The sequence below is a fragment of the Cannabis sativa genome, chromosome X, assembly GCF_029168945.1.
Source record: "Cannabis sativa cultivar Pink pepper isolate KNU-18-1 chromosome X, ASM2916894v1, whole genome shotgun sequence".
NCBI classification, from domain to species: Eukaryota; Viridiplantae; Streptophyta; class Magnoliopsida; order Rosales; family Cannabaceae; genus Cannabis; species Cannabis sativa.
In genome coordinates this window covers 7070262-7142350 of record NC_083610.1, presented here as the reverse complement: position 1 = coordinate 7142350, position 72089 = coordinate 7070262, and the positions used below count along the sequence as shown (strand labels likewise).

The 72089-nt window shown below is 35.8% G+C and overlaps 4 protein-coding genes across 5 annotated transcripts in view; 1 reads left to right on the top strand and 3 right to left on the bottom strand.

The window, feature by feature from the left end:
• LOC133031976 (uncharacterized) overlaps positions 1–9 on the bottom strand; it is a 1236-nt gene extending 1227 nt beyond the window's left edge. Inside the window, exon 1 of the mRNA XM_061105784.1 lies at positions 1–9. This exon is cut by the window's left edge and continues 1227 nt beyond it. Within this exon, the coding sequence (XP_060961767.1) occupies positions 1–9 (9 nt within the window).
• Positions 10–3017: 3008 nt separating this feature from the next.
• On the top strand, positions 3018–6015 carry LOC115703151 (polyol transporter 5). Its single transcript, XM_030630654.2, has 3 exons — positions 3018–3433; positions 3732–4078; positions 4297–6015. Exons 1-3 carry the CDS (start codon positions 3280–3282, stop codon positions 5410–5412), a joined length of 1617 nt encoding a protein of 538 aa, XP_030486514.2. The 5' UTR covers positions 3018–3279; the 3' UTR covers positions 5413–6015.
• An 18029-nt stretch (positions 6016–24044) lies between these two features.
• Positions 24045–41653, bottom strand: LOC115703150 (phosphatidylinositol 4-kinase alpha 1). Of its 2 annotated transcripts, none has more exons than XM_030630650.2 (26): positions 40224–41653; positions 39697–40038; positions 39443–39610; positions 38972–39142; positions 38263–38421; positions 38036–38163; positions 37555–37864; positions 36571–36739; positions 36071–36288; positions 35639–35797; positions 35368–35550; positions 34389–34922; positions 33941–34300; positions 33165–33379; positions 31136–31319; positions 30804–30940; positions 30534–30687; positions 29730–29996; positions 29480–29557; positions 29336–29383; positions 26508–26680; positions 26223–26418; positions 25754–25894; positions 25211–25419; positions 24747–24908; positions 24045–24625 (listed from the first exon to the last, which is right to left on the bottom strand). In XM_030630650.2, the coding sequence occupies exons 1-26, from the start codon at positions 41223–41225 to the stop codon at positions 24367–24369; spliced, it is 6126 nt and encodes a 2041-aa protein (XP_030486510.2). In that variant the 5' UTR covers positions 41226–41653; the 3' UTR covers positions 24045–24366. The 2 variants fall into 2 exon arrangements, with proteins under 2 accessions (XP_030486510.2, XP_030486512.2); XM_030630652.2 differs by having other exon boundaries at positions 39443–39604.
• A 26743-nt stretch (positions 41654–68396) lies between these two features.
• LOC133031935 (uncharacterized) lies at positions 68397–69388 on the bottom strand. The gene is made up of 2 exons (XM_061105720.1): positions 68553–69388; positions 68397–68445 (listed from the first exon to the last, which is right to left on the bottom strand). Exons 1-2 carry the CDS (start codon positions 69250–69252, stop codon positions 68417–68419), a joined length of 729 nt encoding a protein of 242 aa, XP_060961703.1. The 5' UTR covers positions 69253–69388; the 3' UTR covers positions 68397–68416.
• Between the last annotated feature and the right edge of the window lie 2701 nt (positions 69389–72089).

The window sequence follows — 72089 nt, the reverse complement described above, 5'->3', positions numbered from 1 at the left end:
GTCACTCATAGAATCTACTGGTCCGTTCTTCCTGATGTCCTTCCAATGTTCTCTAAGACCTTCAATGCCCCCAGTATCGCGGACAACTTTCCGTCTTCGGTTACCTGTGCAACCTTAGTTGCCTCCGTCATAAATCTGCTGATGTCGGCTCGGAGAGGTTCTCCTGGTCTTTGCTTCACTTTGACCAGATCTCTTAAGTGCAACGGAAGTTGGCGAGAAGAGGAGAATTGTGCATGGAACTCCGAGGAGAAAGCCTTCCATGAGTTGAACTTTTCGAGCGCCAACTTGAAATACCGTTGTTGGGCGGCCTCTGAGAGGATGGCAGGAAAAACTCTGCAACATACATCTCCTTCTGCTCCTTACAGGTCCATTTGCATTTCGAAATACTTGAGGTGGGATAAGGGATCTTCCTTCCCAGTGTACATCTTCCAGGTTGGCATCTTAAACTTGTGAGGAAATTCTAAGACATTAATCTCTGGGGGAGAAAGGGGATCCACGTGCTCGGTCCAACTCAAGGTTATTGTTCCTTTGATCGGCCAGGCCTTGGAACATATTTTTTAGTTCATCCAAATGTGCCTGCACGGCTGGACTAACTTGTTCGGCCTCTTGATCGACCATAGTCGCGTCAGCATCTCTTTGAGCGAGATTTTGAGCGCGGGTTCCGGGCTGAATGACTGGCGCGTCGTGCTGGTCGTCCAACCCTCTCCTTCTGTTCAGATCATCTCTAAGATCATGAACTGTTCCCAATCGATTAAATATAGAAACACTTGGCTGTCTCAGTGACTGGTTGGTTTGGCCAATTAGCTAGCCGGTAGCATTAACTTGGTTGGAATTATTAGGTATGACTTCTCTTGATGAATTGCTAGACAAGGTCTGCCCGCCTACCACTTGGCCCACAGGTGGAACTTGTGACCGGGGATTGGACGGCTGACCATTTATAGTCTGAGAGGTGTTCACCGCTGGATCTTCGTCTGTCTCACCCCAGGGGGATGACGGTTGTAGGCTGTTGTCCGGCAGCCTGATAGGCTTTTCGTATCAACACGGTGGCCTGCCAGGTTCGGTCGTCAATGGCTGCTTGCTGAGCCCTTAACGTTTCCATTTCCTTGTCCCTCCATTCAGCGAACATGCGCCTCTGCTCTTCAAATCCAAGAATTACCGCAGCACGGAGTTCCTCCTGATCGTGATGCAAGGTGTTAGTATGACCCTGCATGACTCGAAGAGCAGCGCGGAGGTTCTGGATTTTGGTGTCATCTCCAATAGTTGTTCGAACATTTGTTACGAGCAGAACGACAGTGTTGAGAATGCCCTGATTAGCTGCTGAACTGGTATTCCCAGTCTCTTGCACACCATGCGCGATTCCACTCACAGGAGTCGTCACTCCATGACCTACGATCGAGGGTTGTTCGGGATTTGTGGTTGGTGGAACCCTTGTGTTCCCTGGGTTCTGCAGTGTATGATCCACCGCCTGTGGATTTGCTAGATCAACCACGCCTCTGCGAGTCTGTACCACCATTGTATTTATGATTAGGTTTGAGAACGATCTTGAGTTCAATGCTCAATGGAAGCGCACTAAAATACTGACCTCGCTTTTGGCCAACGACAGTGAGTCTAAATTGTAAGCGACAAGTAGTATAATGTGCATGTAATGTAATAAAGTCAATAAAGACACGAGAATTTTATAGAGGTTCAGCTCCGAGCAGTTCAGTAATAGCCTAATCCTCTTGGTTTGTATTGACTTAAGAACAAGGAAAATAATCCATTTTCTTAGAGCTCTTACAATAGTATCTTTGAATATGAATTCTTAGATCAGTTTTTCGACCCTTTGCCTAGTGAGTATGAATTACTATTTATATGGCTATAAGCTTGAGAGGGAAGAATTTCCCTTATGAGTTCAATTGATATAAGTGGAAAGATTGCATATTAAATATAGAATACACTAATCAAGGGATTCGGACAGCTTATCATATCTCTGTGATCTAATCCCAAAATTATAAGAATTTTTTTGGTGACTCACGATACGAGAATTGAATTCGCTAAGTGTTGGCGTGCTGTTCGGACTGCTCACTGCCTTGTTAAAAAGGCTTTGTCCGAGCGAATATATGTGGTGCCTTGTTCGGCATATTTCTTGCGAGCAGATACACAAAATTAATCGCACGTGTCACCATCGTGTGATGCTACTTCAGAGTGCAAAAATTAGGATAACAAAATTGATATTCAATAATTGATCAAATCTAATGAAAATTTAATTTTTAACATTCAATCCAATCAATTATATTGAATTAATTGAGTTTAATTAAATTGGATTGGAGGTTGCTAGGTCTCTTCATTTACAAAGTAAATTAATATTTAGCAAGACTCTTCTGTTCTAATTGATCTCTATTTTATAATCTTTTGTAATGAAAATAAAGTCTAACTTTTACTTTTTTTATCTACAAAATGCTAATTTTGTTTAAAAAAAAAATAGGCTAATTAGAATTTTTGCCCCCTGAACTTTGACATGTACCAAATGATGCCCCCTAAACTTTTAAGGTCATTGAAAATGCCCCCTGAACTATTGAGATTGTTGGATTTAAGGACTTTTTTCTAATTTTAGTAAAAAAAAAGTCTAACATGGATGAAAGTTCAGGAAGCATAATTTAGTACATGTCAAAGTTCGAAGGACATGATTTGGTAGATATCAAAGTCTGGGGAACATGGTTTAGTACATAAACAATCATTGAAATAGTAAAATTGAATAAAATTAGACAAAAGTCCTTAAATCCAGCAATCTCAATAGTTCATGGGGCATTTTCAATGGCCTTAAAAGTTCAGGGGCATCATTTGGTACATGTCAAAGTTCAGGGAAAAAAAATGTTAATTAGTCAAAAAAAAAAAAAATTTATAATAAACAGTGCAACTCCACACAGTCGACCCACTTGAGGATAAGACATAAAAATAATTAAATAAAAAAATAGCCTATTTTCATTTTTCTCATTATCATATTATTTTAACTATTTATTAAGTATAAAGTAGTACAAATAAGCCACCCGAATTACGTAAAGCCAAGAGCTGCCTTCTTGGAGTGTATGTTCAAAGATTACGTCAGCCAAGGGGATTTGTCTATATAAGTGATCTATGCTCAACCAGCTAGGCAATGCACAACCTTTCCAATTTCTATGGTCTGATCCTAATTAAACACACACTCTCTCTCTCCCTCTCTCTACCAAATTATAATTAGAATATATCTCTCTTCTCGTCTCCCATACAATAAATCTCTCTAGAAAAAAAATAAAAAAGAATATGGCTGACCGGAAAGCTGTACAGAATGCCGAGGTTCCCGGTCGACAACCAAAAACCATTGAGGATTTTGATCCTCCGAGAAGACCCAAAAAGAATGTCTTTGCCATGGCTTGTGCTATTTTAGCTTCCATGACCTCCATCTTACTTGGCTATGGTTAGTTTATACATATTTACATATCCTCATCTTGTAATAAACTATATAACACACCTCAGTTTTCCCATCTGGACATATTGTTTAACAAAACTACACTTTTCGTTCAAAACAATTATATTGGTTAACTTCTCTTTATAATATTGTTGGAAAGTCTTTGTTTGTTTTCCTTAAATTTCAAGATTGCAGTATATTTAAAAAAGCATGCATGTGGAAACGAAGTGTATAATGAAACAAAAAAGCTCAACTTTCTATGAGATTATTTAGTATTTAGTTTTTGATTTAATTTTGGCATGGACAGATATTGGTGTAATGAGTGGAGCAGCTATATTCATAAAAAAGGACCTCAAAATCTCAGACACACAGATCGAAATCCTGATGGGTATTCTGAACTTATACTCCCTGCTGGGTTCAGCCGCCGCTGGTAGAACCTCTGACTGGATTGGCCGCCGCTACACCATCGTACTTGCTGGAGCCATATTCTTCGCTGGGGCTCTCCTCATGGGATTCGCCACAAATTACTCCTTCCTCATGTTCGGTCGCTTCGTCGCTGGTGTCGGCGTCGGTTACGCTCTCATGATCGCACCTGTCTACACAGCAGAAGTCTCCCCCGCTTCTTCTCGTGGTTTCCTCACCTCATTCCCTGAGGTATTCACAATACCTAAAATCAAATATTTTCATCATAATTTCAAACCTACTAATTTTTCACCCACCAGTTACTATAACTATACAACTTTTTCTACACTAAAAAATAAAACGATACCAATATCGTGTTTCTAACAACTTTGAAAAGTGCAAGTATTATATTAAAATGTAAAAATATAAAAAAATCTTTACACTAATAATTAACTTTACATTATTTACAGGTCTTTATCAATGCTGGAATACTACTTGGCTACGTCTCTAACTACGCCTTCTCCAAGCTCCCAACCCATTTGGGGTGGCGCCTTATGCTCGGAGTTGGGTCAATCCCCTCTGTCCTATTAGCCGTTGGAGTGTTAGCCATGCCTGAGTCGCCCCGGTGGCTCGTTATGCAAGGTCGGCTCGGTGAAGCCAAGAAGGTCCTTGACAAGACTTCGGATAGCTTAGATGAGGCTCAGCTCAGATTAGCAGACATTAAAGAAGCCGCCGGGATCCCCGAACACTGCACTGACGACATCGTTGAAGTCAGCAAGAAAAGTCACGGCGAGGGGGTATGGAAGGAGCTCCTGGTTCACCCCACGCCAGCTGTTCGCCACATCTTGATCTCAGCCATTGGAATCCACTTCTTCCAACAAGCCTCGGGCATAGACGCTGTCGTTTTGTACAGCCCAAGGATCTTCGAGAAGGCCGGGATCAAATCAGACGATCAAAAGCTACTGGCGACCGTAGCCGTCGGATTCGTGAAGACGATTTTCATCTTGACGGCGACTTTCTTGCTCGACAAGATCGGACGGCGGCCGTTGCTTCTGAGCAGCGTAGGAGGTATGGTGTTGTCTCTTGCCACACTTGGGGTGTCGTTGACCATCATTGACCAGTCGGATGAGAAGCTGATGTGGGCCGTGGTGCTGTCAATCACGATGGTTTTGTCCTACGTGGCGTTTTTCTCTATTGGAATGGGACCCATCACGTGGGTTTACAGCTCTGAAATCTTCCCGTTGAAGCTACGCGCCCAGGGGTCGAGTATGGGTGTGGCGGTGAACAGGGTGACTAGTGGGGTCATTTCTATGAGTTTTATTTCTCTGTATAATGCAATCACTATTGGTGGGTCCTTTTTTCTGTTCGCTGGAGTGGCTACTGTTGCTTGGATATTTTTCTATACAATGCTACCGGAAACACAGGGTCGAACCCTTGAGGACATGGAGGTCCTTTTTGGTAAATTTTATAAGTGGAGGGCCGCAAATGCATTACTCAAGAATAAAGAACAGATGGAATTAGTCAACGGTGCTTCTACTACTACTGATGACCACGTACAGTTAGGGACAAAAGAACAACACAATTAAATGATTTATTAGCTCATGTGAAAATATAGCACTGTTGTTTAGAGATAAATATATATATTAGCTCTGGATATTAAAGAAAAATGAGAGCCAAATAATATAGAAAGCATATTAAGAAATGGCCGGCTTTTGTTTGATTAAGTGAGTGCAATATATTGAGAGGTAGAGACTTCCTACTTATATTATCTTTGTAGTGGTCCCTAAGCTAGTAAAAAGAAGGAAATTAGAGAAAAAAAAAAAAAAAAAAAAAAAGGGCTTCTAATTTTAGAGTTGCTTTTTAAGGAATAATGATATGTGGGCTCTAACTCTATCTGCAAAATTGTTCAGTAAAAAAAAGAAAACTGTATCTGCAAAATTATAAAAACTTTGATGTTAAATATGATGGGGGCTCCTATAATTTCTTTTTATGTACAATGTCTAATTTTTCTGTTTTTTCTACGTCTCATTATTGTGTTATTTTTTTAAAACATGTATTCTGATAGTTTAACGAATACTTCATTGTAAATAATTAATTATTGTTACATTACGAAATATTAAAACAGTAATCCTTTAAAAAAACCGAAAAAAAACAAGCTTAAGAAGATCACGCACATGGAAATAAAAATATTTATATGTTTCCATCTCATCATGTCTCACCAATAAGTGAGTGATGACTCAATCAAGAAGACATAAATTTACACCGCATGGCTCATACTAATTATTGTTTTTTGTATAAAAAAAATTGTCTCATTTTTGTAACAACTGGCATCTCAAGTATTAATCATATCCATTTATATTATTTTTTAAGTATTATAAAAATGTGTTTTGAGTTGTGTTGTAATTTTAGTAATACATTTTTTATTTTTTTTAATTAAAATTAATGATGAAAAATATAATACTCTAAATATTTAATACTCGATCTTTTATTTTATTTTTTTTCAGTTGAATCTCACTTTTGCATTATTTTCTCTTCATGTTCATCATCTTTTCCTTTTTTTTTTACTCTTCTACTCTCTTCTTCTTTTTATTTTTTTCCATTAACATATAATTTTTTTTCTTATTCAGTTCTTCTTTTTTTTCTTTTCTTTTTTTTAATTTAGTTTTTTAAATTTTTAGTTATATTTTAAGTCACGTGTTCAGGAAAGATAAGAGTTAGTGTGGTTTTTTTTTATTCTGATTTTCCAGAACTAAGCTTGCAAATATAGTCTCTATTGCATTTGGCGTTGAGGTTGTGCAGAAGAGGGTTAGTTTTTTTTTAATCTTTTTTTATTTTATTTTTTATTTGTTTTAGTGTTGTTTTACAGTTATTTGCGATAATTTATTTATTTGACGTCGATTTTACTGTTCTTGCTCTATCTCGCCGAAATTAATAGTTATTTTTTGGGTGTTCTCTTGTTGTTGTGGTGGTTCTGACCGTAGGTGTGAAAGATAGAAGCTATAAATATATTTCTTCTTCCTTCTCTATGGCTATTTTTGTGGTTAATTTATTCTGGTTCTCCTATAAATACATTTGACGAGCTCACTGGCAAAAAAATTTTGAAGTGTGTGGTTCTTTTATGTTTTTCTAAGTGGTTATATCTGCTTTATTGTTTTACATTTATTTTTGTGTTGTTTTTGTTTTGTTATACCCGAAATTTGACTATTTACCAAAAGTTGACATGTGTACTATAAAAGGAATATGAATAAGCCCAATGGTTATAATTAGGGATGCACATTTTCTCCATGGGGATGGGGCCCCGCGGGGACCGCCCCTAATGGGGCGGGGATTCCCCGTCTAAATGGGGAACGGGGCGGGGACGGGGATCAAATTTTGTCCCCGAATGTTAAACGGGGCGGGGACGGGGATGACACTCCCCATCCCGACGGGGACCCGTTTAATTTATTAATTATTTTTTTATTAATATTTTATATTTTATATATGTGTTTGTATTTTGTTAGTATATTAATATCATTTTTACAATTTTTGAAATTGTGTTTTTGTATAATAATTACTATATTGAATAGTAAATAATGTGTAATACTTTATCTTTTATGTAATTTAATAATTTTATACATTTAAATTTTTAAAATAAATTTTATTTTACAATAGGGGATTCCCCGTCCCGTCCCCGCCCCATTAGGGGATTCCCCGCCCCGTCCCTGATGGGGAATAAGCAGGGATGGGGCGGGGATGGGGATTAAAATCCTTAACGGGGACGGGGAGAGCACTCCCCGCTAATTCCCCGCCCTGTGTGCATCCCTAGTTATAATATTAAATTACATTATTAAATGTGGCTTAAATAACTCGTTTCAATTAATTATAGTTGATAAAAATATTCAAACTCGATGCCACATAAGCATATGTGAGATAAGAATAATAATACATGTAATTGACGAGACAATATGTCCATCTCGGGATAGACAGTGTATATAATAGAAGTTTACATGACGAGATATCAAGGAGCTTGCAGCTCATTAACCCACATACTTGTACATGGAGAAAATAAGTACCTTCATCCATCTCGCTCTCTATGCGATGGAATAACCATCTCGCTAATATCATTATAACACGAAGAACACTACGATGAGAAGCATATTTATACTTTACATTTTTTCCTATAAAAACGGTGAAGAAGGATAACTCGCGTTTAGTAAGAAACAACATTCACAGTCAGCATAATCGTTTAAGGATAAAGACGAAAGAGCGGTTCAGTAGTTATTAAATATTATTCCATGTGCATAAAAATAAAATGTGAGGAATGTCCACATTTTATGAGCAGTTGTAAATGATTAGATCCTAATAAAAATAATTGTCATCCTATATACTTATAAATAGGAGCAGAATCATGGGAAGAATGGACAGTGAACTCGAGAAAAAAAATGATATTTTACATTTATTTGAAAATTATACTTTGTATCCATATTATCATCCCTAATAAGAAGGACTCATGGAGTATGTAAATTTTAACTACAAAATCACGTAAAAATATTTGGTGTTCATTTATTATTGTCATCAATTCTATATCATACATAAAAGGCTTATATATTTAGTTAACAAAAATCTGCGTTAACAGTTTGGTGCTTTCATTGAGAGTCTTAGTGATAAAAACTTAGAAAAATCCCTCCTTATAAACACAATTACAAACTTATATCTATGGCAGATAATACCCCCCACAAAGGAAGTCATCCAGAGGAGACTACTCATCGCCCTGGAAAAGAACCTCGGGGATCGCAAAGAACTAACACAACCGAAATTCCACGTTCTTAGAGGAATGATGGAAATTTCACTCCAACTGAAGAGCAGATCCCAAAGAGATGAAGTGAAGATACCTATGATCCCATGAGATATGTCCCACGGGTGGTTATAGAAAATAGGCAACTTCGACAGTGCCTGGCTAAATCTAATTGAAAAAAATGTTGAGTTGGTACGAGAGGCTGCGATAGTTAAGGCTACACAGGGAACCACTCCTCAAACTCAATCTAATCCATCTATAAGGAGGCCACGAGGAAGACCTCGAGGTTCCAGGACCAGAAAGCAAGAAAATAATGAAAGAAATCCCATAAATGATCAGGAAGAACAACTTGGGAATACAAGGGATATTCTAATGAATAGAGAAAGTCAACCTAATACTGGCTATTTAAGATATCAGGAGCATCAACGTGATGTTCCAAGAACTTCCCATGGATTTGCAAACTATAGAAATGAATAACTGATGTACTAGAGTCATCTTGCATGAATACAGATGCATGACAGTCACGACTGAGAAACTAGGAAATCCCTCGTAATGATGGAAGAAATCCTAGAAATCAGCCTAGGTCTAGTCGACCCCCGAGGCATCCACAAAAACCTTTTTGCACAAACAGAGAGAATATACACACATAACTTAGTAGGGGACGTGTGTCAAATCTCTTTCGGAGAAGAAGCCCAATGCGAGATGAGACACGTGAAGCTTAGTTCAAGTATAGGAGAGTCATGATCTCACAAACACAGTAGGTCAGCTAGACAAACGTGAGATGGGAATAGATCTTGATATTATTTTATTGATCAAGAAAGTATGAGTAACTCGCTTAGCTACCAATCTAAAAGTTACTCAAGGACTAGATCCGTAAGTAATTACGATCAGAGATGTTGTGAACTTGACCTCTGTGAATGATTAAATCAAAGGCAACAGACCTTTGTGAGCATTTAAATCAAAATGCACCTAATTTGTGTAACCAGCTTAATCAAAATGCGGGTTAGCAACCTGTGGATCCCATTCAATTACGAGTAATACAATTGGAGGATAAGTTCAAAAAATACCAGGATGGAGAATATGGAAAATTACCATGGTATGACTCGGATGAAGAAACAGAACTGTTCCACCCTGATATCCTAAACTCATAATTTCCTCAAGGATTTAAAAATTCACACATCTCGCAATATGATGGTACTATTGATCCAATCACCCACTTAAACAAGTTCAACACCGTAATGACAGCAAGTAACATTTCAAACAACTTGTGATGCATATGGTTTCTGACGTCATTAATAGGAGCAGCAAGTAGTTGGTTTGATAAGTTCACCAACCATTCCATAACTTCTTGGGAGCAATTGTCAAAAGATTTTAAAAAGAAATTTCAAGCTACGAGAGATCGTCAACTAGAAGCATCTTTATTGACTAATAGCAAACAACAACCAGGAGACTCCCTCAAGGCATATTTAAGTCGCTTTAGTATAGCTGCAGCTAAAGTCAAAAATTTGAATGACAGCATTCAATTAACAGCCCTTCAGGCTTGAATTACAACTGACTTATTGATAACTCTATGGTATAGAGTTAATTTTTATGCCTTTAAACTAAAGTATTGTGAGGAGAGTAGCGAAAATGTGTTTATTTTGCTTAATTTTAATTAGTTTTAGTGTTATTTTCTATTTAGTATTCTAACCTTTAAGTTTTGTAAATATTGATATTGTTGGGTGTGTTTTTCCAATTAACTGTGCTTATTTTGTTGAAAAAGGAGGAATTAAATTGATAGGTAAAAGAGAAAGAAGCAAGGAAGAAAAGGAGCACAAGCTGAAACTGGGCTGATTGCTGAAGCAATGCTAAAGCAATGCTGAAGTGAATTCAGCATCCTGGCAGTGACGTGGAAACACGAATTTCACTTATCCACCTCAGCAACTTCGGTCCAATCACTCAAATTGCATCAGCTAGCTGACATGGAAGAAAGGGGTCTCACCCTAGTGGGCCAAAGTGGAAAAGTTTGGGCTTCTATTTTGGGTGAGGAGGTTGGTACCCTAAAAACCCAACATCAAAAAGAAAAGGAAAGAGGAAGTACACCATAGTCATCTTCATCAATTTTCGTACTTGGAGCAGCTGCAATTTTTTTTGGAGAAATTTTAATTCACAGCAGGGAGTACTAAAAAGAAGAAAGAAGAGGGGACCAAACCTTAGTGTTTGACTTTTCTTTTACCCCTTCTCTTTAGTTTTCTTTCTTTACTCTCTTTTAGTGTTGTTTGTACTTAGTATCAAAAACTTCTTGAGATTGTAAATTTGGGCAGCAGCCATGGATGATTTGTCTTTAGCTTGGATTTTATTTTCTTACTTGAATATGAGCTAAACTTTTGAGGCTTGAATGACTATGAACTTCTAAGTTGGGTATGATTAAATTTTAAGCTTACTTTAGCATTTGTTTGCCTTTGTTCATTCAAGTGAGTTTCATTTCAATTGATTGTTGTTTCTTGGCCATGAATAACAATTTGCTAAGCTAGATCTTGTACTGAAAGGGCTAGATCTAGTAGTTCAACTTGAATGAAGCAAGTGAAAACCTAGATTTAGGCTTTTCTTTGTAAGTGGATAGGAATATTTCATTTACCTTGCATAACTTACCAAATGAATGTTTGAATGGTGTCCTGCTTGCTGGTTTGATATAGGAATATATTGAGCTTAATGGTAGGATTAAAGTTGTGAGTGTTGGAAAATTCTCACAAGCCTAGAGGAATTTGTTGTTATCTCTGTGCAGAATGCTAGAGTAATGCTGAACCGATGCTGTACTGACTGTAAAAAAACCTGACTAGAAGGAATTAGTTATTCAAGCCATTTTTACCATATTACAACTTTTATCTTGCAATCAATTTTTCTTAGCAGCAGTAGTTTAATTCTAACAAGATTAATTCATGTCATTTCTAATTTTGAACCATTACTCAACCATTTGCATATTATTTCTTTTTATTTTAAGTTGTAATTAGTTGATATTACAACTTTAATCATCTAGAATTAGTTAGTGCAATCCCTGTGGAGACGATCTTACTTATCACTTTATTACTTGTGTGACTGCGTATACTTGCGTATATAATTTTCACAACACTTATCAATCGCATGGGGAGAGTTATGGGATGATTTGCAAGGGCATCCTGTAAGAAATATCAATGAATTCAATGAAAGAGTAAAAAGTTTTGTGTGAAAAGAGGAGGCACGGAATGAAAGCAAGCTGTTAAAGTCAGGCTTGGGAGATAAAACCAGTACTAGCACAGCAACAACGAGCACCATGACTACCAAAGTAAAAAATCCAAATGTTCGAATACCAAGAGGACGGACGAGTCAAGAGACTCATCCAAGGATAAGAAGAAACAAAAGAAGCATGAGAAATATATACCTATTTATTTCTGAATTAAATGAAACTTGCAAGAATATTTACCTCGCCAATGAAAACAAGGTCACATTTCACAGACCATACCCAATGAGACACGAGAGGAATAAGCGAGATCCCAATAAGTATTGTCGTTTCCACAGAGATATTGAGCATACAACCGATGAGTATCATCAGTTAAAACATGAAATCAAAAGCCTAATCTTTTGAGAATATTTAAGGTAGTATGTGAGGACACAACAGAATGAGACCAACCCAATAACCCAAATAACCCAAAGGTTACAACCTCCCCCTGTAGAGGGCAAGGATATCATGGTTATTTTTGGAAGGCCTCACCTCGCAGGAAAAAACAATAATGCACAAAAGAGGTACATTAATGAGGTAAAAAGTGAGACATCAGCATTCTAGCTATAACCTTTAAAGAAAGAAAAATTAGATGAACCACCCATTATCTTTTCTGAAAAAGACTCAAAACATGTACGATACCCACATGCGGATCCTCTTGTAATAACAATTTAACTTTCTAATAAAAGAATAAAGAGAGTTCTCGTGGATAATGGGAGCTCTATCAACATCTTTTATAAGGAAATATTAAAGAAGATGGGATTAGATGAGGAAAAGTTAAGACCCTGCATTGTAAACTTGTGTGGGTTCACAAGCGACAGTGTCGCAAGTTTGGGCATAACTAAACTCCCTTAACCGTGGGGGAACAACCGTTGTCTACTACTAAAATGCAAGAATTTTTAGTTTTCGACATCCCCTCTATTATCCCAAATTTTTTCCACCTAACGTGGCATGTCCACATAAGCCAAAGACCGAGTACAAGTGGAGTACAACCATGTCAGTAGCATAACAGAGTCTCTATACAAGATATAGCAGAACTGTCAAACAGTAACCAAAGGGAGTGAAGTGAGCCCTCAAGGAGATATACCAACATCCCTGGCCAGCCAAGAGAAGCCTATAGGCTAGCCAGAGTGAGCCTAAAGGTTGTCCAGGTTCTGTGCACTAGCTGGCCAGCCAAGAAGTGACTTCTGGACCAAGGAGGATTCTATTCAATCAAGGGAACCTGGTCTCTACAAGGAAATGTTGTACAAAGTTGTCCTCAACTTGCAAAAGGTTGGCCTCCACACTCAATGACTAGCCTCCTCTTGGTGGAGCTACAGTGACCTGCCAGATCCTTTAGGCCTTGTCCTGCATAATCCTACAGGCCTTTTCCTGCCAAATTCTACAGGCCTTGTCCAGCCAGATCCTGAAGGCCTTGGGCGGCCAGGATTAACCTGACAGGACTCTATGTATAGCCAAAAATGTGGACAGCAAGTCATGGGCTACGAATTGGGCCCTAAAAGCCCAACAGAATGGCTGAATAATATCTAGACTCAAGGGCACTTTAGTCTTTTGTAATTATCTAACAACCTATGCAAATATCTAGGGATTTAAACTGTAATCAAGGATTTAGGCCTCCTATATAAAGGCCTTAACCCTAGCGTAGAAACCTAAGTCATTAAGTCAGATACCCTAGACCATCTTCCTCTATCTCTCTGCTACACGCCCCCAAGGGCTCTCTCCTCTCTTCATCTCTCACACGCCTCGAAGGCAATCTCGCTCTCACATTAGAGCTCTGCCTATTGATTCATGTTTAGTATCCTCATAGAGAGCTATATTAGATCCCACCTATAGCGATTTAAATAGTATTATCTCTAGGTATTAATACAACCAAAATGAGAGTAGGTCATTACACGCTATCACAAGGGGGTCGAACCTCTATAACAAATCTTTGTGTTTATTAATTTTCATTCTTGTTTGCGTAACACGTGGCAAGCATCAGATCCATACAACCCCTCTATCGATTTATCATTTTTTGAGGTCAATAGTTTGGTGCTTTCATTGAGAGCATGGATATCGTATCTGATCAAACTACATTGTTAACACGAGAAGAACTCCTATCGCACCAACTTCATCTTTGGGTCTCCCTCAAGACCCACAGATTGTAGGTCCAGATACTCAGATTCCAGTCACAACTAGAATCCCGATGAACACTACAGATGTGGTAAGTCCTATCACCACAACAGGCACCATGAGTCTGGCCTCCTCTTGGTGGAGCTATAGTGACCTGCCAGGTTTTGCACACCTTGGTCTACCACATCCTGCAAGCCTTGTCCTGCCAGGTCCTGCAAGCCTTGACCTACCAGATCCTACACACCTTAGGCGGCCACATCTTTCACACCTTGAGCCGCCAGATCCTGCACAGCTTGGGCAGTCAAACCTCCCCTATAGGTCTATGGACGGCCAAGATTACTTGGCAGGACTCTATAGTGGCCAGACTAAAACAAGCATCCCGGAGGATCCAAGTGGCAGGCCTTAACCTCCAAGGGAGGACCCTCCTCAAGTGCCTCTAACTGAAGGAAGAATCCTTGGGGGCACCCCTCGAGAATAACAACTGGATCTCAACTCCAGTTATATGCTAGAGAGACAGGTCAAGGAGTTGGAGGCATGGGCCTGCCACTTGGATCCACCGAGATGCTCACGTCAAGCTGGCCAGCTGTGGTGGCCAGACTTGTTACGCCTATTGTTATGACGGGATTCACCACATCTATAGTATTCATGGGGATCACAGTTGTGACTGGAACCCGAGTGTCTGGATTTGCAATCTATGGGTCTTGAGGGAGACCTAAAGATGCAGATGGTGTGACAGGAGTTCTTCTTGTGTTCACCATGGCATTGGATCAGATCACGATATCCACACTCTCAATTAAAGCACCAAACTGTTGACCATAAAAAGTGATCAACCGACAGCAGGGTCAACAGATCTGATGCTTTCCACGTGTGTGCACAAATAAGAATAAGAAACAATAGACAATAGGATTTATTATAGAGGTTTGGCCCCCTTGTGATAGCAGGTAATGACCTACTCCCCTTTTAGTTGTATTGATACTGAGGGAATCACTATCCAGATCGCTCTAGGTGGGATCTGCTATAGTGCCCTTTGGATTACAATATATTGATGCTTGGCAGACTCAAGTGTTGAACAACCTAGGGTGTTGTGCAACCAAGGCTTGGGCATGTGAGAGAGTGAGGAAGAGTGAGAGAGTTTGATACTTAGAGGATATGAGACTTCTAGCTTAGAGGAGGCTTAGGCAACTAAGGTTTTTAGCTAGAGGTTAAGGCATTTATATAGGAGGCCTAAACCCAAGGTTTACAACTTAATCCCTTAAAAATAGTATAGTTAGCTAGAATTTACATAAGACCAAAATGTCCCTAGATTCTAGATACTTCTCAACCTGTTTGTTTGACTTTTAGGGCCCAATTTGTAGCCCATTCTTGATGTGCATGTGTAGGTGTGTCATGTGGGACCCACTCAGCAATCCTTGGCCGACCATGGCCTTGTGCTAGCCAAGTTGGCCATGAAGCTGTTTCTTGGTCTGGACGACCATAGAGCCGACTAGGGGTGGCTGGCTAGCTCTCGAGAGCGAGGTGGATTGTCACTTGAACCTTGTCTGAGTGTCAAGGTCTTCGTTGGTTCGGATGCTGACTTGTCCTTCCTTTTAGTGAACTGCATTGCCACGTGGCACATGTTTTGTCCACGTAAGCATGCCACGTAATAAGGACAAAAATTGGGATAAAAGTATCCAATGTCATAAGGAGTGGGTTGGGGCCAACCTAGCTCCTTATATAGAACAAACATCGTTGAAAGGTACCTGATACCTTCTGGGGTGATCTGTGTTCGACACATCCTGAAGTAAGTGGCAATATCACAAAAGTACAATGAAGAGGTAATACGAGTCTTTAATCGATATGGTACTTTGACCACGCCATCCAGTTGAGGGCTAGTCTATGCGCTAGTTGATCTGGAGGAGGTATCTTACAATGCATATTCTCTTAAAATTGTCCTTCGAGAGAGACGAAAAAAGGGGAAATCCATATATCTCCTTGTAAACTTGCATCGAGAATTTTAGGCTCAAGGGATTGGACCAAGACATGGTCCAGACTGAGCACCGAAGGCTCACTGGGCCTTTTCAGTAGATTACCATTGCTATCATAATGACCTAAGGGACAATTGGAAAGGATGACACAAGGCCCGCGTCTCTTCCTCCTAACCAGTACAACTTTCTCACGATTGGACTAAGCCTCGAGTCTCTCATTCTCATGATCAGTTTCGGAGCTAACGTCGACATGAGGTAGGGTAACCCCTTCTGCAATCTTGATACCACCCCTTACAGTCGATCTAGCCATATGAAGGTCGTCTGGGGTCACTCTACAGTTACTTTATTTTGTGCCAACCATGGCTACAAGGAAAACAAGAGACCTACACAGTTGTCACCTCCCCAATTCAAACACCTGGCACTACCTGCATGGAAGAGATAAGGGGAGGTGAGCAACCTAACAAAGCTATAGATATATTCAAGACAACAGTACCATAGGGTACCTTCCAAGTAATGAAAAGTGTGCAAGGTCGACCAATGACCCAGTACCATCTTAGATACACTCACTAAGACATACAGCAAGTCCTAAGTTGCACAATTTACTATAATGGACTCATTACCAGCCTTATATAGAGTTTCCAAGGGAAATCACGCATAAGGTCACAGTTTTATATGTCTCCAAGGTCGTTACGAGACCCCAGCCAAGGTCAAAAGAGGGAGAAAAATTAGCTGCCCACTTAGAACCTTGGCCTTGGCCTTGGCCGACCAGGTTCCAGGTCCTAGTGGCCAGCTAGACCCCAAGACCCAGTCTTGTTGCTGGCCAGGAACCCTAATTCCAATCATAGGCAGGCCAGCCTAGGGACACATCCCATGGTCGGTTAGACCCCATGAAGGCCACCCATGGCCGGTTAGACCCCATGAAGGCCACCCATGGTCGGCCAGCATGTGCATGGATCAGAACACGTGTTTTTGCAAGAACTCAAACATGTTATTTGTGTTCTTCATGACTCAAAGAGCCAAGAATCACAACAAATGTCAGATAAACTCTCTCTCTCTCTCTCTCTCTCTCTCTCTCTCTCTCTCTCTCTCTCTCTCTCTCTCTCTCTCTCTCTCTCTCTCTCTCTCTCTCTCTCTCTCTCTCTCTCTCTCTCTCTCTCTCTCTCTCTCTCTCTCTCTCTCTCTCTCTCTCTCTCTCTCTCTCTCTCTCTCTCTCTCTCTCTCTCTCTCTCTCTCTCTCTCTCTCTCTCTCTCACGCATACCCTAGTGCTGTCTAACACTTGAGTTTTGCCAATATTGAATCATACCTTGTAATCCTAAGGGTACTACAGCAGATCCCACATATAGCGATCTGGATATTAGTTCCCTTGGTATAAATACAACTAAAAGGAGAGTATGTCATTACCCGCTATCACAAGGGGGGCGAACCTCTATAACAAATCTTGTTGTCTATTTATTTTCATTCTTAATTGTGCAAAAACGTGGCAAGCATCAGATCTGTACGATCCCACTGTCGGTTGATCACTTTTTGAGGTCAATAGTATGTATAATGTTTTAAGTGCTATTGTATGTTAAGTATTTTCTTATAGAATTTTTAGCTCACTCCCTTGCTTTCCCCTGCATGCAATAGACAGAGAACATTGAAGAAGCATGTTGAGCTAGATCGGTTCTAGTATGTATTTTACGAGGGGCTATGGACAAAAAACGGTCTAGAACGTCGGCGAAGCCTTAGTTTTGTTTTTAGATAGTAAAATAGTTTGACCTTAGTGGAATGTTGTAAATTTATTTTAAAAATGCACTCAATTATTTGATTTATTTTTAAATGTGAATGATCATTTAATTTTTGTATATTTATTGTAAAACTTGTTGAATATTTTTAAAAATTTTGAGCCTTTTTAATTAATGTACGTTAAAATAATATTTTGTAAAATAAGACAAAAATATGAGCAGTTTTTAAAATTATCAGCTCTTTAGAATGATGAGAGGAGGTCAGTTTTTAAAATTAGCTATAAATGAGCAGTTTTTCAAAGTTTGACCTAAAGGCTGAGGCCTAGTTATTTTATTTCATGATCCAACTGACCCGGATTGCAGGATATGAGCGTTGAAAGGCGATTTTCAAGTAGTTTATTTTACTAATACTAATAATATGTTATCAAAAATAAATAAATAATAATAATACACTAAATTGATGCTTTGGATCAAATAAATTATTTGGAAATACTTTATAGTATTTTTGTGTCCAATACTCATAAATTTCTTTTTGATTATATATGTGTCTTTAACATAAATATATATATATAATAAAAATGTGAGTAAATAGCATCAGTATTTTAAGTTTTAAATTTATAAGCGGCATAAATTTAATATTTTATGTTAGCGATATAAGTATTCAAAATTTGTAAATTGTAATTTTTTTTTCAGTTTTGTCAGTACACATTTTGTTTTAAATTTATTAAAAAAAAATTAATACTACATATTTATAAACCCAATGATCTACAATTTAGAACTTATATGTGTCTTGTTTAATTAGTATAAAATTACAGTTTTACAAATATGATATTTATTCCACTAAAAATAAATATTAAATTTATGTTATTTTCAAATTTACATATGAAATTATTTACCTTAAAAATAATTATTGAAAGTTTATGCTTGTCAAAATATTATTGCGTGGAGGGAAAAATAAAAAGGGCCGGTGAGAATGTGGGCATATTGTGACAAGGATGTGTCAATAATGACCAAGTGTACATATTTAGGTTCCTATGAATTTGGTGAGGGTAGCTAGTTTTATGTTTGGGGTGCATGCTTTCCCACAGCTTCCTTCCCTCCATATCTTGAGAAATGACCCAAAAAAAAAAGTGGTCCACTTTTGGATCACTTTTATGGCTTGTATTTATTCATTTTTGAAAGAGGTGAATGGTTGAATTCGATGACTAATCCAAACAATTTTCCCTCATCTTTTTAAAAAATAAAATTAAATAGACCTTACGTTTGCTACTTGTAATATTTTACTTTTCTTTCCTTATGTGGGTGACATTTTTCTCACATCATGTAATAATCTTCTCCAAAAAAAAAAACATGTAATTATCAAATCATATAACAGGTGGTCCAGTTTCTTTTGTCCTTTTAATCTGATTGAGACCCCGCCGCGAGTATCAATAATAAGTGGTCCAAAGTTCTTTTCCATGATTAATTAATATTATTATTATTTTTTTTTCTTTTTTTTTCTGGCTAAATAGAACACATTAATTTAAAAAATTTATTATTTTATCTTTATTAAAAAATTAATTATCATATAAATTTTAAATAATTAATAATAATAAATTCTTTTAATTAAAAAAATATCCTTCTATTTATTATATATTTTTTTCAAATATACAATTACTATTTGCGAGTAATGTATGTTATTTTAATTAGCAAATATTATTATCAATTTCTTTTTAAAAATATATTATTATATTAATTTATTAGTACAATTAGTAATGACAATATTTAAATAACATAGATTATATCAGCAAATTATATTTAAAGATATCAATCTAATACAACTATTATTTACAGTACTTTTGTTGTTAAGAAAAATTTGACTACGAACGATTAACATAATCACAATTAGATATAATTGTTCGGGGTGAAAATTTGATAGAGGAATACTCCCTAAAATTAGTAGTGAATATTTACCAATCCTGAGTGGATCCCTTATAATCTTCTTCTAGCATCCCTTCTACCTTCGTATTCGGTGGACATCCCTTTGGATTACTGGCAACACGAGGAATTTTCCTGCAAAATACTTTGTGATGCTTAAGACAAAAGATCGAGATTCTTCGAGGGAAACAAGAATACGAATTTAGGGTGAGAGAATCCAACCCCTCTCTTTACTCTATCCCGGTTTTTTATAGTTGTTTGGGGGAGAAAATTTGTTTTTTTTTACAAAGTCCATTGAGAGAGGGAAAAACCCAATGGAGTGATAAAGTGCAGGCCCATTTATAACAAGAACTGTGACACGACATCTTAAAAAATTGCAGAAGTTAGTTGGAAAAAGACTATAAACACAAGATTGAATATCTCAGACCATAAATCTTAGCCTGAATAGGGCCGAGATAAGGCTAAACTTGGGGCTAGGCCGAAAAAGGCCATGAACCAGTCTAAATCTAGATAAGAATTAACTTGGACTCAGTCTAAACTGAGATAAGATTTAACTCAGACCAGACTAAAGAAGGCTACGATTCACTCTAAACCCATATAAGATTTAACTCACACCAGACTAAGGAATGCTATGATTCAGTCTAAATCGAGATAATATTTAACTCAAACTCAGTCTAAACCACAAGAAGATTTAACTTGGACCAGACTAAGAGAGGCTAGGATTCAGCCAAAGCTGAGATAAGTTTTAACTCGGACGCGTTAAAGAAAATTAAACTCAAATTAGATCAAGATAAGATGTCATGCAGCTCAAACCTAGATAAGACCTAACCAAGCCCCGAATAAGACATTGAAACTTTGGACATAGCCATAGCCAAATCAGATCTCAGATCAAGTTAAGATAAATGATATCTCACGTTAAGTCAAGATGGAGCATGTGGCATACCATAGCCCGGATCATGAAAAAGAGAAGTACATCGAGGATCCAAGATAATTTGAATCACAAATCAAAATAGAAGAACGGTATAGATTGGAAATAACAAACGTAGGGTAAATGTAAGAATCGAGATAAAACCCACCACCATTAGTAAGAGGTAAGGCCAAGTCATATAAAATAAAATTATTTTAAAACAAAAGATAATCCCATAGTAAAACAAATCATGGAAGATCAACAACACATATGTACATGTGTCTTCCATAGCATTAAAGAGGTGACAACTCCACCATGCATGCAAAGAACGTACTATAAAGACTAAAGAGCAGGTTAACGTAGGAGGGACGAGAAAAAAAAAAGGTAACGGATAAAAGAACAAAAATAGGTGCATTTTGAACTTTGAGAGGAAGAACTCGAGAGAAACAAAATTCTAACTGAATAATTTTTATAAAAAAAACCACCTTCCTTTTTTTTGTCAAAACAGTTTTGCCCCGTCTGTAGGAACATCTTTTCCTCTAACAAATTGAAGATTTTTGCATCTAAAATACTAGCAATTTTTTATCTGTTCTACAATTTCTCGTTTTTCCTTTCTTTTTTGTCTTTTCATTCTTTTTCCTCTTTAGCTTGGAAGAAAGAAAAAATTTGGAAAAAGTTAAGAATGGAAAATGAAGAAGAAGATATTATAAGTGTTGGGTTTTCTGCCCTAAATAAAACTCATTTCAATAATTAGATTTACTAATTAATAAAAAAACAGAAATCATTTTATGTTGCATGGTTCACAAGATTTATTTCATGATTATATTTAATGTATAAATTTTATTAAGTCCAGAATATATATATTTGTTCATGATTATAGTGTCGTTAGCACAATGGAATATAATCATGATTATATGTTTAAAAGTTATAGTATCATGATTTGTCATTTTACTAAATTAAGACTGACATGATAATCGACGATAAGGTATACTTACACATTGGATAAGTATTATGTCATTTCTAGAATATTGGCAAAGTTTACTTGTATCGGATGTATGGAGTATATATTGGATTGGACCGATATTGAACTTGGATAAAATATCATAAACTTACTGTTATATCTTTCTAAGTCAATGTCACTGGTTGATCTTAGGTCTATAGATCTTAATCCTGATATAGTTAGGTTCAACTCAACTGTATTATTTATGTTCTTCAAGTTGTTCGTGAAAGCTAACCAGTGATTTTGGCGGATACTTATATCTTGGGACATGGTAGTTTAATTGAGTGGGAGCGCTAATCATAAATAAAGAATCTATAGCTTCTATAAGTATTTAGAAGTGAAACGATGATTTCCTTCTAGCTTGGCTTAATAGAGATAAATGATTGAGATCTCATTTCAGTAATTATATTAATTTAGTGAAATATCATTTATAGGTAGCTAAGTGTTTTAAGGATAAAATACATTGAAGGGTGGAACGGTAAATTTGTCCCTATTCAGTGTAGATCATCTATAGAGAATCATTGACTATTAGGATTGTAACAATGGATAATCATTGACTCTTCATATCCTCCCAAGAGTCAATCTCTCATTCTCCATTCCGCAACCTGTTGATGCACAATTAATCCCACCAAACAATAGCATAGTCAGTAAATTCAATGGCAGCAAGTTTTACCTTTTTCATTTCAGAATAGTTTTGACAATCAAAAACCAATTCCATCTTCTTCTCCTACTCAATGTATGCTTCAAGATCACTCTTTTCTTGAAAAGCGAGAATTTTCATCTTTATATTTCACAAATAATTATCTATCTGGTTCCTAGCTTCTCTATCCCGACCATACCTCCTATTGTTACCTACTGACATCCTATCAAACTCTTCCTCAGAAACTACCCCTTCCCCATCTACTTCATTATCATCCCTTTGGTGAACCTTGTTCCTCTGTTGCCTCTGTTGTGTTCCCTCTTCTACTCTATCTAACATTGCATGTATTTGTTCAAACTCATCTCTCGTCATCCTCCTCATCTCCTTCAGGTGGTGTAGTTTCATTGCCTGTATTTTCTTCTAGATTTTGTGACATACAAAAATAAAGTTAGAGCAGATATAGAAAGACCTCACCTCACTCCCTCACATGTTTCACTCAAAAATTAATTTTTTACTCAAATTCGATGGCTTTTACAGTATATCATTTTTTTTAAAATAATACTTAAGTTCTATTTTTTGTTGTAATTTTGTTGACATGAAATATAATTTTATCAGCATGCAATATTATTTTTATTTTATTATGTTGTTATTATATGTATACATTTCTATTGTAAGGTATATATTTTTTGTTATATGATATATAAGTTTTATTGTATAGTATATCATTTTAGTTTAGATCATGTATGTTTAGTTTCTATTTTATTATATATAAAGGTTATATGTAATTTTGTAAGAAAAATATAATTATTTTATATGGTTGTATATAATTTTGTTGACATGGTATATACTATTTTTTTTATTATATTATATTATTTTGTTTTATTTTATTTTTTATCGTAGTTATATATATATATTTTGTTGTACGGTGTATGGTTTTTGTTGTGTAAAATATATCATTTATTTAAGATGATATTTAGTTTGTATTTTATTATATGTAATGATTATGTATAATTTTTTTTGGTATGTATACATATTTTAATAAAAATATATATATTTGAATATTAATTTAGTATTGTAATTTTTTGTAGTATATAATTTTATTCTACGGTATATTAATTTTCAGTAATACAATATATCAAATAATTATATATATTTAATGATCTAATATAATTATTTGTTATTGTTACAATCTATAATCTATAATATAGAATAATAAAAAAATTATATAACTTAATTTAATAATAATATATTTTTTAGAAAAAAATTGATACATAATAAATATACTCTTATAATTTTTATTAGCCGATTTATTATATATGATTATTTTGTTAATTTTTTCTTATAATTTTTATTAGCCAATTTATTATATATGATTATTTTGTTAATTTTTTTTTAGAATAGAGATATTTACTTAATTTAAAATTTAAAATCATTTTACATCTCAGTCTAATTTTAATATCAACAGCATTTATCCAATTACCACAATAATGGGGAATAATGGGGAGATGTGTCATTTTGGTCGAACAAGAGATTATTTCACAAATACACAAAAATAACAAAAAATTACAAAAATATGATTATAAAGAATTTTAAATATTTTTATAATTTTTATGATGTTATTTATAAAAAAAAAAATACAATCTTTCTATGTTATACTCTTGTTAATTTATTATTAATTTTTTATTATCTATATATTATTTTTATTGTTTTAATATTTAAATATTATTTTCCTATCACTTTTATATAATTTTCTTGTTATTTTTATATTATTAATATAAAAAGAACCGTAAAATGTAAAAAAAAAATCCTTAAACATAAAAATATAAAAATTTTACAAAAAATAATATTTTATGTAATTATCCCAACATAAAATCCTTCAATTTTATTTTTTTATATTTTAATTACTCATAGCATTTATCTAATTACCAAATTACAACAAAATTCTTGAGAATAAAAAGTCACTAAAAGGAAATTGACTTGTCCATGAATGCAATCAAGTGTTCCATTTAAGGGAAGAAAAAAATCTAATGATAACTAGCAACCTCTAATTTTACAAACCTCGCGAGAGGAGCCACAGCTGTAGAAACAAAGAACTCAAATTGAATTCTATGACCTTTTTACAATCCTCATCTAAATTACAAGGATGGAAAAACCGCCAAAAAAAATAAAAATATATTTATATTTAGGTAAGAAAAAATATCATATGTTTATAAACTTACAAATAATGATCATGTACATGCACAAGTTGGCTTCTGAAAATCACTTTCTACTTCTCAATACCCTGCTGTAAATACTGGATCAAATCGTACCCAGCAGTGGTCCACTTGTTGTAAGCATCCGTGCAGACGTGGATCATGAAATTTGCAGCCTCACGATCAGTCATTTCGGGATGAAATCTCTTGCGAAGATTACCAATTGGATCACCCCTGCTAAAGCAAGGCAATCCACTGTCTAGCATTAACTGAACTGTGCTGATAATCCCATCCATATAACGGCGAGCTGCAAGATATCCTTTGACGCACAAACTGAGGCACATTGAATTGAAAGAAAGAATTCAGGTAAAAATGAATACCCAAATCTCTTTAGAAAAAAGTCAGTTCAGCATAGAGAAAATTAAGAAAGAAACAAAACAAAGGCCTCCACTACCTCACAAACTGGTGCCATGTTTCACTTTTCATGACCCCCGAAGGATCTAAAAGTTGAGTCATTTCATGGCTAAGCTTAAAATGAGCACTTTCAAACCGCATATTTCCACCGGGTGAAGTTTCCAAAATAAAACCAAAATCAATATGAACAAGTCTTCCAACGCTGCACGATAGGAACAGTGTCAGTACTGAACTTTTTGTTATCCCTTCTATACACCGAAAAATAAAAAGACTATTCAAACAACCATTTATATTTATTGTCGTTTTGCAATTTATTCTTCACCTAAAAACCTGAATGTTAAAATCATAAACAATACGTTTTATTTTTCTCTCAATATTCCAACATGGTTAGAGTTATAACAAACAAAACTACACACACATATACATACCCGTTACAATTTTCTCTTTGTCAACAAGCTATATAAAAGTACTTAAGAAATTGTAGAATAGTTAAGAAGATCATACTTGTCAAATAAAAGATTGCCATTATGCCTATCCTTAGGCTGCAGTAAGAGGCTGGCAACTGCATAACCTGCACTGCTGATGATGAAGTTCTCTCGTGCAGCTTCAAAATTAGGAGAACTTACAGGACCATAGTCTTGCTGAAAAATCTCATATAAACCACCATCAGTCGTTTCACCCATCTGACTTCTACTCCGAGTATTAGGCACCACCTACAGGGTAAAATTGATGGTGAGAGAAGTCATATGCAAGTTTGCAACAATACAATCACAGTACCTTTTCTGAAAGAAATTAAAGTAGAAAGACTAGTTTTATTGCTGGACATTTATAATTGGAATACCCATGGGATTGAGATTGGGTCATGATATTTCACCCAAAATCAGTCTCATATGTAGTCTATATTTGCCTATAAATAGTGCCAAATGATAAAATACACAAAAAACGATATGGGCAGTAGAATTAGAATAGAACGTGTGGTAAATTTGCAAAAGTGCACAAGGAAAAGACCTAACAAATTAAATACTTCAAGGCAACATACAAACATACCTCAATTATGCCTCTCCCAGGGCCAGTCGGAAGTACACCATAAGGAAACAAATAAAGATTTAGTCCAACAGCTTCAAATATATCTCTAAGAAGCGCAATCACTTGAAGAGCAAGGACATCTTGGCGACAATCATCCCCTACCTTTTATATTAGAAAACTCTAGTAAGATAACTGAACTCCATACTTGTAGTCAAAGAGAAATCATAATATGGGAAAAAATTACCGTAACTTCAAAATCAGAAGACATTTCATGTATTCAGTTTGAATTTATTCAAGCCAATACAATGAAGTTTGTAATTAATTTGTGATAGCACAAAGCATTCTAAGAATTAAAACCACAAAATTACAAACATGGGATAAGTGAACATTTCCAAATACTGGCAAGTTTTGTTTATGAATCTTAGAATCATGGTAACAAGTTCCAACCCAAAGGCAAAAGAAAATTGAAAATGTAAGCGAATAAGCACACCTTGAAAATGCAAGCTTGGGGTTTTACAACATTGTGGTCTCCATCCCGATCAATCACATTAAACGTAATCATAATAGGAACTTTTGCTGCCGACTGCAAGGGAATTCCACTATCAACCTGAATACCCCTAACAAGCTTGTTAGGAGCTGTTGGTAGATAAAGGTCATCTCCTTCCATTTCAATTTTTTCCAACTCTCTGTTCAAGTGAGAGAGATTCTACACTAAATCATTTTAAATGAAATATATCTCTCAATGACTAAATCATTTAAAGATTGAGAAGTATACCTCCTAATACCTGCCCGTCGTTCCTCTTTGGGAAGTGGAAAAAGGACACCTGAAATAGATGTAACCTTGTCAAAGAAATCAAATTCTCTTTTAAACAAGTCACGTGCCTTTGGGGAGAAACCGTCAATAATACGATCCCTAACAAGTGGCAGCAGGGCTTGGAATGGAGTATTCTGAAATCAGAGTAAACACAATTTATAGTGCGTAAATTACTAGAACAACTAATGTTAATACGAAAAAATAAAAAAAAGAAGGGAAATCTGGGCCTACTAGCTGCCACATATTTTAGTTAAAAAAGATGCTGCATTGTGCAAAGAACTTCCTACTTCCTAGTATAAAACATGTTAAGAAAATGGTTTCATAGATACATGAATAAATAAAACACTGTAAAATACAATGTTTTGTGACATTTCCGTTCTGAGCAAGTAGACTGATTTTCTAATGCTAATGCCACCATCATTAACATTTACCATTTTAAGTGTAAAATCCTAGCATCCTTTTCAAAATGACAATTTCCCTCGAAAGACGGTTTAGCTGCTCCATCAGATTGATGCACAGTTTGTGTCCACTAAGATTATTATAATAATTTTGCTATTATTCTGTGACACAGGTGTAATTGAAATGTGTATATTTATTTAATAAATAAATAGAATTTAGTCGCCCCCCCTCTCCACTATTACAAATGTCGAGCTTTGTCTCCTGAACGTTTTTTTTTGTTGCGAAAATTCCTCTGAACTCAAAAAATTATTGTAAATATCCCCCCTTCTTTTACATTCTGCTGAATTCTATGAACAATTAGTTGATGTAGCACTAAACGTGACTTTAATCTAGCGCAGTTCAAGAGTCCAAACAAAAAATAAATGCACAAATAGTAGTCTAATAAAGAATTATGTGAATATATATGTATTCTTAGAATTAATGTTTGTATGCTTAGTGTCAATAAACTGAATTTCAGGTAGCTTAAAGTTGTTAAATAGACCTTCGTACTGCAACTATACATGAAGATAAGCATATGGCTTTCAAAAATGAGTTGAATGTAACTGAAGGGGGATAGTTCAACAATTTCTAAAGTTTGGGGAGATTTTTTGCAGCAAAAAGAAGTTTAGAAGACAACTCTACAAACATCATAGTTCAGGGAGACAAAACCATATTTATTCTCATTTAATAAACAAATTTGTACCTCGATATTATATAAATATCTTTGTTTCCTTAAGGGTGCATTTGGAAAGCCATGAAAGAATCGGATTTGGGTGTAACTGGAAGTAATTAGGAACGTTTGTCTGACCATACTGGAACTGTGTAATTCGAGATGATTGCGAAGTTACAATTACACTCTCTAATTTTCATGGGCTCCCATGAGAATTGAGGGTTATTACATTGTGTAATTACTAAAAACTTTCCACTTTATATATTAACAACTAAAAAATATTATTCTCCTGTGTAATTACTATTTTGCCAAATAAGACAGTAGAAATTTATATGAAATTACCATTTCATTTCCAAACATACATTGTATTTTTAAAATGTAGTGTAATTACTAATAATACCCAGTGACTTCCAAACACGCCCTTAAAAATGATTGGTATCTAAGTTTCCACGTCAAGGACTTTATTTGGTTTCCTTATTTAGTCCTACGAAGATCTTGGCAAGACTTGTTATCACAAGTAGTTTTCAAGTCAAAGGGTGATTTTGTATTAAAAGGGTTATTCTTTATTGGGTAAATTGCGGCATAAATACCTAATGTTTTTGATTTTATACACTTAAATACCTAATGTTTATTTTTGGTGGCAAAAATACCTAATGTTACAATTCTCTTACACTGTTACTACCATTTCCGTTATTAATTCATAAATATGGACACGTGGAGGGCCAAAATGCATTACATTTATTTATTTTATTTTAAAATTTGATATTCTCAATATCAAAAACTAAATTACCATAGGTGAGTGAACCAGTGTAGTATATGGAACATGATTATCGAATTGAAGTGCCAATATCATGTAAAAATTGTTATGAGAACAGGTTTTTTTTTTTTTTAACAAGTAGCATTTAGTTTCTAATATTAAGAATATTAAGTTTTAAAATAAAATAAAAATAAATATAATGCATCTGAACCCTCCACGTGTCCATATTTATGAGTTAACGAAAGTGGTAGTAACGGTGTAAGAGAATTGTAACATTAGGTATTTTTGCCTCCAAAAATAAACATTAGGTATTTAAGTGTATAAAATCTGAAACATTAGGTATTTATGCCGCAATTTACCCTTCTTTATTCAATGAATTGTTGTTTGAATAAATTATTGTGATATTTTGTTTCCATTAATTTTCAGTGTGCATAATTTTGGAAGCTTTGAAATTTTATTCCCTAATATATTGATTTGCATATGAAAGTGTTCTCTTGTGTCATTTATCTTTTATGTGCTTAGCAATTTTTGTACAAAATTCTATAGCGCATCACACATCTGGCACAGCAAATTGTGAATCTGCTTATTTTTGTTTCTACTTTTAATTAAAAGGTCAACTGCTTGAGTACTTGGTGACACTATAAAAACGAGAATTTCAAGAAATAACTATCATACTAATTTGAAGGTGTGTAAATGGCTCATAAGAAATTGATTGTAATAGCAGCACATCACACATCTGGCACAGAAAATTGTGAATCTGCTCAACAAACTGCCCAAGTACTTGGTAACACTATAACAAACATATATTTCAAGAAATAAATGACATACTAATATGAAGGTGTGTAAATGGCGCATAAGAAATTGATTGTTAAAGGGCAGCAGACTGCCACTTTACAATAAATACAATGCACGGTGCAGACATACCTTCCCAGAGCCAACTTCTTTCCCTGATTCTGGCCCTGATTCTTCACCCTGTCATCAAAATCTTATTATTATAAACCCTGGACCTCCTCCCCAGAGGGGGGAAAAAGCTAGTAATATTGTTGTTGTATTAAATAGACCAATTACCTGTAAATGCCAGATTAAAATATGGGCAAATATATCACTTCTTTGAGCTGCCCTCAGCAAATATCCTTCTACTAACCTCTGGAAAATGTTTTTTGTATGAATTAGAATCTAGTATTGTGAAAACAAAATCGATGTACAATACATATAACAAATTATGAAAGTCTGCAACTCCAAAACATAGCCTTCCATTGTTAGAGGGAAAAATAAAGCAAGGATAGTTCAAGACCTAAAAGTCTTCAGAATAACTCACCCCTTCATCATATCGCAATGCCTGAACTAGCTGTGGCATGAAGAATGTTACTCGTTCAGGAGGATATGACTCTAAGACCCTAAGCACATATGCCATTACACGTGGATGCCCTTTAAATGCTGGAGTAAGAAATTCGAGAGCTTGTGTAATAGAACAAGCTGCCCAGTGTGGTAATTGTTGCAAAAGCCCAGAGTTTTCATCTACTGCCTTTGGGGTAACAAAATAAGGCAATACTTCAGGGATGCTTCGGATATCCAATATATGCAACTGCAAGGAAAATTCCAGTTTAAAGGCTATGCAGTATGATAAGATGATAAAGCATCAGCAAAGTTTAATAGAACAAGGATTCTCATGAACTACTAGATATCATGTTTAGGGATGTCTCAATCTAGGTGCATCAAAATATGAAACTAGCTCATAATTTTGATCTGGAATAAAAAGTCATTGCCATTAATTTTCAAATGACACTAATCCTTTAGGACTATCCTCACTGTTCAGTGGCCATTACTTTTTTTCCCACCCCAACTAATCCCACAGGAGGATACCCCGTGGGCCCGCCAGGTCGCAGGAGACAACAGGGTCAGAGAGCTCTACCTAAGTCAGACCCAACTCACGGTGCCCTTGCCACTACATCAAAGCCCTGAGGGCACTGTTCAGTGGCCATTATCATTGGCATTTTCATGTCAACTTTGAGAACTAAACTAAGATGTGAAAATTAATTTCAACACGACACCTATCATTAAATCACCATCGCTGTTTCCAATCACCTCAACTTGAATAAATTCAAACCACAATAAGACATACCTGAACTAAATGAGTTACTTCAGCCTTCAAGAATGTGTTTGTTGGGAACCTTGATGCTAAGGATATAGCTATGCGAGGATCCACAGAGAAAGCAGTCCTTGCATATTCAATCCATTTATCTGAGTTAATTTTAGACCGAGACGACGTATTTTCCCTGAAATAAAAATGAAAAACATCACTAGTTACACTCAAATCAATTGCAAGGTTCTTTGTATTTTCAAAAAATAAAATAAAATACAAGAGAGTTAATAGATTCCTTGTTAAGTTTACTTAGCATTAGAGGGTTGAGCCCAAATTTCAAGCCTATCAGCCTCATGTTGACATAGCATCAAAAGTAGAAGCTTCCGCTTTTCTCTTCCCACAACATAGTTCTCCATCTGGCCCCAAACAGGGTGATGTTGACCGTTCTGCAATTTTGTAAGTACTATTACTTTGTATTGCTATCAGGTCATGCACAATCCCAACAATATAATAACTGAAGGGCTGAACTAAAATATTATGTATCTCTATATTAAAGGTCCTATTGTTTTTATTCAGATCATATATCATTAATTAAAAGCATTTATGTTCTACATCTCAGTTTTACAATTCAATAATATTACCACATCAACCACACTGCTCCCATTTTCACGTGCTCGTCCCTTAGAATCAGATTGACTTGCATCTACACGCTCATTTGAAAGGTAGTGCACAAATACAGATACAGATTGAGCCTCACTCTGGGCAAAACTCGTATTGTTGGCATCATACCATTCAGGCCCAAAAGCAAACCAGCCCAACGAGGCCCTGTATCAAATCCAATGATGACTTTGAGAATCAAACAGAAGATTGTGCCAAACACAAATTCAGATAGAAAAGGTATACAAATCTATTTCCAACAGTACAAGACAACCAAAATGCACATGCCAACATTATTTAAGGGACAACATTATCTCTAGAATAAGTGAACAAGACAATTTGAGAATTCAAGAAAAAACTACATCAACTGAAGCGTGTAGTTGAAGTTTACACACAACACCCTGAAGCCCTGAGTCTCTTTGGGATTCAAAGGAATGAAAGGTTGACAGACTTCAAAAAATTTGCCGCATTTGCTTAAGGAGCTCTTGCTTAAGCAAAAGCTAAACTAAGAGCTCTTGCTTAAGGAGAATGAATTAATCTGGATGAAACGTGTTTTGGAAGAACTTAAAATTACCAGCCCTTTAGGATTATTTTATGATAATAAGCTAACTATAAACATAGTTCCTAATCAAGTTCATCACGGCAGAACCATGCACGTGGAAATGGATTAACACTCCATCAAGGAAAAAGTAGAAGGCAAGGAACTATGTACTGTGTACGAACCAAGCAAACAAGTTGTTGATTTGCTAACCAAGGGGTACGTTAGTAAATTATCTCAGACCGTGACAAAACTTTTCTCTACAAATTTTGGGAAAAATTATTCAGGTTGCAAGGCTCTAACTTGAAGAGGAGTACAGCTTATCATCCACAATCAGACGGCCTATCTGAGGTGGCTAACAAGTGATTAGAAACTTATTTACGATGGTTTACTTTTAACAAACCAAATTATCATTGGTCGTTGTGGATAGTATATTGGTACAACACTTTGTGCCACTAAGCCAAAAAAATGCTCCTCATTGTCTATGGTCAAGCACCACCCTACCTCATATGCTATAAGAAGGGCATATTATGTTGTTGACTCAATTGCTAGAGGACAAATAAAATATTAGACAAACATAAGATGCATCTGCTCAAAGCTGAACACTACAATAAACTCTAAGCTAATTCCAAACGTCACCATAAGGAATTTGAAGTGGGGGGCTTTGTCTTTCTTAAACATTGGCCCTAAAGATAGCGACGTTTGGCCCAATGCAAGTCAAAGAAGTTGAGTACTCGATATTATGGACCCTACAAAATCCTCGCTCGTATAGGAAAGGTGCCATATATAAGTTGGAGCTACCTAACACCACCTCTACCCACCCAATTTTCCACCTCCCATCTTCGGATTTAAAGTTGGTGGTGGAACCCAACCAGCTTCTAAGTGTGTGCAAAAAAAGCCAAGGGCAACAAGGGGAGGTGGAAGTTCTTATCAAATACACATCCTTAACAGATTTTGAGTCACTTGGGAAGACTACAACAAGGAAGATTTGGACTAGGGGTAATATTACACTAACTGTTTGCCTAAAATATTCCAAGCGCAATAAAAGCACAAGTTCATGGCTGAATGTCCAAGTCAGCATTCTTTATTGGGTGAAAATTTGTGTTTATGTGGTTATCCTAATCGGCATACCAATCATAATCCGACTATTTGTATTAATAAATAATTAAATAGAACCTAAGTCAATAAGGAGCCTAGTTGATTATTGTTCTAATTGTTTAGACTTTCTCAGTTGGGATATTGCAAGGTCTTGAATTGCTTGGAAAACTTTGTAACTTTGGTTCTATTTCACAATAAAGATTCACATAAAGCAATCACCTTGTGTGTCTCAGAACAAAAAAAACTTTGGTTTATACAAAGAGAAATATTCGTTGAAAATAGATGCACTAGATACAAGTCAAGGACATGATGTAGCATAGAAGACAAGATTACAAGTCAATGAGTTTGCATCAAGTATGAAGAAGTAAATTTCTCACCTGTAGATACGATCTTCTAGCAATTGAAGACCTGTTTTAAAATTCAGAAGATTTCCTTGGGATTGGCACGAGCAAAACTTCAGGCCAAGAAGCATTACAGTGAAAAAAGTACCAGTAGCGGCAGGATGATGTGAAAAGTTCCATGGGAGCTTTGTTGACCCTTGTAACATTCGACCAAGAAGTAAAAGTTGCTCAACACTATTATGTCGAACTACCTAAGGCAGCACACAAAAAATATAATGTGAATCATCTTAAACCACAAAACAAAAGACGTTGATCTACAACATTCATAGTAAGATATGACACGATGAAAAGTAAATTATACATCAAGATACCATGTCAATTATCATGGAAAATATATAAATATTGTAATATGACAAATATAATTAAATTATACATCAAGATACCATGTGTAACCTAAGGAAGTAGAAAAGTTAAAAAAAATTGTCAAAGACAAATGTAATCGTGGTACAAAAGAATTGAAGATTAGGATTGCATCAGTTTCAACAAATAAGAAAATTTGTAAGCATGCCTACTATCCCAATAAAAAGGAACTCATCTATTACATCATGTACCTTCCTCATTGAGCAAAATCATATTTGGTGCAAATATTATATCCAACCACAACTGGCACCCAAAGAAATACACATATTGCAATTTAACAAACCATGATTGTATTTATCTTTTCAAAGCTGCCCCTATTACCAAGTGTTCAGCTCAAGCATCTATTTGAGCAAAGAAAGGATCACAGGGACATAAGTTATGTAATTTCATACCTCAAAGCGATCAATGAAAAAACCAAGCCACAGTCTATGAGCCATTATTTGTTCAACGGGATCAACTTCAGGTAGCCCTTCTGGCTCCCCAGGAGCAAGGTGAGGCCTTAATTTTGCAGCTGGCCCAGAATACTTCACATCAGATGCAAAAAGACCCCGTTTTGTATCAATTGTCCACAACCATGCATCAACAAGTTCAGCAAGGACAAGAGAACCCAATTCAGGTGCAGCAGAAACTAACCATGTCCAAATGAAAACACCAGTTTCCATTGCATCTTGTGTACAGATGTAAGCTGGACACCAACAGAGAAGACGAAGAAGTTGTGAACAGCCCTCTACATTTTGTTTTGAATCAGAACCCTGGAATAGGATAGATTAAGAATTTAAGTACATGAATATCAACCAAGATATTAGAAATATAAAAAGGTAAAAGAACATCTTTGTTTACCAAATTTGATAGAAGTAATGCAGTTGCTTGGGAACAAGTTTCACGAAATTGTGACTTGTCAACTTCCCCACCTTTTTCTGCAATATTAACAAATTTTTGAAGTAAACGAACAAACTTGATCAGCAACATCCCATTAAATGAGTTATCCTCAGCCTGTGACTGATGAGGAAACGCTCCAGATATCAGCCTCTGGAGGCCAGCACCAAGCCCAAACCCACTTGGTGTGTTACCAGAATCAAATCCACCAATGCTGTTAAACAACCTTCTCATTCCAGCAATTTCTCCAGCATGGTTGCACTTCACTGTTGCACTGACTATCCCAGTACTGAGCACCTCCAAATTAAAGGCTTCTGTCAATTTTAAATTTGCTCCTGATGCTGCTGCAGCAGCAGCCATGACAGCAGGGATATTTGCTGTCCGTATGCCAGTCCAGCACTCACTTTTTGCTGTACCAATACGTATCTCAGACAGAAGAGAAACAACATCAGTTGTATGTTGTGCTCTTTGCCATGTGTTTGCTTTACAAAGCTTGTCCTGCAGTATGATATTAAAACAATAAAGGTACGTACTTTTACACGTAAAAACTACTTAAAATAAAAATAACCAATTGAAACAAAACATGTGGTCTGAAAGATGTATTATCTCTAAAGAATTTATGAAACATAAACCACCATACAAATTTTCAGGAGGTCATGGAAAATTAAATGCGCTTCCACAAAACACCTCCCAATAGATGTGATTTTATGACTGTCAATGTAAATGGTAAGATCCAAAATCGGGGAAGTGATTCAAAATATGACTGAGCAAGAGAGCAACATATTGTAAATTGACAACCCTTCATTTAAAGTCAAAGAAACAAGATTTCTTGGCATATGAGAAGAAAACAATTTAATTAGGCAAGGAAAAGAATGCCACTAAAAGTTCATATATTTTGATGCTTAGAGAGATGGACACTTTATCTCAGAGGAGAGTTTTCAACCTGTAGAAGACCCTGGCTAGTGCAAGGAGCATAGGACAGTGATTTAATGATCCATTCTCGAACAACTTTTTGGTACAAAGAACGAACAGTCGCCACCCAAGTAGGGTCATTGACAACAGCAGAAGGAGAATCATTATGCATTGAGAACAGCAGGGAATCGAAACATGAAGAGTTCCATAAAATCTGTATAAATGTTGAGATTTTTTAGAGTTAAATAGGTAAGGGAAATTGCACAATAAGTGAATGAGTACTTGTTGCTGGCATAATTTACCTGTGGAAATCTATCTCTAATTTGTGTTAACAAGTTCACTGCAACATCACGAATATGTTCCTCCCTCTGGGACATACTTCTGATAAGAAAACAGGCATGAACAGAAAGAGTTGATTCTCTGACCTCAGCTTCCTTTCCTGTTTCTGATATCCTATCCTCCTGAAACCATATGAAAAAAAGACGACATTGACAATGCATAGTCACAGCAACTCTTCTAAATAATAAGAAATTCGCTCGTGTTAAAAAGGTTAACGCAGCCAGTTACAATAAATAATGTATATGCATCCAATAGCGAAGAAATCACTTTAGCTATCTTTTCAAAATGTAAACTGGTTCCATGTTGCATCCTTCAGAAAAAGAAACTGATATTGTTGGGAAAAGGAGAAAATAAAAAGAGCTAAGTTTAGAAGTTTTCTCACAAGAAATACATACCAGCCATAATACTGCTGTGTCAAAAGCTCGATGGACAATTGCCATTAAGCATTGAAAAACAGCTGGCAAAAGGTTTGGTGTTTTTAAGTACTCGAATACACAACTAAACGCACTTCTAGAAGCAGTTAAACTAGCGTTGCCATTCAGGATGCCACCATTACTGCCAAAGCGAATGATCTCCAAAAATGCTACTGCAAGAAGATAGGTTGCCTTTACTCCTGCAACCATTGAAAAGTACCATTTGAAACAGTAGATGAGAATATTGAAAAGTAAGAGAATTTCTACCTTCATAAAATCAGTGTTGATGTCTTGTAAACAAGTAATGAAGCAGCACTCAAAAAGGAAGGGGAAGAGCGAAACAATATTTTGTTCAACTAAAACCAATAAATAAGTATTTACTCTCAAACAATCTCAAAAGGGCACAAACAAAAATCTTATTTTATTTTTTTGTATGAAGCACAAACACAAATCTTAAATTCACTAAGAAGAGAATAAATTACCTGAAATTGTGCTCATTGATCCAACATCAATGCGCCCTCCAAGAGCAGAAGAGAGAGCAGATCTTTGGGCAAGAGCAGCTTTCTCATTTCCACTTCCTCGGCGGCTTCCAGGGTTGTGGAGAGCATTGAGCTCCAACTCATCCTCAAGCCATTTCACAGAACTAACAACCTACGGAAATGGTACAATAGCCTCAAAATTACTCACAAGACAGACACAAAACTACAAGCATATACATTGAAAGAAATAAGCCTGAGTTCAACACGGAAATCCAAAAGGTACAACACGTGTAAAAAAAAGATGATTGATTAATGACTTTGAATGACAGGTGCTGATACAAGGAGATTAACGAACAGTAAGCACAATGAATACACAAAGCTAGTAGGTGTAGCCAATCATCAGGAGTTCAATGTGATAAACTTTCTTCAGTCCAAATATTTTTATCATGTTTGATCTCTCAGCTATTGTCAAGTAGGATAAACTCTACTTGCACCCATAGAAACTGGGTTTTTAGTACCAACTGTAATTTTGCAACAAAACAGTGCTCCTTAAACTCAAACTCATAATTCTTCAATAAGAGGTCAACATTAAAAAAAAAAAAAACAGTTCTACACGATTTGTAAAGAGAAAAAAAAATAGATGGCTTTGCTTGAGTTTTATTTTTTATTTTTTATTCTTTTGTCTTTTGAAAATTATACAGACCATAGTTTGGTGTCTTTCCCAAAACCTACTGGCTCAACCAAAGATGTTATAATAAACTCCTAGGTTGGACATGGATTCAGAACACAGTTCATCCTTCCATACCCCAAAATAATTTTTCACTGATCAGTCTTTTCTTCTTAATGAAACATTAGCCAATAACATGACATTCATTAATTTAAAAAATTACACAACTAATAAACTTTTTCTAATTAAAATAAAAAGAGTTCCAAGGCAAGAGAGCAGGAACGAAAGTGAATAATCCAAGATATTCATCACAAACTTACCAGTGGAGGTGTCCCTTGAGCAATTCGCTGCACAGCAGAAGACCATTGTGTATTCCACATGTACGGACCCCCAACCGCTTGAAGAGCAATTGTCCCCATGCTACCCACACTGTTCAATGTAGTGGATACTGACTTCGTTGTTGGTGGCTGTGTTTTTTGTATGGGAGGCGCTAAACCAAACAAAGCAACATAGAACCACAGGTTACGAAATAACTTCAAAAGTGAAGGTTCCACGTCTAAGGTCGGATCAAAATCAGAACATATTTCAGCAACAGCAGGAAGTAGAGGCCCAAGGAAATCTGCTCCACTTCTGCAATATTAGAATACATTTTTAAGAAAAAATATTAAAAAAATAAAAAACTAGAATAAAATAACTGCATGAATCAACGTCACTGAAGCCTTGCAGAACACTGCACACATAGCAAAATCAAAACTACAAAGACTAGCACAGCAGCATAATTGTTTTCTAAGAGTGCTCTACCTTCCACTTTTTGATTCAGCAGCAAGGCCTACATCAGAGCACAAAGATAGCAAACGGTAACGATAATCTGAACGCAACTTAGTATTCTTAAGACCACTAGCAATGAGAAGGAACCCTGCTGGAAGAGTCTAGAATGTGATTGAACCAGTGAGAATCCATTGAACATTATATTTCAACAAGTAACTCAATAGTAATATTAGGGTTCATATTTCTGATGAAACACTGACCTCAACACGCTCTGTTGTAGCCTCAGGCGCCACTGTTTTACTTTCAGCAGATCCTACACTCGAAAGCTTATGTAAGTAACTTCTTGTCATCAAAACAACCGTCTCACGATAGGACTTTTCAAAACCTAAACTTGCCATGTGTGATACAGCATCAAGAAGCTGCAAAAAATTATTAAAACAAGATTTTAGAAAATGCCATCAAATTGAATGAAGCAATAAGCAATTTGATTTACAATCCAAGTAACCTTAACACTACGTTTGGTAGAAGAGAAAAGTGGAGGGTATATTGGAGAGAAAAGTGAAGAGAAGAAAAGAAAGTTGTATGAATGGTAGGAAAGAAAAGGGGGTGGAAAAAAGTTAGAGGACCCCAACAAATTTATTCCTTCCAAACTTGGAGAGAAAGTTGAGGAGAAAAGTTTTATAACATACCTGAAATTCAAAACTTATTTACCCTTATTTTTATTCCAAATAATTTATTTAATAAATTGTAATTTTTCTTTGATCATTTTATTCCTTCCTCCCTCTCTACCAAACAACTTAAGACAAACCTATTTTCTTTTCTATCTTCTCCATTTTCTATCCCTCATTAATTTTCTTTCCTTCTACTTTTCTTTCCTTTCAACCAAACATAGTGTAAATAAATCATGAGATCGAAGTAAGGTTAAAGAAATAACATAAAATGCACGCTTTAAAGACTAAGATTCCATACTCGGAGTCGCAATAAACTAGGAGCCGAAGCATCACCCTCTTCCAGGCTCTCAATAAATAAAGGTAAAATCATGTCCACTACTTCAGACTTGTTCACCGCAACAATTAAATCTGCTAGCAGACGAATAATATTAAGCTGCACAATTGGTAGAGCTGGTTTGTCTTTCTCAACCTGATATAAGAAACAATATAAAATGAAATCATCAATAACTATGAATTTACTCTTCTTTTTTGTACTCTTCTTCCTATTGTCTGATCACTAATAAAAGTTAATGTTTTCCTTTGAAAAAAGGCTATGAATCTATGAAATCAATAATATGTAGAAAAATTAGATTTATTTCGCAATCTGATTCTTAGGTAGATCTGTCATATATAGTTATTTATACGTAAATCCATATAATTCCAAAGTATTTGATTACAAAACAAGCGCAAGTCCACAGGTATATATATTAAACAAAAGCAATAAACCAACTTGTTCATCATAGTCATTTCGTTCACGAATACTTGCAGCCAAACCCATAATGAATGTATCTACAGGAGGTCGCTCCTTGCTCCAGCAAGATTCAATTATTTCACAGCTTGTCTTCATGACGCTCTCAAACATTGCTCCCTGGTTGGTTGCCCAAGTATCAGCCTGTTGCTATTACATATAGGGAAAAGGTAAATAGATATTTGTCTTCATCACATTATATATTAATAAAGCAATCTACATCTAAACTGTTTTACCTGAGCACATACAGTTAGTACAACAGGCTTGAGCCGGATGAGCAAAATCCGAAGTGATTGGCCCCCTCGAGTTATTGCAATTTGTGAAAGCCCAGCAAGCAAGGAACCAAAGAGTTCTTCACAGATTCTCAACTTACGCCACACTGAAAGTAAACATGCTTCAGCAGCATCCATAAATAATGTTAGAGTCTCATGTGCCAACTTCTTAGCCACTTTCCCATCAGAATCAAAGCAAGCAAGGCTCCTGAGAGTCAATGTAGCAGCAGCTTTATAAACTAACAGTTTTGTATTGATTCTAGCCTTCAGAAGTGAGCCATGTTCATTCCAATCGCGCTTCCTTATCTGTCCAACACGATACCAATTATACGGGTCATCTGAATTTAATATTTCCTTGTCTTTAATAAGTTCAAAGTTTCTCAAACGATACTCTCGAAACAAAATACATTTCATTGCAATAACTATATGGTCAAATAATAACCATATAAGAGATTCACTTTGCGGGGAAAAAAAAACACTAAAGAGATTACCTTCAAAAAGACTGTCATCGACTGGAGCTGCCTCTTTGCTATTAGCCTAACGTGCTCCAATAGCCCAGCGTCGATACGGACTTTATCTAAAATGTGAGCAATCAATTTGAAAGCAATTTCTTGCTTCTCCAAACTCTCCACAGGCTCTTCCTCAAAAGAAGACACTTGCTGCCTAAGCAACGTAGCTCCACCTCCCTCATTGAACCCAAAATTCCCACTCATTTGATCAATACCACTCTTCCACAAAATGCCAGCCGCCATTGAACCTCTTGACGAAGCACTAGTTGCCTCATCTGCGACCCGGGAAGCTGCACTGCCAGACGAACACGAAATTTGGCTCGTTTCATTTCCTGGGCTTGAACTTTCATTCGGCTGGTAATGCTTCACACTCAAAGGTGAGCTTTGTGATGAAGAAGTCTCGGAGGTCACTCGAATTCGTTCCCTCGGAGTGGCTGGAGACTGAACCAGAGGACCAGACGCTGCCAGCTGATCAAGGAGAAGGTTAATCAATTTTTCTGCGTCCGAAGCCGAAATTGGAGGGAAGCTCTGGGACAGGGCCATTAGAAAAGCCCTAGAAATTCCCAAATCTCCTCCATTACTGATGGCCGAAACCACAACCTCGCCTGTGAACTCGGCTATCTCAGCTGTGAAATCCGGCGACGATTCGGCAGCTTTCCATACATATCCCAGAAAATCAACAAAGAACGAAGCAATCGCATCTGTGCCGAACGCTTGCGGCCAAAACGATTGATTGAATGAAGCCAAAATAGAACGAAAGAACTCCAAGACCACTGCTTTAGGACGGAGATCGGCGGAATCTGGGCATTTAGAAAGGAACCGAGCCACGGCAAGGACGGCATTGAGCTGAGGGCGCGAAACCCTAGGAGATCCAGCGACGAGAGCCTCGGGCGAGGGACATCGGCTACAAATCCAAGACAGCTTCTCAGATAATTGGATTGGGTTCTGCGCAATCAGGTCGCAAAGCTCGATCAAAGCTTCCATGGAGACCTAAGGACAAATCAAAGAACAAAGCAATGCAAGAAAATATTTGAATAACTGGCAGTCCCTCCAAACTGAGAATTATCCAAAGAATTACGCATCGTGAGCTCCATCAGAAGGTACCATGGCCGCACAAGGAAGTAGATAGCCAATGTGGATATTGGGATTCGCGGATGGGAACATTGCTTCTCAGGTTCCCGCTGTCGTCGTTTTTCATCGTTGGGCCAAAGGACAGAGAAACAAAGGTCGCTTTTTAAGTTCAGTTTTCTGCCATAACTGTTTTCCTTAATTTTCTTCTTCCGTATTTGCTTTTTTTAATAAATTAAAGCAGATTAAATGATTTTGAAGATGGTGATCGGTTCAGCCCAAACGTTGTCGGGAAAGCCCAAAATTTCCTGAGAAAGGAAAAGAACAAACTGGAAAACCAAAAAAAATTGTGGGGATTTCTTACTTCCTTTGTTTCTTATGATATTAAAAGTTGTATTTATACAAAGTGGTAAAAATCTAAACAAAGCCCAATAAATATAAACCCAATCCTAATACACCCCCTGAAGATGAAGTGTACAAATTATGAAGCTTCATCTTGGATACACGAGATTGAAATTGATTGGGAAATAACGGTTTAGTTAAGATATCGGCAATGTTGTCCTTTGTAGAAACATGTAGGAGTTTGAGACGAACTTGTTGGAGCTTTTCCCTCACAATGTGACAGTCAGCTTCAGAGATGTGTATAGCGGTGGTATTATCACAATACAAGACAGGTGGGCTGGTGTAATGGATGCCAAAGTCTGATAAAAGAGCAAGGATCCAAGTGATTTCGCAAGTAGCTTGGGCCATGGCGCGATACTCAGCTTCAGCGGAAGACTTTGAAACAGTTGGCTACTTTTTGGACTTCCATGAAACCAAGAAATACACAATACCCTGTGATGGACCTTCTGGTGTCAACACAAGAGCCCCAATCTGCATCTGAAAAAAATTTTAAGTTGTGGTTCTGCATCTTTAAAGTTAGATTCAGCAAAAGCACACAAATGAGGATTAGAATTAGCATAAAAAAAATCAGTCCTTGTCCTGGTGTGCTTTTGAGATATTGAAGAATCCTATGTGCTGCATGTAAATGAGGTGTGCGTGGCTCGTGTAAAAATTGACTTAAAGGGTTGACAGCATAGAAGATGTCCGGACGAGTAATGGACAAATAAATAAGCTTACCAATGAGTCTTCTATAAATGGTTGGGTCCGAAAGAGGGGTGCCAACATCTTTGCTCAATTTAATATTGGGTTCCATGGGAGTGGAGGCAACTTTGGCTCCCAAAAAACCTGTATCATGAAGAAGTTGAAGTGTAAAAGGCCGCTGAGAAACGAAAATTCCAGCCGAGGAACGACCTAATTCCAACCCCAAAAAAAATCGAAGAGGACCAAGGTCTTTTAGCTGAAAAGTCGAGTGTAATTGCTTCTTAAAATTCTGGACAACAACATCATTGTTAGAAGCAATGACAATATCATCAACATACACAAGAATAGCTAAGAAAGTATTGTTAGTATTCTTGATAAACAAAGTATGATCATTAGGAGATTGTTTAAAACCATTAGCTAAAAGGTATTGACTAAGTTTAGTATACCATTGTCTAGAGGCTTGTTTCAAACCATATAGACTTTGTTTAGCTTGCAAACGGCATTTTTGGGGACAATGCCCGGAGGTGTATAGCCTTTGGGGAGTTGCATGTAGATAGTTTCATGCAAATCACCATGCAAGAAGGCATTATTGATGTCCAATTGATATAAGGACCAATTTTTGATTGCTGAAATAGCAAGTAATATTTATAGAGTATTAAATTTTGCAACGGGGGCTAAAGTATCAAAGTAGTCTATCCTGTGTTTTTGGGTATAGCCTTTGGCAACCAACCGGGCTTTACACCTAACAACCTCCCCTTTTTCATTATATTTATAGTTATAGACCCACTTACATCCTATAGCATGTTCACCGGGAGGAAGAGGAACGACATCCCAAGTCTTGTTAGCCACAAGAGCAATGATTTCGGTGTCCATGGCTTGATTCCATTCGCAAATGGTGGCTGCCTCGTTATAGCTTGTAGTAGGTGCAACGATGGCATTGGCAGCCAAAATGGCAGCACGAAACTGAGGGGATAACCTGTCATAACACAAGAAATTGCACAAAGGGTGAGTCGTGGAAGTAGAGGTACCATCAAGAGTGCAAACATAATCATTCAAGTGAGATGGGGGCTGAGATTTTCGGCCAGATTTGGTGGTTTGGACACGCGGAGGAGATGTGGCAGTGTCATTTGATGTGGTAGTGGTTGTTGGTTGTTCTTTTTGGGGCAAGCCGAAACCCAAAGAATCATTGTGTCCTTGGAACTTTGTTGATCCTGTAGAGGGCAAAAGAGATGCATTAAAAAAATCTTTAATGTTAGGATCCAAATTCTTATTATGTAAAGGAAATATATTCTCATAAAAAATAACATCACGAGAGTGAAAAATTTCTTGAGACTCAACATCTAATAAAGTATAAGCTTTCATACCATGAGGATAGCCAATAAAAATACAAGCCTTAGCTCTAGGAGAAAACTTATGGCGCTTAGCATCAAGAGTAGATGCATAGGCAAGGCACCCAAAAACCTTAAGATGATCATAAGGGGGCTGCCTATTATGTAAGAGTTTAAAAGGAGATTTCATCTTAAGCAACCTAGAAGGAGTGCGATTAATAAGATAAACAGCAGTGTTAACAATATAACTCCAATAAGGTAAAGATAAATGTGATTGAAAAAGAAGAGCTCGGGCCACATTTAATATATGTTGATATTTCCGTTCAACCACCAAATTTTGTTGGGGTCGATCAACACAATAATGAAAATGGTTGACGCCATTCGAAGCATAAAAGGCAGTAAGGTTGAATTCCTTGGCATTGTCGGAGTGAATGGCCTTAATATTCATAGAATATTGAGTTGCAACAAGCTGAAAAAACTGAGGAATTAGAAAGGAAACATCAGATTTGTTAGTGAGCATATAAACCCAAGTAAAACGAGAAAAATCATCCACAATGGTAGAAAAATAACGATATCCTTCAATGTTATCAATATGGAAAGGACCCCAAGTATCAATATGTATCAAATCAAAAGGGGCAGCAGTCATATTGTTTTGAGAATGAAAAGGAAGACGTTTTTGCTTAGCAAAGTGACAAATAGCACAATGAGAGTCATTCGGTTTCAAAGAAAATTGCAATTATTTATTTATTGAACGAGAAATGTACATAGAAGGATGTCCAAGACGGAAATACCAAGGATCATCATTAGTACAAGTATTATTTGCTGAAATCAAATCATCAGAAGTAAAAAAGCGAATTGCTTGCTCAAAGAAGAAGAGCTTCCCAACTTTCTTAGCTGTCCCAATCGTCAAATTCCGAGAGGGGTCCTGAATGACACAACGAGATTCAGAAAACAACAGCAAGTTAGTGTTATTTTCTAAAAACTCATTCATTGAAAATAAATTGAACCTAAATTCAGGAATAAAGAGAACATTTTTCAGCCTAATATCTCTGTTAAGCTGAACCACACCAGAGGTGGTGACTTTAATTTGTTGGCCATTAGGCAAAGTGACTAAAGAAGCAATAATATTATGATCAAAGTCAGTAAAGCATCTAATATTATTGCATATGTGGTGAGTAGCACCACTATCAACAATCTAAAAAATAGAGTAAAAATTAGGGTTACCAAACACATTAGAGGCACCCGCAGCGGCATCACTAGAAGTAGAAGGCTGCTGGAGTTGCTGACTCAAAAGTTGGATCAATGGTCGGCTGAGTTGTAGCTGTGAAGTGGTGTCTTGTCCCGTAACAATGGTAGTCGAAGCTTGGTTGGACTTGGCAGAATCTTGCTTGTGTTTGTCACCATAGTCAGGGGGGAAAACCATGGAGAAAGTAACATTTCTCAACCAAATGTCTAGGTTTGAGGCAGTGGGAACAAGTAGGGCGAGGTTTCTTGCTCCGAGAAGGATTGCCGCTGTTGTTTTGGGACGGAGGAGGGAGGCTTAAAGAAGCAGCAGCAGCCATAGCATTCGGAGGAGCAAGAGAGCGTTGATGCTCTTGCTAAACTATCATGGAAAAAACCCTGGACAGCGGAGGAAGTGGCTCAAACATCAAGATTTGATCACGAGCACCAGCATAGGAGTCATTGAGACCCGTAAGAAACTGCAAGATTTGATCACGAGAATAGTGATCTTGAATTTGTTGCATCGCACCACAAGTACAGCCACAAGAACATGGCGTGAACGGTTGAAACTCATTGAGCTCGTCCCATAGCGATTGCAGCTGAGTAAAATAGGTGGTGATGGAGTTGGCACCTTGTTTGATGCGAGTTAAAGAGGTCTTGAGATGAAAGATTTGAGGGATGTTACTTTGGTTGAACAGATCGTGGAGGTTATTCCACATAGCAAGGGCCGAATCTTTAAACATAATACTCGCTGCATTTTCACGTGAGACATATGCGCAATATCCAAGCCATAACCATACTATTGCATTGATCCCAAGCAGATCGATAAGGATGATTAACTCGAGGATGAGGAAGAGTACCTTCGATAAATGGAGTTTTATTCTTGGCAGCCAGGTTGATCGTGGCAGCGCGCTTCCATGACCAGAAATTGTCTTGGCCAGTCAATTGGAAGGGAACAATGAGAAAATTTGGGTTGTCTCCAATTCCAAGATGATACGGATTGCGTTCATCAATGGAAGGTCGATCAAGATTTACCCAAGGAGTGTCAAAGAAACCAAAATCAGGTGGAAAAGAAGGGGAAGCCATCGGAGCCACAGGAGGCGGTGCTGGAAAACCATAGAGGAGCGAGGAGACTGGTGCGAACCCCGTTGGAAGAGCCGTCGTAGGGATCGGCGATGAAAAAGAAGGTCTAGGGGGACGCGAAGTTGGCAGCAGAATGGTCGGAGTAGCGTCTTCGGTCAAGATCTCAGGTGGCAGAGAAGCAAACGGTGAATGAGAAGCATCGACGGAACCGTCGACTGGTGCGATCATCGAATGAGGTGGAGCTGTTGAAGACGGACCTTCAGGAGGCGGCACGATTGTCAGAGGTGGAGTCGCACGAGGAACCTGATGAGAAGCTTCAACCAGAGAAGGGAGGTCGACGGCATTGGCGACCGCCGGCATGAACGACCTCTTGTCTGAACCATGGCTAGGGTTAGGGTTAGGGTTTGATGAAGGTGATGGGTTTAGAATGAGAGAGAATAGACAATTTTATCTGATACCATATTAGGATATTAAAAATTGGTATATTTCTCTTTACTCAATAAAAAAGGGAAAAATGGTATTTATACAAAGTGGTGAAAACCTAAACAAAGCCCAATAAAATAAACCCAATATAAGCCCAATCCTAATATTTCTCTTTCTCTCTCCTCTGCTCGGGTCTCTACAAATACCAGGTGCTGCGAAAACCCACAAAGATTTTAGTTTCACAAAACAGATTAAATGATTAATTTTACTTAGAATTGTTTTTTTCCAACTAGACAATATAGTCGTGTGTCGCTAGTTTATGTTTACTTAAAGAGAATGGGAATGAATAGTATGGTATTGATTCCCATACAATTGTTTACTAAATTTTTTAGAGAGAGAAAGTAGCAGGACCCACACAAATTAGGGAGAAAAAAGGAAAAGGTTCTCCTCCCATTTTTATAGGAAATACCTTTCCCTTTCCTAACTTAATTTATTTTTCATCTAAAAAAAAAACTTAATTTATTTTTATTTTAATTTTATTAATTAAAAATGATAAAGACAAACATGCCCTTTAAAAATCTATAAATAGAAACTAATTACATGTTCTAATAATGGCATTTTTGTCAAATTAAAGCATTTCGATTACCTTTCCTAGTTATGTAAACAAAATAATATGATTCTGGTTTTCTTTCTGGACAGTTTAGTAAACAATATAATAAAATATTTTTTTTAATTATTTTCTATTTTAAACCGATACATTTCTCCCATTGATTATTCTGATTCCACTTACAATTTAGTAAACGGGCCATAAGTGTTATAATAAAAAACTATTTATTAATTTAATATACATACAAAATTACTCTAATATATAATAATAATAAAATTGTATCATCTAATTACATATTATTAATAATATTTTATTTATTAAAAAATAAAAAAATATATTTATTCACAATAATATTGATTATTATTAATTGGTTTATTTAATATTATAAAATTTAAATTTATACTCTAATGTATATATTACATATAACATTTTAAATTACTTTGTTAAAAATATTACTATTATAAAAATAAGTAAATAGGGTAGTCTAGGAAAAATTTAAGTGTTTTCCATAATATAATGTATTATTTTTATATATAATCATTCAACATTGTATCTCACCTGTTATTATCACTGTATCTCACCCGTTGTCTCTCATCGTATCTTGCTCATTGTCATCATTGTATCATTAAATATCGTATCTCATCTATTGTCATCATCATCTCACTCTAATCAGTCTCTTACAATTTTTGAATAGTCATCTTGTTGATGAACATGTTTTCTTTAACAGTTGTCCTCTTAACATTATAACTTCCACACTCTTGGAGTTGGTGGAAAGTTTTGGGATTAATGAGCAGTTTTGTTATTCCAATTTTGGCACTCTGACGTGGCATCACAGGCTGGTGACATAATGAATTGACTCCCCATATCTGCCCGAAAAAGATGTTCTGAACAGAACACCACATACATCTGGACGGACGAAGTCTTCCTAGCCGAGCAGTGGACAAACGGAACAGCATGTCAACACTTAGCAACTTCAGCATTTGCATCATAGAGCATAAAAGCAATCCCTATAAATCTGGGATCGTATCACAGAGATATGGCAAGCTGTCCAAATCCTTCAATCAGTGTATTCTATTTATTTAATGTGTAATCTTACCAATTATAGACATTGTAAACAAAAGGGGAAACCTTCCCTCAAGCACAGAGCCCTATAAATAGTGATCTATTCTCACTGGGCAAAAGGGTCGAAAGAATTATCTAAGAGAGTATACTTAGAGATTTCACTGTTAGAGCTCTAAGAGAAGAATCAATGTATTCTTTGTTCTTAAGTCAATACAAATCAAGGGGAGTAGGCTATTACCGAACTGCTCGGGGTTGAACTTCTTTAAAAACTCTGTGTTCTTTATTTATCTTTTCATATTATATTTAAATTATATCACTTATTGCTTACAATTAAGACTTATTGTCGTTAGCTAAGAGCGAGATCAACATTTTGGTACTTTCATTGAGAGCTAGGGTCACAAACTCGCTCTTTACTTCAAATTTACTCATAAACACGATAGTGGTACAGACTCGTAGAGGCATGCTCGATCCAGCGAATCCACCAGCAGTGGATCCTGCATTGTAGAATCCAGGAAATGCAGGGGTTCCACCAGCCACAAATCCTGAACAACCGCCAACTATGGGTCAGGGTGTGACGTCTCCTTTGAATGGAATCGCGCCTGGTGTGCAAGAGACTGGAAATACCAGTTCAGCAGCCAATCAGGGTATTCCCAGCGCTGAAATTCTACCAGTAACAAATATCCAAACAACAGTTGGAGACAACACCGAGATCCAGAACCTCGGTGATGCTCTTGGACTCATGCAAGGCCATATTAACACTCTGCATCACGATCAGGAAGAGCTCCGTGTTGCAGTGAACCTTACATTTGAAGAGCAAAGGCGTCTGTTCGCTGAATGGAGGGATAAAGAGGTGGAAACGTTGAGGGCTCAACAAGCAGCAATTGACAACCGAACAAGACAGGCCACCGTACTGATACGAAGGGCCTATTAGGCTACTAATCAGCAACCTGCGACCAGCATCCCGCTGGGCGAGTCAGACGAAGATCTAGCCGGGAACGCTTCTTAATCTCTGAACGGTCAGCCGCCCAATCTCCGGTCACAGGTTCCACATGTGGGCCAAGTGGTAGGCAGCCATACCTTATCTAGTAATTTGTCAGGAGACGTTATACCTAATAACTCCACCTAGGTTAACGGTTCTAGCGAAGCGATCGGCCAAACCAACCAGTCACTAAGATAACCTAATGCATCAATATTTAATAGACTGGGCACAACTCATAATCTCAAGGATGATCTAAACAGAAGGAGAGGGTTAGACGAGCCGTATGTCTCGCCAGCCACTTAGCCCGGGGCCCATGCTCAAAATCTGGCTCAAAGAGATCCTGATGTGGCCTTGGTCGGCCAAGAGACCGAACAAGTTCATCCATCTGTGCAGGCACAGTTGGATGAACTGAAAAATATGTTCCAAGGCCTAGCCGGTCAGAAGAACAACAATCTAAAGTTGGACCGAGCACGTGGATCCCCTTTTTCTCTAGAGATCAATGTTCTAGAGTTGCCTCACAAGTTCAAGATGCTAACCTGAAAGATGTATACTGGGAAAGAAGATCCCTTATCACATCTCAAATATTTTGAAATGCAAATGGACCTACAAGGAGTACGAGGAAATGTATGTTGCAGAGTTTTTCCTGCCACACTCTTAGAAGTCGCCCAGCAATGGTATTTCAAGTTGACACCAGGAAGGTTCAACTCGTGGAAGGCTTTCTCATCAGAATTCCATGCGCAATTCTCTTCTTCTCGCCAACTCCCATTGCATTTAGAGGACCTAGTCGAAGTGAAGCAAAGGCCAGGAGAACCTCTGTGAGCTTATATTAGTAGGTTCATGATAGAGGCGACGAAAGTGGCACGATTAACTGAAGAAGGAAAACAAACCGCAATACTGGGGGCCATCGAAGTTCTCGGAGAGCTTTGGAAGGAAAACAAGAGAGACAGACCAGTAGATTCCATGAGTGACTTCCTCGATCGTGCAGATGGTTTTATCAAGCTTGAGGAGGCCATTCAGCGAGCAGAAGTCGAGCTTAAGCCTAGTCAGCCACAAGCTCCCTCTGGCTAAACATCCGTTCAGCTCCCTCAGTACCCAAGCAATTCAAGTTCGGGCGATAAAAGGTCTAACAACAACAGGCAAGGCAATGGGAAAAAGGGAAAGTTTGTTGGCAAAGCCAAACAGACCCCTAGAGAGAATCCTTCCAAGTTCACTGCTTTTTTTGTCTTAATTGAGGATTTGGAGACTATCTACATGGCTACTCAGTTAGTAGCTCCGTACAAGAAACCTTCTCCTATGAAAAAGGACGTAAGTAAGAGGGACATGTCCAAGTTTTGTCGTTTTCATGGAGATTATGGCCATGACACCAACGAATGCAACAATTTGAAGCGGAAAATTGAATTCTTAATAAGAAAGAGCAACCTGCACGTGCAAAAATATGTCAAGACCGATCGAAATCAGAGGGCCACCCAGACAGACAATAATCAAGATTTACTGCCACCACCAGTAGATGGGCCTTTACAAGTCATTATTGGAGGCCCACACATAGCTAGAGATTCAGGCAAAGCCCGGGAGAGGTATGCTCGAACATTACAGCACGAGCAAGAAGAAGTGGTCCTGGCCGTCGAAGAAAGGAAGCCAAAAATACAACGGGCAGGGTAACCCACCATAACGTTTAATGATGAAGATGCTGTCAAGATTAATTTCCCACACAACGATTCGTTGGTCGTGGAAGTCCAGATAGCCAAAAAATTGGTGGCCTGAACTATGATAGATAATGGAGCCTCTACAAATATCTTGTTCAAAACACCATATGAAAAAATGGGGCTCCAATTCAAAGACTTAACCCCCTATCTTCAGCCCATATATGGTTTCTGTTGGAATTTATTTTACCAGGATCTTAGATCTACTCACAAGTATGTTTATTAACATCCTAAATATGAACTTTCTAAAACGATGAAATAAACACATATAAAGTTTAGGAAACCTTACATTGGGTGCAGCGGAATAATATGACTCCTTCCATTCAGATATCTAGCCCTTGATTCCTTTCTGTAGCAGAGCATTATCAATATCTGAACCTAGATCTCTTTCTCTGAATATTTGATGTTGAAACCTCCTTCTTGCTGAAAGTCTTTCTTCACGATCTTCCTCACTATGATTGAGGTATCACTTGCTGTGTGTGGGCACTACTCATACACTAAGGATTTCGAAATTTAAGAGGAAGAGAGAGAGAGTGGGTTCGGCCAAAGATAGGGAGAGAGAAGGCTCAGGTTTTTCTGATTCAGAAAGTGTCAGAAAAAAGTGTAATTTTCCTGAAGCCTTCACTATTGATTTATAGCATTCCACTAGGGTTAGGTTTGAATTATTTGGCATTAAAATAATGAAAATATCAGATGGAAAAACCCTACAAAAGTGGTCGGCCCTACATAGTGGATTTGGGCCTCACTTTTTGCAATTTTACAGTTTTATCTTTTCTGCATCTGATTTTTTCAAAAACGCCAATTTTCTAATTCAACCATTTAAATGCCAATTCTAACTATTTAATAACTATAAATAATTATTAAATAATATTGTCATTTATCATATTTATTAATTGAACCATACAAAGTATCATAATTAACAAATATGCCCCTAAAACTCATTCTTTACAATTTCGCACTTACTTAGTGAAAAATTCACAAATAGACATAGTCTAATTTGAGAATTATAATTGATTAATCAAAACCAATTATGTGAGTCTTACAAGCAATATTATCTCAACTAGTGCGGAGACCATGGGTCTATATAACTGAGCTTCCAATAAGTAGATCAAGAATTTATCACTAAAATTCACTAACTTATTAATTCTTCATTGAATCCACGCATAGAACTTAGAATTGCACTCTCAGTATATAGAATGCTCTATATGTTCCACCATATAGACACATCATTATTTATCCAATTGTTATAATCCTAATGTGATCAATGATCCTCTATATGAATGATCTACAATGTAAAGGGATTAGATTACCGTTACACCCTACAATGTATTTATTCCTTAAAACACTTGACCTCGTATAAAAGATATTTCAGCTTATGTGAAATGAGTACTCCACCATTTATATTCGTTTGGTCAAGCTCGAAGGAGATCATCCTTTGCTTACTATTTGCCAGATAGAAGCTATAGATTCCATGTTTATGCTAGCGCTCCCACTCAATTGCACTACCGTGTTCCCAAAATGTACGTATCACCCTGACCTAAAAGTAGGCTTAACTAAGAAATCAAAGAACACGAATAGCCTTTCAAGATTGAGCCTAATCATAACAGGATTGAGATCATTTGATCTAGGATCAACTAGGCGATATTGACTTGAATAGATATTACGGTAAGTTTAATAAATCTAAGTCAAAGTTCAATATCGGTCCCTTCCGATGCATACTCCATGCATCCAACCTGAGCTTTACTTTAACCAATGCTCTGGAAAGAACATAGCACTTCTCCAAATGCAAGTAAACTCTGTTGTAGATTATCATATCAGTAAAACCCTATGTCTGATAAATCTAGGAAACTTTATTCACATAGTCATGTCTACTTTCCAATGTGTTGACGGCGCAATAAACAGGATCAAGTATGTGAAAAGGATTTCAGATGAATTTATACATTATGTACATATAATCATGAAATAAATAATGTGAACCATGCAACATTAAATGTTATTTCTGATCTATATTAATAAGTAAATCTGATTATATTGAAATGAGTTTTATTTAGGGCATAAAACCCAACAAACTCCCACTTGCTCTAATATAAAACAAAAGTGCGTTTCAAATAATCTCAACACCTTGATATACAAATCAAGTGTAGTAGTAGTAAACTCCTCGTAATGGGATCTGAAAGGTTGAATTAACCACAACCTTTTCTCCACCATTACTCTTCCTTAATCACAAAATCATTGATAATGTGAAATTCCTCTCTATATGTCTACTCTCTTGGGATACTGGATTCTATACTTTTGGCAACTACTTTTGGTTAATCAGGAAATTAACACTAGTAGTTAAGGCAATTTGGAATGATGCCAAAAATGTGTAGAACTTTCCTTAGACTGAATAAGTACATTTCCTGCAACTTTAACATTCAGTCCCTTCCTGGTAGACCTAGAGACTTCAGATAGGTTTTTACACTTCTCCAAAATCACTATTCCACCCCCAGAGTAACCACCATCTTATCAGAAAGATTTTCTAGCACAAAGGCAAATTTTGAAATCTGATATGGTGTAGTCTAAGAGTTTTAAACACACCCTTATAGACTAAAATATAGTTCCTCTTCTTAATCTTAAGATTTACTTGATTGTCTTCCAATATTCTTCTCCTGGATTAATCTGATACCCACTCAACAGCATGTGTCTGGTCTAAGGCATACAAAAGCATATCTAAGACCTCTCACTAAAGTAAGTTGCTTGCATTAGAGTAAGTAATTACCAGGTATACCACAAGCCATAGGTTTAGATAAACTCAAACCTATAATACTAGGAACAGGAAGTTTGTTAAGTCCATTGAATAGACTTATTAACTAAATTTTCCTTTTATGTCCTTGTAATAGAAAACTTTAGGTTATTCCATGTGAATGGATTAAACCATAGTTCTATTGGCTTTTCTTCTTAATTTCTTATCTTGACAATCCATTACTTGTTTAAACTCACAATGGATTTTAATCACTAGTGTCTCCCAAGTCATAAGAAGGTGAGTTCCTAGAAACTCTCCCACTACGACGAGGTACCGTGAATTATGTCTAAGAAAACTAAATGGTATTGATCTCTTCGGTTGTGATAAGACAACAGAGGCAGTGGGATCATCATATGTCAAATAAGATGATAGAACACTTTTGGAATCAAGAATTAAATATCTCCTTTATTTGCTACTTGTTTTCAGACTTAGTCATTATCTTAGAAAAGTAGTATTTGTTTGAACAAACACTTTCTTATCTATTGACTACGGGATAGTCCACCCCTAATCACTTAGAATAGCTAACAAACCATGGTTAACAGTTCTAGCTTTTTTTAAGATTTTGATTAGGTCATCCATGAATCTAGTAATGATTTACATTAAGTATACAACCATTACATCATTCTGAAATTGTATTACCATAGAAGGAATTAGGCAACGACTAGTAACTAATCATCAACATGCAACTCGAAATTTTTGGGGAGGTAAGTTTGGATATAATTCAAAAATCAATTTAATGATCTTTGAACTGCATATCTACTAACTATTTCTCCACCCCTATCAGTTCGCAAGATCTTTAACCACTTACCTTAATGGTTTTAACCATTGCTAGAAATTAATGAAATTTTTCAAACATTTCAAATTTCTTTGCTAAAAGGTATAATCTAGAGTAATCGTTTTAAGAATACAACGAAAAACTCATATCCACCCCTGAATGTACATCCATCTGCGAATGAGATGAACTACTTTCAGTGGATATAGGCATATTAACTCTTTGCAGAGATTGATCTTGTCAAATCCACTATGAACAAGATACAAATGCCATAGATTAAAAAAATGTGGTAGTGTTTATTGATGACATAGGTTTAGTTACATCAAAGAGTTCTTAGAATACTGCAAGTGGATCCTGGTCATAGAATACCTAGCTCATATTCCATACAGTTTTAATCCATTAATAGAAGATGGATATTAAACACTTGAGAAAGTGTAACTATATTGTATTCTGGAATTAGAAATATAAGAAAATTTCTATTTGGAATCTAAAATTAAAGTCAAAGACTTAAATTTATACCAAATATAATGAGTAATTCTATCTTGAACCAGCACTACTAATACAAACTCTAAGTCAGATTTGCCCATACAAGTAGGAGATTTTTAAGATTGAGGATTTATATCAATTGGGAATAGAATTTCGGGATTATAATCATATGCGTCATTTAATTTCTTAAGAGAAAATATAATAACATGAAATGATTTATAGACCATTCATCTAATGATATATTATTGAGCTAATTCGAAATGAATAAGCTAAGAGGAATTAGGATAATTTCGTTTATAAATAAGAATCCAACGATGCTTCGATTAGCGAAAGACAAAGTAATCTTATTTATGTAATCTTCTTGTTTCATATTGTAAAAATACTAGTCTAAGGTGTCATCAATTGATGAACAACTAGATGTTGCATATACAATATTTATCTTTCGAGATCTTACACTATTATGTATGTCTAATGGTGAAAATCCATTAGGGATTTATCTCATTAGAAAAACAAACATGTTAGACCAACAATGAAGATTCGAAATTAAACTACAACTTAATAACAGAAAATAACATGGTTCAATATAAATTCATACACAATTCAGAAATTATAAACATATAGCAAGTAGGAATGACTAGTGAAAATACTAAAACATACAATCCTAAATAATTTCCAAGGTTTTCAACAAACTGATACAAAGGTCCCTAGAGGCGAGAGTCAAAGTATCATTTATTGAATAGAGTTGTCAGCTCATCTAAAATAGAAACCATTCTAGCAACCTTTTATTCGATCAAAATAAGAATCCAACGTTGTCCCGGTAGGCGAGAGTCAAGGTTATTCTTATTTTATGAGCTTCCACCATTGTTTCATGTTTTATGAGTTTATCTCTAAGTAGTCACTGTAGGGGAGAGTCTAAATAGAGACAAAAACTCACAAAACACTTTTCAAATGAAATCTTACGGTGTTAAATGCGTTCAACGAATAACCATCCATAGGGGGACGAAGTCTAGCGTCTCGAGGTTATATTGAAAACATTTAACTTTTGTAAGACCAACAATGGAGATCGAATATCTTAATAATAATCAAGCTCATTATTTAAAGTGAGTTGTATTTTCTTTGATTCTCTTTATTTAATTTATTTATTTTAAATATATATTTATTTAAAATTTCCAATTTAGAATAAAAAATTCTAAATATAAATTTTAATTTAATATTTATAAATTTTACTTAGATGGATATGAAAATAACATGAATTATTTCCATCTTAGTAATAATTTCCAATAAATATTTAGAAAAATATTCAATTTAAGTTGTTACAAAATTAATTTAAATTAATTTACAACTCAAATTTAACTTTCTATAAATATATATTGCATTTCGAAAAATTAAAGTATTCTAGGACACAATTTTCGAAAATGCATGTTAAAATAAAAAATTAATCCTGGAAAAATTATTCTAATTTAATGTTGGCCCAAAATTAATTAATAAAATTAATTTACAACAAAAAAATATAATTTTCCTATTTAATTAAATATATAAGAAAAATTTCAAATATTTAAGTATGATGATGAAAATCAACTTAACTATTAATTTTCTATTTAATTAAATACACTAGAAAAATACTTCAAGCAAAAATATCATCTATCTAGATTTTCCTTTGACTAATTAATTCAATTTCTAATAATATATTTTAATTCAATTTATTTTAATTAATCATTAAATGAAAAAATTATTGATTTAAGTTGGTCCAAAATTAAAATAAATAATTTACAACTTTAATCTATTTTTCAAATAAAATTCGAAATTCCAGCATTTAAGAAATGCAATTTCGAAATTTGATTAATAAAATAAAAAAAAATATATTTTGAAAATTATTTAAATTTAGTTGAAAAAATAAATTTCAACTTAAAATAATTTTCTATTTAATTAAGTGTCATGAAAAAGAAATATTTAAGTATCATGATGAAGATCAACTTAGATATTTAATTTTCAAATTAATTAAATGTCTTAAATTCAAGAAATAAATAATTAAGTGTAAAGAAGGCTTAATTATTAATCTCTAGTTTAATACTAGGAAAAATATACTTAAAATAAATTGTACCAAAGTTAATTATTTAAACAATTAATTTCACAATTTATAATATTTTCCTATTTTAATTATTAGAAATAATAAGTAGTCTAGAAATAACTATCTAGAAAATATCTTATTTGACTAAGTATCTTTTCCACAAAATTTGAAAAAATATTTAATTTAAGTTGTATTAGAAAAAATCTAGAACTTAAATATTTTCAAATTTAAATTTAATTAAATATCCAAAATTAAGTTGTAACCACTTAATTTAAAAATATTCCATTTTGAGTTAATATTCGAAAAGATATTAACTTAAAAAAAATATCTAAAATATTCCATTTTAAGTTAATATTCGAAAATATATTAACTTAAAAAAATATCTAAAGAATCTTAATAACCAATGCCTAAAATTCATCAACTTAATTTTGAAATTTGAAATTCAAAAGATATTCAGATTTAAGTTGGTTAGTTGTAGATAACTAAATATCAACTTAAATAGGAATATTTAATGAAAAATTTAAATTAAGCTCCAGAAAGAATCTAGATGGTTATAATTCTATATTTAATTAAATACAAGAAATACATATAGTTTAGCTTAGAATAAAAAATTCTTTAAACTATAATTTTCTTAAATTAATTTCAAAATAAATGAAATTAATTATGTTGCTAATCAATTTTATTAGGTTAAACTAGTTTAATTAACCTAGTACAGTTGTTCAAATCAGACAAATATGCCTTCACAATTGGGGTGGTTCATGTGAGGGGGTGCTGGGTTCAGTATGTCGTACCCACTACTATGGCTCCCAACTCTCACACAAGGCCCAAAAGAGAGGAATTTAACCTTAATAAGAACAACTGATATTAATTGAATAGGCCCAAAAACTAAATGGGCCTAAATAAAATCTATCAAGAAATATGATAATAAATTTAGCAACAACAACCTATATGCATCTATAATGAAATTAAACACATAGGCTCACACAGGCACACTTTGGATGGGTCATATCATGTTGCTAGGTCATACACAGATGAAAAAAGTTTGTAAATATACCTGTTACAAATTATTATCTTGACCAAGGGAGCCATCAGATCATTAGATCTGGCAAAAAGTAACCATGGCTATTTGCAATCAAGTAATAATAGGTTTTGAAAACTTACACACAAGCTAAAACACATACTCCTGCAACAAGGTTAGCTGGATAGTTGGATGTAGGATTTATTAAATTTTAAATTAAATAATTTGACCTTATTTAAATTTAATTTTAAATTAAATTTATTTTCGAAATAAATTTAAAATAAAATTAAATAATTAATTTCGAAATAAATAATTAATTAAATAAAATATTTATTTTCGAAAATTTAAAATAAAATAAAAAAATTTCGAAAATTTAAAAAAAAAATTAAATTTAAAATTAAACCTACAATTTTGAAAAATTAGGTTTCAACCAACCTAAATATCATTTCAAAAATTTGTTAACTACTTTTAAAATTTAAATGTTATTTTATAAATAAAAATTAAATAAAAAATTAAAAAAAGATAAATGAATATCTTTTTCAGATTTTAAATGTAATTTAAATAAATAAAATAACAAAATTTAAAAGTTAGCAAAATATCTTATATCTTTTTAAAATTACATGATTATAGTTATCTTATTTTAAATTTAAATAAGGTCAAATTATTTAAAAAAAGATTTAATTTAAAAATTTAAAATTTGACCTTAAATTTAAAAATAAGATAAGATATAATCAAATTTAAAAATAAGATAGATTATTAAGCAAATAAGGTACATACTAACTATTTTTAAATTCAAATTACACTAATATCTTGAATTAAATTTAAAAAATATTAAATTAATTCATAATGATAATTAGAATTGAATTAGGAATAGTAATAGTATAAATACAGAACTACACAAAAAATCGGAAGTTAATTCCATGAAAAAGCATGAAAAATCGAAGAAAAATGAAAAAATTGTGAGCTGTACGGACATTTTTCGCGATCGCGGGAAAATTTCAGCACAACTCTGATTTTTTTCGAATCTTCAAAAAATCATAACTAATTCAAATTAAATCGAAATTGAGTTCTGTAAAAAAGTAACTTGCTTAATCTTTTCCATACTATCCAATAAAAATAATTCCAGAAACAGATATTCAATTATTTTTCACGAAAATTCACAAACATCAATCAATCATCAAATAACACTCAATACAACATGATACCATCCAAAAACAAACAAACAATCATTTTAAAGTCCAAATTTCTTGTAAGTAAATCAATTACCATGGCTCTGAGGCCAGTTGTTGGAATTTATTTTACCAGGATCTTAGATCTACTCACAAGTATGTTTATTAACACCCTAAATATGAACTTTCTAAAACGATGAAATAAACACATATAAAGTTTAGGAAACCTTACATTGGGTGCAGCGGAACATAATGACTCCTTCCGTTCAGATATCTAGCCCTTGATTCCTTTCTGTAGCATAGCATTATCAATATCTGAACCTGGATCTCTTTCTCTGAATCTTTGATGCTGAAACCTCCTTCTTGCTGAAAGTCTTTCTTCACGATCTTCCTCACTATGATTGAGGTATCACTTGCTGTGTGTGGGCACTACTCATACAGTAAGGATTTCGAAATTTAAGAGGAAGAGAGAGAGAGTGGGTTCGGCCAAAGATAGGGAGAGAGAAGGCTCAGGTTTTTCTGATTCAGAAAGTGTCAGAAAAAAGTGTAATTTTCCTGAAGCCTTCACTATCTATTTATAGCATTCCACTAGGGTTATGTTTGAATTATTTGGCATTAAAATAATGAAAATATCAGAGGGAAAAACCCTACAAAAGTGGTCGGCCCTACATAGTGGATTTGGGCCTCACTTTTTGCAATTTTACAGTTTTATCTTTTCTGCATCTGATTTTTTCAAAAACGCCAATTTTCTAATTCAACCATTTAAATGCCAATTCTAACTATTTAATAACAATAAATAATTATTAAATAATATTATCATTTATCATATTTATAAATTGAACCATACAAAGTATCATAATTAACAAATATGCCCCTAAAACTCTTTCTTTACAATTTCACACTTACTTAGTGAAAAATTCACAAATAGACATAGTCTAATTTAAGAATTATAATTGATTAATCAAAACCAATTATATGAGTCTTACAAGCAATATTATCTCAACTAGTGCGGGGACCATGGGTCTATATAGCCGAGCTTCCAATAAGTAGATCAAGAATTTATCACTAAAATTCACTAACTTATTAATTCTTCGTTGAATCCACGCATAGAACTTATAATTGCACTCTCAGTATATAGAATGATCTATATGTTCCACCATATAGACACATCATTAGTTATCCATTGTTATAATCCTAATGTGATCAATGATCCTCTATATGAATGATCTACACTGTAAAGGGATTAGATTACCGTTACACCCTACAATGTATTTATTCCTTAAAACACTTGACCTCGTATAAATGATATTTCAGCTTATGTGAAATGAGTACTCCACCATTTATGTTCGTTTGGTCAAGCTCGAAGGAGATCATCCTTTGCTTACTATTCGCCAGATAGAAGCTATAGATTCCATGTTTATGCTAGCGCTCCCACTCAATTGCACTACCGTGTTCCCAAAATGTACGTATCACCCTGACCTAAAAGTAGGCTTAACTAACAAATCAAAGAACACGAATAGCCTTTCAAGATTGAGCCTAATCATAACAGGATTGAGATCATTTGATCTAGGATCAACTAGGCGATATTGACTTGAATAGATATTACGGTAAGTTTAATAAATCTAAGTCAAAGTTCAATATCGGTCCCTTCCGATGCATACTCCATGCATCCAACCTGAGCTTTACTTTAACCAATGCTCTGGAAAGAACATAGCACTTCTCCAAATGCAAGTAAACTCTGTTATAGATTATCATATCAGTAAAACCCTATGTCTGATAAATCTAGGAAACTTTATTCACATAGTCATGTTTACTTTCCAATGTGTTGACGGCACAATAAACAGGATCAAGTATGTGAAAAGGATTTCAGATTAATTTATACATTATGTACATATAATCATGAAATAAATCATGTGAACCATGCAACATTAAATGTTATTTCTGATCTATATTAATAAGTAAATCTGATTATATTGAAATGAGTGTTATTTAGGGCATAAAACCCAACAGTTTCTCCGGCCAGAGTGTTGCACCTCTAGGGCAAATTCGCCTACCCCTCACTGCTGGGCAAGCTCTAAAGAGCATGACTGTAATGGCACAATTTTTGATATTGGATGTTCCATTAGCCTTTAATGTCATGTTAGGCCAACCAGCCTTATATGACCTAAAGGCTGTTACAACGATATTTCATTCGTGCCTTAAGTTTCTAACGAAGAATAGGGTTGGATGCTTGAGAGGAAATCAACAAGTTGTACGGGAATGTTATAACCTTGCCCTGACTAAGGGTAAAAAGGAAGTATCCCCTAGTCAGAGTTCGAGAAAGGGAAAAGACATTCCTAAATAGGGAACCGCCCAAGGCGGGGATGAAGATGTGGATCCCTGACTTGGGGAACCAACCACAAATGTTGGTCTAGTGGAAGAACTAGAAGAAATCAGAATTGACCTGAATGTTCCGACCAGGAAGCTTAAAATTGGGAAAGGTTTGTTGCTCGAAGTAAAATCAGCATTGATAAAATTTCTGAGAGCAAACCTAGACATTTTTGGATGGTCACATGAGGACATGGTCGGAATCGATCCTTCTATAATTTTACACGTCTTGAATATTGATCCTAATTTCCAGCCTATTCAACAAAAAATAAGGTTGTTGGACAGAGAACGAGCCCTAGCACTAAAAGAAGAAGTAGAAAAGTTGCGCATCAACAATTTCATAATTGAAGCTTTCTACCCGGCCTGGGTGGCTAATCCCGTACTAGTACCCAAGCCAAACAAAAAATGGCGAGTATGTATTGACTTCACCGACCTCAACAAGGCGTGCCTAAAAGACTGCTTTCCACTTCCAAGAATATATCAACTTGTGGATGCAACCGCAGGACACGAGATATTAAGCTTCTTGGACGCCTATTCGGGGTACAATCAAATCAAGATGCATTCACCCGACCAAGAACATACAAGTTTCCGAATAGATATGGGTCTGTACTTTTATAAAGTCATGCCATTTGGTCTCAAGAATGCTGGAGCTACATACCAAATATTGGTAAATAAAATGTTCAAAGACCATATCGGACGAAATATGGAAGTGTACGTGGATGACATGCTCGTCAAATCCAGGAAGGTTGGGGGGCATATAGATGACTTGGACGAATGCTTCAAACTCCTCATGAAATACAACATGAAACTCAATCCCCTAAAGTGCTCCTTTGGAGTTAGCTCGGGTAAGTTTCTGGGTTTTATCGTCAATGCCCGAGGAATTGAAGCTAATCTAGAGAAAATTCAAGCCCTCCTGGATATGAAATCACCAACAAAAACTAAGGAAGTTGAAAGCTTAACTGGTCGGATTGTCGCGCTTAGTAGATTTGTTTCAAAGTCAACAGACAAGTTGTTATACCCAAAATTTGGCTGGAGGACACGTGTCAAGATAAAGGGAATGTGATTCGGTGCAATAGCTTTTTATGGAAATAACTCATTAATTACGTAAGTATCAGAGTATATTTATAACCCGCTGACTGTAAGGTCTTAGGCGAGGAATCAATGTACAAACTGGCACTTAGTATATTAGCGAGAAAACATACATCGTTAAATGCGAATAGTGAGGCACTAAAGAAAGCGATACGTATCAACCGTGAAAGCCCTTAGCGTGCAATAAGCAAACTAAGTGAAAAAGACAAATTGGCTCGAAGAACAAGTATGTGAGATGACCATCTCGCTATGAGAAGACTTCCTATACCTTCATCCAACTAACAGGAGCGAGGCTTATAACCCTGGCAAGTCAGAAGATTTCTTTATAATCGCGATCGACGTAAGACATACATTGTCGTCCTTAGAAAGAAGAATGGTCCCAGCTCGCTATTGGGATCACTATAATCAAGTTTCTGTCGAGACATCTCCAATTCAACAATTAAAGACATGTTTAATACACGATATTTTTGACCCAGTAAAAGCGGGAAAATCACAGCTATACAATTTTCAAAATCATACACTGCATTTATATTTCGTGATATGTAATCAGATCCCACGATTTTAGGGATAATGGCTGTAAACATATTCGGGTCAACTTTGTAATTAACTGCCCACTATGTAATTATAAATAGTGGCAAACAATCTCAAAAAAGGGACAAAAAAACTCATACGAAAGAGTCCCTGAAAAAATACTCAGAAATCTGAATAAGATTGACTCGTGGACTATGCAGAATTTTCACTGCAAAACCACGTAAGAACCCTATGTTCATATATTGTTCATATATTGTTTTTCAATAGCTTTTATTTATCCTGTGTGAAATTATAACTATGAGGCTCAAATTTAGTTAACAAAAATTTGCGTTAACACAAGTGTGTCCCATTCTTCAACATCCTGCAAGGAAATAAGCAATTTGAATGGACGGAGGAATGCGAAAAAGCCTTTCAAGAGCTAAAAATGCAACTCGCAAAACCTCATGTACTCTCAAAACCTCTGGACACAGAAGAGTTAGGAATATACGTGGCTGTCACGGAACATGCTGTAAGTGTCATACTAATCAGAGAAGAGAACAATATCCAACACCCGGTCTACTACATCAGCAAAAGACTCATTGAAGCTGAAATTTGGTACCCATTGATAGAAAAGCTCACTTATTGCCTAATCCTAACAACGAGAAAGCTAAGGCCCTACTTTCAAGCTCATCATGTTCGTGTGTACACTGACCAGCCATTACGCTAAGTATTGCAAAAACTTGATGCCTCTGGATGGTTGCTCAGCTGGGCAGTGGAGTTGGGCCAGTATGAAATTATTTTTCAGCCCTGAACAACGATTAAAGGACAAGCCTTAGCAGATTTTGCGGTTGAATGTACGGGAAAAGAAGAGAGCACTTCAGAAAGTAACCCAGAGCCAGTATAAGTACCGCAGCCGAACAATAGTGAAGACAAGCTGACTTGGAAGCTACATCTGGACGGGTCAACTATGAATCAGTTGTTAGGCGCAGGAATCGCCCTTGTCAAACCTGGGGGCAACACCTGCACACTGCGATCAAATTTGGATTTAAGGCATCCAATAATGAAGCTGAATATGAAGCTCTTATCGCCGGCCTAAGACTTGCTCGGGAGATGAAAGCCGAACACATTGAGATCTGTAGTGACTCACAGTTATGGTAAATCATGTATCTCGAGAGTACGAGGCTTGGGGGAAAAGATGATAGCATATCTGAGCAAAATACATGATCTGCTCGCACAATTCAAAAGCTATGTTCTCAAACATATTCCAAGGGAAGAAAACATAATTGTTGATGCATTAGCTCGACTTGCGAGCAGCAACATAAATGATAAAGCAAATCTGATTCCTATCCAATTCCTCAAAAAATCTAGTATCACCAGCATGGAAGAGGTTAAAATGATTGTGTTAGAATACTGTAAACTCTGAATATAGCCCTAATTAATTCAAGAGAAACAAACAATAAGATTAAGGAATAGCGGAAGCGTACCGGAGTCCATAGAATCGACCTTTATATGATCTTTATTAGTATGATCTTCCAATTTGCATCAAAACCTTTCTCTGAAAGTTTTTCTCTTGGTGATGGGGATACAAGAGTATATATATACGATGCAAATGGGGACCATTACCCGTTATATTACCAACAGACAAACCTGTTGGCAATATTTTTGACTATTTCTATTTGGCCCCTCATCAATATAGAAATTGTCTAATTGGTATCCACATATTAAAATCATGACAATCATGCCCTTAAGTCATAAACTTTATTCCAAAATAGACCACATAAATTTGACTTATTTATTTGATGACCCAACACACATTTTATATATACAATTGTGACCCCAATTATTTCTAACAATCTCCCACTGGGTCACATATGTATATATATAAATGTGTTAACCTTATTGAGCTCATAACTTTGTCATCATAACCATAGGCATGTGCAATCTCGTCCATTAACTATATCAACATAGGATCAAAGCGATTTTCGTTGTATCAATCACAACTAAACCCATCAATGGTCACATACATCAACATAGCCAAATGACATAGATCAATTATGATAATGTGGTATGAAAATTACATGCATGGTGATCTATTCATGTCAATTTTCAATTGGTCCTACTATACTTTATGGAGATCAAAACTTTAGCTTAAATGTACAAAGTGCAATAAACTGAATAACATAATTTCTGATCAGAAAAATATCCAAATACACATGTTTCATAAAACAAATAAAACACACTAAAGACAAACTCCCACTGAATCTAGATATCTTCATAATCTAAAACACCCATACGAGCAGTGTGCTCATGAAAGACCTTGGGTGGCAAACCCTTAGTAAGGGGGTCTGCGATCATGGAGTTTGTACCTAAGTGTTCTATACAAATCTGCCCACTTTGTACCCTTTCTTTTACAACAAGGAACTTGATGTCAATGTGTTTTGACTTTGTCGAGCTCCTATTGTTGTTGGAATACAATACAGCTGACTTATTGTCACAATACAACTTAAGTGGTCTTTCAATTCCATCCACAATGCGCAGCCCAGTGACAAAGTTTCTCAGCCATATACCATGGTTGGATGCCTCATAACATGCAACAAATTCTGCTGCCATGGTGGATGAAGCTATGAGTGTTTGTTTTGCACTCCTCCATGATATAGCTCCACCACCTAACAGATATATGTAGCCCGAAGTGGATCTCCTACTATCTTGGCATCCCGCAAAGTCAGAGTCAGAGTATCCAATGATCTCAAAGTGATCTGACCTCCTATATGTGAGCATGTACTCTCTTGTTCTCTTCAAATATCTCATAACCTTTTTGGCTGCTTTCCAGTGATCAATTCCTGGATTGCTTAAGTATCTGCCTAACACTCCAACAATGTACGCTATATCCGGACGCGTACAAACTTGAGCATACATAAGACTCCCAACAGCTGAAGCATAAGGAATCTTTTGCATTTCTTGAATTTCAAGGCTTCCTTTAGGGCATTGTTTAAGACAAAATTTGTCTCCTTTAACGACAGGGGTATCACCTGGTCTACAATCTTGCATGCCAAACCGTTTGAGTACTTTATCGATATAGCTCTTTTGTGATAATCCAAGAATACCCCGAGAACGGTCTCGATGTATTTGAATTCCTAAAACAAAAGAGGCGTCACCAAGATCTTTCATCTCAAAATGCTTCGATAGAAATCTCTTGGTTTCGTGCAATAAGCCTATATCATTAGTGGCAAGCAATATGTCATCGACATATAGAACCAGAAATATACACTTACTCCCACTAAACTTATGATACACACAATCATCAACAGCATTCATCTCAAAACCAAATAAGAGAACCACTTGATGAAATTTGTGGTACCATTGACGGGAAGCTTGCTTGAGTCCATAGATGGATTTTTTTAATTTGCAAACCATTTTCTTTGGGTCACCAACCACAAAGTTTTCTGGTTGCTCCATATAAATTGTCTCATCAATGTCTCCATTGAGAAACGCTGTTTTAACATCCATCTGATGTAACTCAAGATCAAAGTGAGCAACAAGTGCCATTATTATCCTGAAAGAGTCTTTCGATGAAACTGGAGAGAAAGTCTCTTTATAATCAATGCCTTCTTTCTGAGTATAGCCTTTTGCTACAAGACGTGCCTTAAACCTCACCACATTACCATTTTCATCCCTCTTGGTTTTAAATATCCATTTACAACCAATTGGTTTTACACCTTCTGGTAATGGGACAACTTCCCAAACTTTATTGTCTTGCATAGACTTATTCTCTTCATTCATGGCATCATTCCACTTATGAGAGTTAGAACTTTTCATGGCCTGATGAAAGTTGATTGGATCATCTTCCATCATTCCAATGCCATCCTCATGTTCTTGAAGATACACTATGTATTCATCTGGATTAATAGCATTTCTTCTTTCTCTAGTGGACCGTCGCAAAGGCACTTGTTCTTGAGGTTGTTGAGTTTGTACCTCTGGGGTTTGATTGACTATGTTTGGTTGCTCTTGATCTGAAACTTGATCAATATTAGGAATGGAATCCTGAATATTGTCAAAAGCAACTATTGGAATAGAAATCAACTCATCTTCAAGAGAAGTGGGTGATTCTAAATCCTCCTCAAAAACAAAGTCTTTAACCGTATTTCTCCCCCCAAACTCAATATCCTCAAAGAACTTTGCAGTTCCCGTTTCAAATATATTCTTTACTTTGGGATCATAAAACTTGAAACCCCTAGATCGTTCAGAATATCCAATAAAGTAGCTGCTCACAGTTTTGGGTTCCAGCTTCTTTTCATTTGGCCTATAAGGCCTAGCCTCAGCTGGACATCCCCAAACATGAAAGTGCTTAAGACTAGGCTTTCGCCCTGTCCAAAGCTCATAAGGTGTTTTTGCAGCTGCTTTAGTTGGTACCCTATTCAAAATGTAGGCTGCTGTCTTAAGTGCCTCTCCCCAGAGTGATTCTGGTAAGGTTGAATGACTGATCATACTCCTTACCATATCTTTAAGAGTACGGTTTCGTCTTTCAGCAACACCATTCATGCTAGGAGATCCTGGCATAGTGTACTGTGGGACAATTCCACACTCCTCTAGATATCTGGCAAAAGGTCCTGGACGTTGTTCACCTGATCCGTCATATCTGCCATAGTACTCACCACCACGGTCAGACCTGACTTGCTTTATTCTTTTGCTAAGTTGATTCTCAACTTCAGCCTTAAAAGATTTGAACACGTCCAACACTTGAGACTTTTCATGAAGTAGAAATAGGTACGCATATCTTGAGTAATCATCTATGAATGATACAAAATATCGTTGACCATTCCAAGAAGGTGTAGGAAATGGCCCACAAATATCTGTATGTATCAACTCTAAGACATCGGTAGCTCTTTTCGCACCCAATTTCTTTGTTTTGGTCAGTTTGCCTTTGATGCATTCAATACAAACATCAAAGTCTGAAAAATCAATTGAATCTAAAATTCCATCAGATACAAGTCGCTCAACTCTATTTCTAGAGATGTGACCTAACCGTTTGTGCCATAAGGAACTTGATTTTTCATAATCCATTTTACGCTTAGTACCACGTGATTCAACATTCAAGGTTTCATTATAAGAAGCAACGGTGTCAAGCAAATATAAGTTGTCATAAACCATAAGAGAACCAGTTCCAACAGTATTTGAATTAATAGATAAACTGAAACAATTGTTTCCAAATGAACAACAATAACCTAATTTGTCCAAACAAGAAACAGAAACCAAATTCCGTCTAAATGACGGTACAACAAAAGTATCTATCAAATCCAAATAGTAACCAGTACTTAATAACAACCTAAAATGCTTCTTTCACATAAATGCTTCTTTCAGCATCATTTGGCTTTCGGTAACTCAGGCAACCCTTCATAGAAACACTGATGTTAGTAGTAGCACCAGAATCTAACCACCAAGTGTTTCTTGGTACTGAAGCTAAATTTACCTCAGAACAGACCAAAGTAAGAAATGTACCTTTCTTTGCTCGCCATGCAATATACTTAGCACATTCCTTCTTCATGTGTCCTTTCATGTTGCAAAAGAAACAACCATCGTCACTGTTGGTTTGAGTTTGTTTCTTATGTGCAGGACCTTTATCCTTAGCAGCCTCATTCTTTCTTTTCTTGCCCTTATCCTTAGAGGTGCTTGCCAAATGAGCACTTTCAGTCTTTTCTTGCTTCAATCTTTCTTCCTCTTGAACACAAAATGAAATGAGCTCATTAAGAGTCCACTTCTCCCTTTGGCAGTTGTAACTGACCTTAAATTGACTGAATTGTGGAGGAAGAGAGATAAGCACTAAATGCACAAGCAAGTCATCCGAAAGCTCAAGCTTTAGTGCCTTCAACTTTGAAGCAAGGTGAGACATTTCCATAATGTACTCCCTTATATTTTCCTTGCCCTTAAACTTCATGGAAATAAGTTTCTTTAAAAGAGTACTTGTTTCCGCCTTATCGCTTTTCGCAAAGCGCTTCTCAATTTCAGCAAGGAAAGTTGTGGCATCGGTGACCTCCTCGGACACCGCACCCCTAAAAGCCTCAGGTATGCCGCGCTTAATAATCATAAGACTCATGCGGTTTGAACGGTCCCACTTCTCATAAATCCTCCTTTGCTCGGAGGTACTGGTATCCGTAAGAGAAGCAGGACGATCCATCCTTAATGCAAGGTCAAGATCCATGCAGCCAAGAACAATAAAAATGTTCTCCTTCCAGTCCTTAAAGTTATTACCATTAAGGACCGGTACCGAACTAAGATTAGCAGATACACTAGCAACAGCTGAAAAGAACAATACAATTTCATAAATAACATGCTCATATAAGAATCCAAATAAAACAATAAATTCAAATATTGGTTAATCCCATCTCAAGATACCAAACACAGCATTAATATTAAGTCTTTGGACAGTAATATTAATTGTAAGCGGTACTCTTGTTGTAGTGATCAAATATTGACAATAAATTATGTCAAACAATATGTAATCTTTGGACTAACAAATTGTTCACATAAAATACCTTATAATTGTCACACATTTATCACCACAAACATGCATGAAATTCAACCAAATATTAACTCACCTTTGGGTTAGTTAATAAATTTATGAATCACATACACACAATTATCATAATATTTTTATTAAATTAATCTACACAAAAGAAATCACTTTGGTGATATTTTGTTTCAATTAATTTAATTAAATATTAGATATCTTTAATAAACTTTAAACCAAAATTTGAATTAAATTGTTACTGTATTATTATTATAATTAAAACTATTATTTATTTTAATAAAATAATAATAATAATGATGCATTACATCCATTCTCGCAGTATCCATTCATGCATAATGAAAGCATATATTACTGTGTGAACTTTAATGCATCATGATACATTACTGTTAAAAAAAAAACAAAAAAATAAAATAAAATTGAATGCATCATGCATTCGGTGTAACAGAATCACCAGAACCGACTTTCAAATCATATATGTATATATATATACATATACAATTCAAACGAATAGCCATCAAATCATAAAGTATGTCGAACAAAACCAATAAGCAATATATCAAAGTTTCTATCGCACATCGAATATATATATATAAAGTATGCGATCGACTTTTATATGTATAAATTTACTTGTAGTTGTTCATCGCAGAAATATATTACTGTAAATCCAAAAATTCAATCGCATGCAATATATATACCTACGATTGAACAAATTTGCAGCGATGGAACATTTAAATATATAGCATGATTAACTAAATATTCTAAATGCAAAAAAAATAATTTAATGGAAGATCAATACTACCATAAATTCTCAAGAATTAATTTAGGGATGCTCTTGATACCACATGTTAGAATACTGTAAACTCTGAATATAGCCCTAATTAATTCAAGAGAATCAAACAATAAGATTAAGGAATAGCGGAAGCGTACCGGAGTCCATAGAATCGACCTTTATATGATCTTTATTAGTATGATCTTCCAATTTGCATCAAAACCTTTCTCTGAAAGTTTTTCTCTTGGTGATGGGGATACAAGAGTATATATATACGATGCAAATGGGGACCATTACCCGTTATATTACCAACAGACAAACCTGTTGGCAATATTTTTGACTATTTCTATTTGGCCCCTCATCAATATAGAAATTGTCTAATTGGTATCCACATATTAAAATCATGACAATCATGCCCTTAAGTCATAAACTTTATTCCAAAATAGACCACATAAATTTGACTTATTTATTTGATGACCCAACACACATTTTATATATACAATTGTGACCCCAATTATTTCTAACAGATTGATACATCCCCAAACTGGATGACGTCAATAGCAGCCTACCTCAACAATGGGGAACTCCCAAATAACAGAAACGAAGCTCAAAAAATGAGGAGAAAGGTTGCACGGTACATCATTGTAGAGGGAGTTATGTATAGAAGAGGATTCTCCATGCCGTTACTCTGGTGTGTCACACAAGAAGAAGTTGCACGACTTTTATCAGAAGTGCATGATGGATTCTACGGCAACCATGTAGCTGGGTAGAGTTTGTCCAAGCAAATTCTAAGGCAAGGTTAATTCTGGCCAATCATGATTGAAGACTTCAAGGCCTATGTTAAGAAATGTGATAAATGCCAGAGATTTTTGAAGATACCTCGGGCACCGCCCAACAAACTAACTCAGATGCAAAGTCCCTGGCCTTTCGCCATTTGGGGAATTGACCTGATCGAACAATTACCCAAAGGCAAAGGCGGAGTGCAGTACGCAGTGGTTGCAGTTGATTATTTTACCAAGTGGACGGAAGCTGAGCCATTGGCAACCATTAAGTCCAAAAAAGTGCAAGACTTCATTGTGAAAAACATAATTTGTCGGTTCAGATTACCATACAAGATAGTCTCGGACAATGGAAAATAATTTGACAATCAGTCCTTCACTGATTTCTATGCAAACCATGGGATCATAAAAAGTTTCTCAGCAGTGGCACAGCCCCAAGCAAATGGTCAAGTTGAAGCAGTCAACAAGACACTCAAGGATACCCTAAAGAAGAAACTTGAAGATGCTAAAGGAAATTGGCCGGAGGAACTTCCTGAAGTTTTATGGTCATACCGCACAACTGAGAAAACAGCGACCGAACAGACTCCATTTTCCATGACATATAGATATGAAGCTATGCTGCCCGCAGAACTCGAACTGCCATCCCACAGAAGATTAACATATAGCTAAAAGGCCAATCATGTACTCCTCCTAGAGTCACTTGATAAAGTTGAAGAAAAGCGAACCGTAGCAAACTTGAAACTGATAGCCCATCAGCAAAAAGTAGCTCGGTATTTTAACAAATAAGTGAGAGCACGAAAAGTTTTTATGGGAGATATGGTCCTAAGAAGAGTATTTTTGAACACCAAAGACAGTACGACAGGTGTACTCGGACTGAACTGTGAAGGACCATATCAAGTGGTCGAAGTTCTAGAATCAGGGGCATACAATTTGGGCAAGTATGACGAAGAGATGCAACT

Bases quoted from the DNA above. Each gene is read 5' to 3' on its own strand.
- LOC115703151 (XM_030630654.2), top strand. From the start codon at position 3,280: ATGGCTGACCGGAAAGCTGTACAGAATGCCGAGGTTCCCGGTCGACAA. The intron at 3,434-3,731 runs GTTAGTTTATAC...TGGCATGGACAG, and splicing joins CTCCATCTTACTTGGCTATG to ATATTGGTGTAATGAGTGGA. The intron at 4,079-4,296 runs GTATTCACAATA...CATTATTTACAG, and splicing joins TCCTCACCTCATTCCCTGAG to GTCTTTATCAATGCTGGAAT.
- LOC115703150 (XM_030630650.2), bottom strand. From the start codon at position 41,225: ATGGAAGCTTTGATCGAGCTTTGCGACCTGATTGCGCAGAACCCAATC. The intron at 37,865-38,035 runs GTAGAGCACTCT...CTAATATTGCAG, and splicing joins GCTGAATCAAAAAGTGGAAG to AAGTGGAGCAGATTTCCTTG. The intron at 34,301-34,388 runs GTAAACAAAGAT...ATCCTATTCCAG, and splicing joins CATTACTTCTATCAAATTTG to GGTTCTGATTCAAAACAAAA.
- LOC133031935 (XM_061105720.1), bottom strand. From the start codon at position 69,252: ATGGATCTTGACCTTGCATTAAGGATGGATCGTCCTGCTTCTCTTACG. The intron at 68,446-68,552 runs GTACATTTCTTA...GTTTCTATGAAG, and splicing joins TGCATGGCGAGCAAAGAAAG to GGTTGCCTGAGTTACCGAAA.